Raw genomic sequence first — 66,709 nt, forward strand, 5'->3', positions numbered from 1 at the left:
TTCACCGCATCGTGTGAGAGTTTTAGGTGCGAGAAAAGTGAAGCTATACCAGAAAAATCGAATTTTACCCCTGAATGTCAATAGTCAAGATCTTGTTGTTGCAGCTGCGTCTTCGATTCCTGGCTCCCATCTCACCGGCGGAGAAAGTGGGTTTGGAGTGGGTTTGAAGTCGGTGTAGAAGAAGAGTAGAAAAGTGCAGATTAGGAAAGTGACTTTTCATTTCATTGGATGTACTTTACGTTTTCTGTTTTTTCTTTTTGCTTTGTAAGTACTTATTATTTAGTTCAATAAAATAACACCCACTAAGTTCTACTTAGTGGCATTAAAAAAAAAAAAAAAAAACCGGTATCATAATTTATATCAAATAATTATTAACTTCAAACAACGTTCAATGATAAATGATTTATAAACTAAAATGGATAAGTTTACTTACTGTCTACATCAAATTACAATGTATATTTTACCCAACTTCTTTCTTTTCTTTTCTGATTATTATTAGGATTTAGGAGGGAAACGTCATGAATGTACAGTAGTTTCCTTCTAAATTACTAAACAAATAAAAATGTGCCTAAATTTGAAAAGAACACTTAATTAACAACACAAAAACAAAAACAGAAATATTTCCCTCCCTCCATTATTTCCATCTAAATTTTTATGCCTGAATCACAACTTTCTTTTCCTATTAAAGAGATTAGATAGCCAAACCCTAAAAGACTTTTTTTTTTTTTCATCATCCAAACCCTAAAAGACTAAGCACTCAAAAGAAAGCAAAAAAGGTACTGCCTTCTTCTCCCATCTCAATTTCTAGTTTCAACATTTGTTCTCAAAGACATAACTAAGGTATATTTTAATCCTTTTCTTTGTTTCTTGCTTTTCCCTTTATGTTTAAATAAAATTTCTCTTTGGTCTGGTAAGGTGCGTATAATAGCCATGTTCTTATTTTTTTTTTCTTGTGTACTTCTCGTCTCATTCACAGTTTTATATAAAGTTCTTTTTAATCAATGAACAAAACGCCATTTACAAAACAGAAAGTATTTACTTTTTGGTTCTTGAACTGTATTTTTTTTTTTTTAATTCTTATGTATCTCAGAATTATTTTCCTTTATAAATAATTATGGCTTGATAAAACTTACATCTTAACTTATAGCAAAATTCATCTATATTTGTACTTATGGAGAAGTATTAGTGTCTTACAAATGCGTGTTTGCAACCAGTTAGGGGTAGGAATGGTCTTCAGATAAAATCTAATTGTGTGATGATATTCATGATATGAAACCTCTTAAGAGTTCAAAGAGAGCACCAGTTAAATGAAATTGTCCACACAACATGTGGGAGAACTAGTTTATCCGGGTAATATAACTTTCGTGCAATATTAAATTCATTATTAATTATTTTTTTTCAATTATAATTTGTGTAGTTATTTAATCATAACTTAGCTAACTCATGTTCAATAATTTCCTAGGAAGCGTGGACCTGTTAAGAGAGATCAAAATTAGCTACCATTATGGTGGATATTTTATATTCACTTCTAGAAAACATGTAAGTGGCATTTGATGAAAAGAAAAACACTGACGCTGAGTTTATTAGTTACTTTGATTTGTTGGATGATTTAAAAAAGTATTGTAACTTCGATCTTTTTTAGGGAGATAAGTTCTTTTATTTGAGAGGTGAATAGTGATAGAGCTATTAGTGATTATTATGGATTAGTGGAATGTCGTGATGATTCAGATGTTAAGAACATGCTTGTTAGTTATAAGTTCATAAGGAGAAGCCTATTGAGATTTATAGCTACCGAAAGATTGTGATATTTTTATGAGTACTTTTCTCAGAAAATAGTTCTACAGATAATGCGTCAGAAAAGGTGTACAAAGTAGTCATGGAAGTACACGAATCAACAAACTCAATAGGTATTCTTTATTTTTATTGATCTTTTCCGCTTCTATCGACATTTTTACTTGATGTTATCTATTTAATATTTAATTTTAGGTTCCAACTTTGTGAAAAGAAAAACCAAAGAGCCTACTCGGTGCGCAATAATAATCAACTTACAAGAGCGAAAAAATTACCGGTAGAATATGATGAGAATTATCAAGCGCTATTGGTGAGAATGCAACCCAGTTTATTTGGTTTTTGGCCTAAACAGTTAGAAGTTGAATTTGTTGCCCTTTAAAAGTAAATGATTGGAAAGAGATTGACCAAGACAAGATCGACCATACGTGGGATATCGTCTTGGCAAGAAAAACTAATAAACTAGTAATGTTTGTAATCTTCTTTAATTTTTTATGGATTGACAGTTACCAGAACACATGATCGTAAAATATAATGGTATATTTTATCTTTTATAAGAAAAAATAATTTTAATGTATTTGAGGGAAGAAAAGGCGCAATTTTTTATCATATGAGTGACCTCTACAAAGACTGTAGGCACAAGTTGAAAAAGAAGTATTTTGACTCAAAAGAAACTTATCAACTTCGCTTACGAGACAAGCCTAAACTTGTTACAACAAATAGAATGAAAATATATGTTCCGTAAGCGAAGTTGATAAGTTGCTTTTAAATCGAAATACTTCTTTTTTAATATGTGCCTGTAATCTCTGTGGAGGTCACTCATATGATCAAGAATTGCGCCTGTTCTTTCCTCAGACACATCAAAGTTAAAAAATTCTATAAAAGAAAATATATACCATTATAGTTTATGATCATATGTTCTAATAATCCTTCAATCCATAAAAAATTAAAGAAGATTATAAAATTTATTAGATTTTCTTACCAAGATGATGTCCCACATATGGTTGATCTTGTTTTGCTTAATCTCTTTCCAGCTTTTAAAGGGCAACAAGTTCGATTTCTAATTGTTGGCCCAAAAATCAAATAAATTGGGTTGCATTCTCACCAATAGTCTGATAATCTTCATCAAATTTTACCGATACTTTTGGTACCTCTTGTAAGTTGATTATTTTACGCACTGTGTAGGTCCTCTGGTTTTTCTTTTCACAACATTGGAACCTAAAATTAAAGATTAAATAGATAACCTCACAAGCAAAATTTCATAGAAGTGAAAAAGATCAATAAAGAATACCTATTGAATTTGTTGATATGTGTCCTTCCATAACTGCTTCGTGCACTTCTTCCGAGGGATTATCTCTAGAACTATTTTTTCTGAGAAAAGTACTCATAATAATATCATAATCTTTCGGTAGCGTTAAATCTCAATAGGCTTCTCCTTATGAATCTTATAAATAACAAGCAAGTTTCTTAATATTTGAATTGTCACGACATTCCGCTAACCCATCATAATCACTAATAACTCTATCACCTCTCAAAAAAAAAGAACTTATCTCCCTAAAAAGTATCGAAATTACAATGCTTTTTTAAATCATCAAACAAATCAAAGTATCCAATAAAATCAACACCAATGCTTTTTCTCATCAAATGCCCACTTACATATTTTCTAGAAGGAGAGAATATATTATGGCCACCATAATGGTAGCTAAACCGGAAAGGTTCTTGGTGGATGGTGAAGAGTTTGATATAATAGGAAGCTGAGAGATCAAGATGATGCCATTTGGTGTAGGGAGGAGAATGTGTCCGGGCTAAGATACTGCTCTGCTCCTTTTAGAGTATTTCGTGGCTACTTCGATTTGGCATTTCGAGTGGAAGCCTGTGGAGGGAGCTGGCAATGATCTAACTGGACAGTTATATTTCACCATTACGATGAAGAATCCACTGAGAGCTCGCATCAGTACCAGGTGTTGTACATATAGCTTATGAATATATATATATATATATATATATATATATATATATATATATATATATATATGATAATTCAATTAACCAAACGGGCGCTTAATGGCAAATGATTTTTCATATTTTTTTCATCTTTGTGTAGTTAGATTAAATAATGAAACGACTGCACTGTGACTTGTAGTTGAACAACCATATAGCTACCGTTGTTCTTTTGGTTCATTTTTCTGTAACGATATGAAATTTACTAGACACCTAAAATCCTCCTCTTTTATCAACTTATTGTTATTTTCTCCCTTTGATTCTCGTGCTCTCGCAATTTTGCATAGTATTTCTTTATACAGTTTTTCCTGTATGGCAAGGTACTTAACCAAGTAGGCCATTATCCACTGCAACGTAGTCGTTGTATCGCTGTCTGCCCCGAGGCACTCACCACATAATCTGTCAATCTCTTCATTAGCTAGTTTCCTCAGGCAATTCCAAATTTAGCAACGTATCGACATAAGAAACTGTTTCCTCTTCTTTTGGATGAACTCCAGAGTTAGCTTTTTCGTCTTTGTACTTTATTCGAGCTTGGATCAGAGGCATGAATACGCTCTCCATCTCTTTTCGTAATTTAATTAGCTCTTTCCAATGCATGGTTTTTGAAGATTAATTTTCCAAGTCTGGGAAAATGTCAAGTATTTTGAATCGGAGCAAGGCTAGAAAGAAGTGCTTGGTGTTGTCAATCTTCAATTTGGTTGATTTGAGCCTCATCAAGCTTGTACCCGAAGCACATGAAGGCAAGAAGACAGAAGATGGCATGCTTAATATGATCAATTACCATCACTCCCATTTTGAATCAGATCTATCAAGTAGCCTTTCAATGAGAATACGTAGTGCCCAATTAGCTCGGGACTTGATGAGAGAGGGACGTAACATTTCCAATCTGAGGTTCCGGCAGAGAAACCTCCATGTGGGGCCACACGGGTCGGTGTTTATAGTTCGGTGATTGCTACTTCAAATCGATCGGTAATGCAAGTAAAGAGCACTGGTAGGCTAAAGAGTGGCTGCTTATAATGAACATAGTAGTACTGGTAGTCCCTATTTGGAGGGTGATATTAGGACCATACTTGTACTTGAATTTTTGTAGTATAAGTTCGATATCAGCTATGGATTTATTTCTCAGCTGTGGTATTGGAGAAGAAGAAATGATTAAAGAGAAATATGAGAGTGATGGGAATGATGAACAATGTATCCAATCTATTAGCCTAAGTTGTGTTTGTGTTCCTCATTTGTCATTTTCATTTTACTCTACATTGTGATATGTGATCCTCTATATATGACATGAAGATTGTAGAGGGAGACTTGATGTGCGCTGAGGTGAATCCAGAATTTAAAAGGCGGAGAGATTTTTCCTCTAATTCCCTAAAGAGTGATGGGAATGATGAACAAAGTATCCATGATTTATAGGGACAACAAAGTATTCTCTCTATTCAAAAGAGCTAGTAATAAATCAAAGCTACCAACAACTTATTTCTCTTATTAAAAACGGATAACTAAATAGTAATATAAAGTCAGGAATAAAGGCGATTAAAGATATACTTCTTTTTTTCATTTTTCGATGAGATTGGGCAACTCGATTGTGTATGCTGGTTATTCATCCACTTCAAACGCTCAAAACAAATCTTTGCTCATGTGAAATAAAAGGTATTGATTTGGTTACATAGGAAATCCCAAGCAAAATAATTTAAGCGGTGGTTAGGTTTAGTAGTAGGAAAGAAAGAATTACACGAGATATCAGTGCAACAGAAACCACAACAAAAAATAACTTTAATCATTAGGCTCACTACCCTGAGGAATTGAAAAAATTAAAAAGGCGAAAACATCTTTTCTCTATTCAAAAGAGCCAATAATAAAGGGAAAAAAATATAACTAGACAATAGTTAAAAAAATAATTCCTAAATCGTAGCAGCATTAGTTAGTTTTCATTTCATAGCAAGTAAAAAATTAAGACCTTCCAAAAACAATCCCTAGAATTAAGCTGAACTAGGATCAATTCCAAACGAAAGTCTTCCTATTTTTTTGGAAATATATTTATCTTTCATAACTAAAACAATCATTCAAATTTTTATTCATCCTTTCCTTTTCTAAGATATATTTTTCAGAAATAATAAAAGTTTCCAGCATATGTGTATTTATCTAATTATACACATAAAAATTATGTATTTATATGTAACATATACTACAGAAATATACTTATATCACAAAAATATATATACACCATAAATATACACGGTAATTTTACAAAAGAATATTTATACCATAAATATACATGGTATTTTCACAAAAATAAATTATACCATAAATATTCATGGTATTTTTTCAACTAAAAAATATTTTTCGTGTAACATGTTTTATCCCATAAATATGTATGGTATGTTCACAAAAATATATTTATACCATTAATATACATGGTATTTTGACAAAAATATATTTGTACCATATATATATATACAGTATAATAAAAATATACATGGTATAACATATATAACAAATCTATATATAATATAAAGCTAGGCATAGACAATCCTATGTGGCACCTCTCTATGACCTCCATTGGCATTTATCTTTTTTCTCCTTTTTTTGAATTTTTCCTTATTTAAAAATTAATATTCTATATTAAAAAAATCAAAACATTACTCACTTAATTCTCTTAATTATACCTCTTAATTATCTTACTCTCTTGCTCTTCTATTCGTTATTATTGTTTTAATAGAGAGGAAAATGAAAAGTTATGAAGGCAATTAAGAATTGCAGGAAATGGATGACAATGAAGAGTCAGCCAATCCTTCCGTTGAAAAGAAGAACATTCTTCCCAAATGATTTTTATGAAAATTAGTGCACTTAATACTAATTTTGTTACAATGATCGGTTAATGCATTCAATAGTAGTGCACGTAATACTACTTTTAGTACAATCAATTGATGTATTCATTTATCAATACTAATTTTATTATTACTATAAATACAAAAACATATCTAATTCATTGCATAATTTTTTTCTCTTCTTTCTCATTTATCATTTTCACTCTCCTCATCCCAAAATCTCTGCACAGAAAGTTTCCTCCTTTTCTTTTCCTTTTTCCCCAACGTGAGTGCTTTTTTGCTCATCATTTTCTTTTTCGTACTCTTATCTGACTCTTCTATACAATTGGTGAGCTTTTTCACGTATTTCGTTTTGGAAATACAAAAAGTATGTACTCTTCTGAGGCGAACGAAAATGGTTGTAGGTTCAGTAGGAGGGTAAATCACACGAGAAAATGAATTTTGCAAAGCAAGATAGAAGTGATGCACATTGTTGTAGAATTTCTTTTTATGTAGGTTGATTTGGAGGGTAAATTCACAAGACAGTGAGAATTACAAAACAAAGGTAATAATCTTTCGAGGTATTTTTTCGTGATGCACATTGTTGTAGATTATGTTTTATTTTATTTATTGTGTTTGCTTTTAAAATGATTTTGAGTTTCTAATAGGTGACGATAATATCAGAGAGAAAGATATTCACTCCTCAAGAGCTCGAAAAAAAAGGGTATATAAATTATATACGTGTTGTTACTCTTTTACTATTCCAAACTTAATAGTTATAGTGCTAATTCATATTTAGTAACTTTGAATTTTAGGGGTGATGTTTTTCTAAATTCAAATTGATTTTCGTTATCTCTTCATTGCTCACAATAGGGGGAGAGAGAGAGAGAGTGTGTGTATAATTATCTTTACATGCCCCCCAAACAAATGATAACATGAAAAGTATGTCATTGTTTTCCTACGCATATGCAAACAATAGAAAAAAGTCGGAACCACAAAAAGGACTTAACTTCCTCCAAAATCTGCTATATAGAATTTTTTTATGGTGTTTTAAAGATGTTGTTTCGCCAATAGTTTCATAAAAATGAAAAATGTATATTATGGTGTACAACATATAATATGTTTTCTTAAATATTTGAATATCTATATTTTATTCTTAAAATTAGATTTATATAAATAAAGATTAGATTGTAAATCCATAACAGATGTTTCAAAATTATATTTGTTGGACAAAGAGGTTGATAAAAAATTTGATGTGTTTGAGCTTTCTAAATTTATAAGGCTATTTTGTGGTTGAATGTAAAAAATAAAGTATATAAAAGGAGAACAAATCTAAAAAAGACGTACAAAATTATAAGAACAAAGATCATTAAGAAAAGACTCCTTCAAGAAATATTAAAGTGTTTTGCTATGTAATTTATTGGCATGTAATTTTTATTAGCTAAATGAAAATAAATAATGTTGAAAGAAGAGGACGAGACAGCGAGAGAGTACCAACTTAAAAGCTGATTTTTAAATTAAGCATGAAAAATATAAATGTAAAAAGTCACTAAATCAAAAGTTTTATTTTTTATCTCCGAGCATTAGAAAAAGGACTAGAGACTATGTCGATAGTACCACCGCGCGAAGCGCGGATAAGTTTACTAGTTTGAAAATAAGGATCATTAATAGTAAACGAATTCCGTAATTAGTGAAGAAAATAATGATGGAAGAGAAAGGAAATGTGTTAATTAGGATTATTAGCCGTAAACTGTTTTTTTAATTAGTGAAAAAGATGATGATGAAAGAGAAAATGATATGAATTAATTAGGATACAAAGTAATTTCTTAATTAGTGGTCCTTGCTTTAACCGTAAGTAACAAATGCTGGTGTATCAACTAAAGAAGAGATAGAAATGAAAATAATAATAATAATAATAATAATAATAATAATAATAATAATAATAATAATAATAATAAAGAGTACGAGGATAAAATTGAATCCCTAAATTAGTGGGATTATTAACTTCACACGTTTTTTTTAATATGGCAAAAGAGTAATAAAGTCTGTTATTTTTTATGTACTTTAAGAATTGTGCTAATTACGTGCTTAAATCTAGAAGCGTGACTTATGGTGTAATTTTCCCAATAATAAATTAAGACTACCAACGACTTTCTCTATATTAAAAAAAAAGCTAACTAAATAAGAAAAGTCGGCAATAGAGACAGTTATTGATATACTTGCTTTTTTCCTTTTTCCGAGATCAGGAAACTCAATACATACTCTAATTTTTCGTCCACTTTAAACGCTCAAAACTAACCAATTTTCGTGAGAACAGACAACAACATCATACCCAGTATAATCTCACAAGATGGAGTCTGGAGAGGGTAAAGTGTACGCAGACCGTATCCCTACCTTGGAATGGACATGTATTAATTTGATTACTTAGGAAATTTCACGAAAAATTATCTACGCAATTTCCAGGTTAAGTAGTAGGACATATGGTATTTATTCGTCATATCAGCGCAACAAAAACCACAGCAAAAAGTAATTTTTAATCTTTATTTTTTACAAAATTGAAATTGTATAATTTATGCATACTTGTTATATATTAAGTATATAGAGACGGCGATTATAAATTATTACTGTTTGGTGGATGAAACTTCTTTTAGTAGGCTGAATTGGACTAGTAAAAAAAATGTTTAATTGTTTCCATTCAGCATTTAATGTTTATTCATGAAACAGAACAGCAAATACTACTTGGCAATGTCTACAATGTCAATAATCTACATATCCCTCTAGCCGGACTCTCTCCTATTGCTCTATGGAACCTTTGGATCAACCGTAATAACAACACTTTTAATAAAACTATGGATCAACCGTAATAACAACACTTTCAATAAAACTATCATACCCTATCAACTCTACTTTTCATCTGATTAATACTTTTCTCGATGTGGTTGGAATTCTTTGGGGACACTTGGAAGACACTATGTACAAAACTTGAGGAAAATTAGAGGCGGCTTGAACTGATTTGGAGGCAAAATTCAGGTAACAACTCAACTTGAAAAATGTCACTACGATAATATATCACATGTGTATATCATATGTATCACACATTTTCATGGATATACACATATATACGTGATATACATGAGATATGCGGATATATATATAAAGATACACAGATATTCAGGGGGATATAGATACATCACTCAAATATCCATTTTCGCATCAGAGAATCTTCGATATACCACCACCACAAAATTATTATTGACCAATTTATGTGAAGGTGTTCGACTGGGTACGAAGTTAAGGGAAAAGGAAGATTTTTAAACTGATGATCTAAAATAAGTCATAAAAGTTTTTGTGGCTATAAATTATTTCATTACGGGTTAAATGGAAAGTTTAAAGTTAAATAGTTACTCCCTCCATCCCAATTTATGCGACATTCTTTTCTTTTTAGTCATTTCCCCAAAAAAAAAAAAAAAAATCACACCTTTCTTTTATTCAGTAACATTTCAGCTTTAAATTTACTTTTTTACCCTTAATGAAATGATTTCTAACCACACAAATCTCTATGATTTGAACACCACAAGTTTTAATAGTTTTCATTTATTTCTTAAACTTCATGCGCAGTAAAACACCCACATATAAAATGGGACTGATGGAGTACTAAGTATGAAAAAATGTCATTCTTCTTTTGATTGACTTAAAAAAAAAAGGTGTCAAATAAATTGAGACTGCTGGAGTAATAAATTCTCAAAGGGTTATTCGGACAAATGCCCCTATTTTAGGGCGGTCTTTAATTTTTCCCCCTAAAATTTTTGGTCTTTAATTTTTTCCCTTGATCACTTTTGGCGCGACATAAGTTAAATTCGACCGGCATCGTTAGTATTTAGCTTCGGCATATGCATCAGAACATTTCACAAGTTATGTCAGACAAGGCAAAACTTTCATTATTTAACATAATCTGAAAAGGACATACGTTTAGATTTCGCTCAGCATAGTTAGCGTTTAGCTTAGCTATATGTATCATCACATCCACAAAAGTTAGATCCGAAAAGATAAAACTTTTAACACTCAACATAATCTGAAAAATATTACACAATTTATGCCGCATAGCTTAATTCCTACAGAACTTATATAGAGCGCCGCAAAAGTTCAGTTACCGAAGATAAAAATGTTATAGAAGTTATGCCGAGCGAAGCAGATATTTTCATTAAATGAGTAGGAGGAAAAAAATTAAATGCCACAAATATGAGGTGCAAAAATTTGATTTTTGAAAAAGGAAAAAATATGGACTGGCCCACTAGAAAAAACCCGGTTAAGGAGGCACACACATGAATCTTGAATTGCTAATTATTTGTCAACCTTCCCAATGCGTTTTCTGCAACTATTCGTCACATGCTTTGTTGTCTTTGCATTTCAGTTCTCGGGGTGCCAAAAAACCCATTCTTATCCATCTACTATATATCCTTCTCTCTATAAATACCAAAATATGAAATGACCCATTATTAGAAATTAAGCTAAACATATAGAGAAATACAAGAAAATGTTGGTGATGGGAATAAGCTTGCAATTCTTGATGGACTTGGTGGTTGCTGGTTTTTCCCTCATGATTGGGTTGGGAATTTTCGCTTTCATTGCATCAATCTTATGCTCTGCTGCTTTCTACCAGAACGCCAAGCAACTTTCTTGAACCAAAACCAAGCCAGTTTATGGATTTAGGTATGAAGATTTGTTATTTTTTCTTGATTATTGTTTATGGGTGTTCCAAATTTCACTTTTCTTGGAAAATAAATCTCTTTTCCTTAGATTATTAGACTCTATTGCTCGTTCAGTCCCAATAATTGGCATTTTTCGTTCCCAAGAGAATTAATTTTGTTTAATTCAGTTCCGAAATTTAGTCAAAGGTAGGGACCAGTGATGTTATTTGCACAATTTGTGAAAAAATAAAAAATAAAGGTAGGGGTAAGGTCTGCGTACATCTACCTCTCCAGACCTCACTTGTGGATCACAGTGGCTTTGTTGTTGTTGTTGTTAATGGTCAAAAGCACACCTAAACTTTTACTTTTTTGCGAGTTTCAAACCTCAACTATCCATTGTCCCCTTTACCTACCTAAACTATCACTCCCTTTGTATAAACACAGCTGGGCCCAAAAATTTGTTCCCAATCGACAATAGGCGCGTGGAGGCCAACTTAGCATAGAGGTGTGTTTTACTACAAAGAGAACGATAATTTAGGGAGGTAAATGGATCAATGGATAGTTGAGGTATGAAACTCGAGAAAAGGGATAGTTTAGGTGTGTTTTTGACCATTAACTCTTTTATGAACCAAAGAATAAATGCGAGGACAAACAAATTTGATCTAAAATCCCGCTTTTTAAATGGATAAGATCATGTATATTGCTTATGGACCAAAATTTGGATCAGGGTGATGCAAAGTTACCTTCAAGGTATTGATTGAGTTATGTATTTGTTGTAAAAGAAGGATGTGAAATTCCATAATTTTTCTTCTTTGCAAATATCATTTTTTGCCATATTCATCTTGTAGTTGAACTTATACTGCCTTAGTACCCAATAAAGAACTTGTCATGTTTTAACAAAATGACTGAAGATTATTTAGTAGTAGTTAATGGACAACAAAACAACAATTTGCTGAAGAAGAATCTCTGGTATTGTTATTTACCTCACCTTGGCTGCATGTTTAAGCCATACAATGCCTTTACGAGATTGCTCAAATACTCTGGATGGATTTTGTTTTCTAGCGCTCCATAGGGTCAGACATTTTAAACGATGGTATCCTCCTTGATGTGATCTTTCTATATAAGATGCTAGAGTCTTGTGTGCACAAAAGTATGCCGTGGAAGCACGGATACAAGATTTATGAGAGAGTATGTAATATCTGGTGTCCTAATACAGTCAGACCTCTCTATGATAACTATCCTCTATAACAACACTTCACTATAACGGTCAAGTTTTCTTTGGAACCGATTTTTCATGTTATGCTATATTATACATTCTCTATAAAAGCATTTCACTATAGCAGCTCAAAAATGTTCGAACAAACGGTGGCGTAATAGAGAGGTTTGACTGTACCTAAAGTGCCTAGAATTCCATTTCCCACTGTCAGTAGCATTAGGCAGCCTTTAGTATGGTGTATTCCTGGGGCAAACTAAAGTACTAAACTTGGTCTAATGACATCAACAGTGATCATGTAAGGTTGTATATCAGGTGGATAAACTCCTCCACCGGAATTGCAGGTTTTATAATTTCATTGGGCCTGAAAATAGAGACAGAATTGTAATTATGTTATTGCTGAGTGGTTCCACAAATATACTTGAAGTTAATGTTTGATAAATTGAGTCATAGAAGTGGGTTTTGTAGTACCTTCATTTCCTATGTAATTGGAAGGTGGTGTTTAGAATGAGGAAATCTTTATTTTCAGAAGTGAACGGTATTTTGAACTGGAAAAATGGAATAGTAGGACAATCAGTGTGGGTTTACATACCTAATGCAATATCTTTCCTTATAGGAGAATTTGTAGTTGGGTTTTGGTTTCTGTGCTGTAAACCCAAGTACTTGGCCTTCCTGGAGTAAGCGTCCCTCCACTTTCCTCACCCACCCTAAGAACAGATCAAGCAGTAGAACTCTTTAAAGGAGTCCAACTCTTCTGGAAGTGTGCTACCAAAGCAAGAAAAGGCAAAATTTTAGTGCTTCCGTTTTAAGCATACTTCTCGGTATCGTGTTTCCTCCGGTGAATTGTATTCCAAGTCCATTAGTAATGGATAGGGAGGAGAGGATCCTCTAGTTAGACCAACTAGACAAGAAGGTTAGCGGAGTTCCTGTTGTGGTGAAGTGAAAGATCTTGTTATCAATCAAACCTTTGTTTGTCGGGAAAAGGAAAACATATAACCTGACTCTTTGTAGCATAGGAGGACCTGGCTTTTTGTAAACAGGAGATAAAAGTAAAGTTCTATTCTAATCCCACATTTGTGAGTAAACCATTTACCACTGAACCCATAATTTCACCAATTTAGTGATGCTATCTGTATCTATGTGAGTGCTTTGCATTTGAGTTCACTTAGAAATTGTGGTGTTATACTTGTTAATACTCTTCCTTCTGTAGTTATTGGCAGTTCCTTGTGCATTATATAACTGATTCATGATTTCATTTATGCAGCTAGACATCAGCAGCTCAAGTAAAACCAACAATAACCACCCCTCCCACAGTTCAAAAAAAAAAAAAAAGAGCAAAAATGATTACAGTAAGATAAAAAAAAATCACGAATAAAAGGTGTTTCTCCACTATATTTATAGTTCATTAGGCACTTTTGCTGCTTGTAAGCCAAGACGAGCTGCATGGAGAGGTGAACTAACTGATTAGCAGCTACAGTTTTGTTGTTTGTAATAGACTAGAGATGTATGTCCTCTTAGGAAGAGGCATCTGTTTGTAATATTTAGAGGAATGAATATGCAGCTTTGAGACCGGTATTTTTGCCTTCTGCTAAATATCTTGTGTGTTTAATGCTTCTTCAAAATTGTTATTAGACCATGCTGGTTTCAGTGACATTACTCTTGGTAGAGAGTACCCCAAAAGTGGGACCAAAACGAATATCTAACACCAGTTGACATCAGAATATGCTATCGGTGCAGTTGCCAATTGCGATTATGGTAAATGATATTCACAAGCAGATGATAATTCTCTGTTTCACTTTAGGATGTCAATGTCCACACTGGAAAAAATTACTCCTACTTTCTTAGAATAGTGCTTCCCCATCTCAAATACTAGTTGTTTCTTCAAATTGAATTTATTTCTAAGTATTTGATGTTTAGAAAAACAAAATGTTATTACTTTTTTGAAAATCTACCTTTACTATTTCAAGTTGAAGAGTATTATGATACAACCTTAAAAGAGCCGCACCCCAAACCTAGCTATTGAGGTGGGAGAGCCCGGCGGCGTCACCATTCAAGGCACGATGGGCACGGAGGGTGATGGGTGAATCTGATACCAGTACCACTGATACAATCTTATTCTTAGGAGAAACACACCCCAAGAGCTAGCTAATGAGGTGGAAGAGCCCAATGCTATATAAGCTCCATATCGGCTTCCTATTTAAAGGTCATTTGTATAATTTCCCTTCAAAGGCACTAGTCTTTAATTTTTGTTTCTGATTGGAACTCCGCTCAGTAAAAAGTTTTAAAAAAAATTATAAGGTAAAGTTTCAAACTTTACCTTAAGACAGAATTTTGCCTTCAAACATAAGGCAGACAAAGTTTTGCCTTCAGGTAATTTTTTTTTTTAATACTTTTTTTACTTAGTTGGAATTTTATAAATCTTTGTTTTAAGGCCTAACTTTTACCCCTAATTTTGGGTAAAAGTTTTCCTTAAGGTTTAACTTTTGTTCGAATAGGCCTAACTTTGCTACAAATTTCTGCCTGGCGATTTTTTTTTTTTTACTGAGCTGGAGTTCGAACCCAGAACCTCGGGGTATTAGGCGAAAGGCAAAAATTAAAGACCATCAATTTGAGGGACAAAAATTAAAGACCAGTGCCTTTGAAGGACAATCCGCACAAAAAAATGTCTATTTAATCGATGTGGGATTCAAGTTTTATTCCTTGCAATAATGTCATAACATATTAATTAGGGTAAAACTTTTTAGAAGAAAAAACAAGGATATATAATTCACATAAAAAAGGTCTCATTATATTTTAGTACTATGATTTCCCAACTGTTAATAATTTTTTGCCGTGACATGATTCTAAGAATATGGATTTGGTTAAAAACTGAGCCTTGTATCTATTTATACAGTAGCTGTCCATATACATGTTCAATGAGCTAAAAATTGGGATAGGTATAAGGTTCTTGCTCCCTTTCAGTTCTTGATTTCTTCTTTTTCCAGTTCTGCCTTTCCTATACATCAAACATAACTTTCCTTCTATTAAGGAATAAAAAGCAAAATTTAAACTATGCTTGTTATATCCACGGGTGTAAGATGGGAGTGGTGTGCTGAATTTGGACGCGTTAAAATTGACTGAGTTAATAAATGAATGGGTCATTAATCTATCCAAAAATTACTTGGGTTGAAATAGGTTGGACTAAAATGGATTAAAAAGTGGGTCATAACTTAACCCACTCAATCCTTATTATGATTTAATTTCTTTGTTTGTTTTTTGATAATATATATTTTAAGCACCTATTAATTTTTAGACATTATCATTTTTTATTCGGTATTATCTTTACTTTCGAGCTGCGTCTCGTACACTGTACCCAATGATTAGTTGCATGACTTACTCTATAGCTTTTGGATATTACGGTTTGTACGGTACATATCAGATATTATCTTCATTACAACATTTATGCTATATCATATTACTGTAGTATCTCTTTTGTCTTACCGTTCTGAGCATGTTAGCATAGTGGGGTCGCCTGGTGAGGTGGTGGCTTGTTGGGCGCCATGTCATAGCCTAGGTGCTAGATTTGGGTCGTGACACTCGTACATGCTAGTTTAACATCATACTATCATAGACTATATATATATGTGTGTGTAGGATCGCATGCTAGCTTGTCATCACTGTACATATGCATTAAACCCTGCGTGTTCATGATTTCTGACACTAGTTTGTGGGTGATTGTATTTGTTTTTGGGGTATTCGGCTCCTTTTATTTATGTTATTTTCTTTTATTTTGAGCCTATGCATGTTGTGTGGTTCTCCATCAAAACTTAGGTGAATTGGGTCGTGACTCTGAGACTCTGAACAACCATTAGTCATGCATTTTACAAGATAAACTACATTAAAAACTAATCTGTTTCTGGATTGTCGTGTCACTTGTATCATATCAACATAATAAACAACATAATGTATCCGCTCTCGGAGCTGTAGAAGAAGACAAGCAAAAGGTAAAAGCAATTTATAATGGATAAGTACACGAAGTAAGAATTATTCACGAAATAATATTTATGAACTAAAGTCAGCACAATTATTTTATTTTGCAATAGGCAAGCCGACTTCTTTAGGTTACATGTCCCTTATTTGTCTTGACGTACTCGTGGCGAATCGCATGAAATGTGTTGGACCATATATGTTTTGATGATTGACAAAGTAAATGAATCAGGTCAATGGACGTATTCCAGCTCAGGGTCCAGATGCAAGTAAAACTCTTGGATTAAAAAATCTCGAGATATGGACTTAGCGGACAAGCTATAGGAGTCCTTGGAAGAGTTATTTGAGATAAACTCCAGACTCCTACAGTGCACATATCAAGCCGTATGACAAGCAACAGGTTGCCTCCATGTCAAACATTATCTCTCCTCATGGGCCTTATCAAATATGTGTTTGTGTTTAGCCGAATTGCTACTCACCAATAACTATATAAATGCAAGTCTTTATTGGAAGAAACGACGCACTCACATAGAGAGAAAAGCATAATTCGAGCAAATAAGCAAAAATAATAATTCAGAGTTCTGATTGACTACTGAAGTGCAGCCTGATACGTATGACCTAGTTGGAGAACCTGTTTAATTGTGTAATGCTTTACAGTCTTCAAGTTATTTTATGTTAGGGTTGTTTATCGAGTTGTACATTTTCAGCTTTCTTAGAAGTTATAACACCTCGTACCTTTAAACTAAGCTATGTTCATGATTCAGGGATTTAGAAACCAACGGAAAGTGTAAGGATTGAAAATTCGTTACTATTCAGTGATTCACGTTTTGCGTCAAATTATACGGATCGTACTTATAAGTATGGATCGTACTTATTGGGAATACATCGCTCCCAGAAAATCCAAGTCACCGGAATTTGTCAATCGAGATACGGTCAAGATATACGGACCGTACATTTTCAAAACCATACGATCAAGATATGTACGGGCCGTACTTCTTGACCATACATTTTATACTGACCGTAAAAATAAGTACGGGCCGTATTTTTAAAATCGTATGTCCTTTCACGAAAATCGTAAGTTTCTAGAAAACCACCATTCAGATACGACCACCAAGTTTGGGTCGCACATTATTGCACGGGCCGTACATGGTGCTCGTACATTTTCTCGACTCAGCTATAGTATAAATACGGGACTTCAATTTCTTTTCTTATTTTTCATATTCTTAAGCCCTAGAACGAAGTGTTTCTCCTCCCATCACTCGCATACGCAAAGGTAAGTCTATTCCAAGCCTTTCAAGTGAATTCTAACCTATATCTATGATTTCTAAATAAGAATTCATTATTCCTAACCTAGGGTTTTCAAGAAAACCCATCACAAGCATTCAAGACTAAGGCTTTGGGACTTCTTCTCAATGTTCAGACTTTTATACAAATTTTGGAGCGTTACAGGTATGTAGGGTTTCTATCTACGTGTAGGAACATCATTGTTCTTCCCCACACCATATTCTTCTATGTTTATACAAAAGTTCACCAAAACTAGGGTTCTAGACATGTTCATGAAAAACTAGGGTTCTAGACATGTTCATGATAATCTTAAGTACATGTACCATGATATACCATGTTTGTATTAATAGTTCGTTATTGTTTTCTTAATATTCCCTTCTGGTTATTGAGAATCTATCTGTAATCCATGAAAACCCATACGTTACATTCCATGGGTTCTTAAATGCAGGTTATTAACTATTATGATCAATCCCATGAAAATCCTACATGTTTCCATGTTTCAGACAAATTATATATATATAACTCTCATAACCCCTCACCCTTACAATAATGCTTATGCAACCCTCACAATAATGCTTATGCAACCTCACATGTGACTACCCCTTGTTATACCCCATTTAAACGGGCTAAACTAGGTACAACATATTGGAGATTCCTATTTTTGCTTATTTTAAGGAATCACCACCTAATTAATTTTAAGGTGAATTAGGGCACCTATTTTATTAACTAAGGTAAAGCTAATTAAATCCATTAATGGTCTGCTTAAGTTTCGATTCTAGGTAAGGGTTCTAATTATCCTACAGGGAAGGGGTTAGGCATCCTCTAGGATCCGTTAACTACGGTTTACCGGTCAAACTTAGGTTAATTAATTAAGGTTAAAAGTAGTGATTAAATTTAAGAAAATGACTTACAATATTACTAAAGTTTAAAAGAAAATATAGTAACGCTATTTAAAATAAGGTTCAAAAATGTACTACGGCTTTAAATAAAAATGCTATTTTTTTTTTTAATCAAGGCTTGTAGGATGATTTGCATAAAAGAGACTTCAAATGCTATTTAAAATAAACTATAAATATTGCTAAACTTTAAACAATAGTATTATTAAAAATGAGACTTGCAAAATATAATAATTTGCATGGAAGAAGGCTTTAAATGCTATTTTAAAACAAGATTCATAAATATGTTAAGGTTTTGAAAGAAAACATGTAATGCCATTAAACATAATACTTGTAGAAAATATAATGACTTGCACAAGAGAAGATTTTAAAGGCTAAATGAATCCTAAAAAATGTGGTTAAAGCCTTTAATGAAAATATAATAATGCTATTGAAATGGAAACTCGCAGAAAATATAATAATATGTCTATAAATAATAGCTTTCTAATAAATGCGAACTTTAGATAAAATTTATATTATGTCAATATGGCGATGTAAAGATACCTAGGCTTATTTTCTTAAATGTAATAGAAGGTCGTGATGTTTCTTTCTCTTTTACTAACTTTGTTTAGCTATATTCGGCTTTTAAAAAGAATATATATGATTAGATGAATTTTGGAAACAAAGTTTATAAAATACTTAAGTTACTATTTACATATTAGTGACATTTTTGAAATTTTAAGATAGTGAGAATAAAATGATTCTTTTAACTCAAAATATATAGTCATGCTGTTTCGAAAATCAATTATTCTAAGAAAGATAAGTATTATAAATATTATAAATAATAAAAACAAGAATGAAACCTATGGGATTAATTATTAATTTCCCCTTTAAATTAACTACCCATTATTTCTAAAACTATCCATACTATTTCTCCTATAATTCATCCAAGCTAGGTAAAAAAATAAAAATAAAACGAATTGTTAGTCACACAATCAAATATACAAAGATAATAAAGTGGTGGAAGCATAAAGAAGTTCAAATGGGCTTGGCCCATTTGAGACGCTGCTGTCGTTGCTGCTGCTATTTTTTGGTTATTTGGGCCTTTGGCCCAAAACTTGATTTTTTTCTTTTTCATTCCCTTGGCTGTGAACTGAGCTGGACAGAGGAGGAGTAATATTTTCGTTGGGCCTCGGCCCAACCCGAATGCGGAAGACGAGTCCCTCGGACTCGTATGCGAAGGTCATGCATAAAAATGAAAGGAAACGGATTAGTACCTAATCAACGAAGGATCAAACATATATAAAATATAAACTTAAGACAATTCAATAGATTATGTATATATGTGGTATATTCAAGTATATCCTTTATATACATAAACAGAAATCAGTACCTAGATTCAGAGAAAGGTGTAGATACTCGACATTTTAAGACTATATTCGAAGGTATAGAAGCGGCACCAAAAGAAAGAGAAGAGAAAATGCAACATGATATACATGCACAGACAAACAACAGACAAGGTCACAGATGCAAGATCACATGAGTTTAGTTATGATAAGAAACCTCAGACAAAGCTGAAGCAAAATATGAACAGGACAGAGATGCAAAACAAGACAAATAGGCACACCAAGTGGTTCATTTTCAGCGAAAGTCTCATATAAAGACTAGAGTAAACATATTCCGTGTAAAAGATCAATAAACTATATGCATTCTAAGTGCATATTGCATTGCTGAGAAGAAAACAACTTTACAAATTCATATGATGCTTCAAGTATAACCAATGTACATAAATGAGGGATACAGGTTCAGATACATTTAAGAGTGAGCATTTTTTATATGCAACTAACATGCCAACACTAATCAGTCAATATTGAACCTAAAGACACTTGTACCAGACTTAACATATTAATTTAGAACTCTTATACACATAATACCTCTTACAATTGACTAATAGCAAGACATATATGGAACACACTAGCTAAGCATGTAGAGATTTACATTATGCATCATAGAAGTCATGCATTTGATTCTACTAAGCCACATTCAGGTATGAGCTCATGTCCAGAGGATTCAAACAATACAAACAAAAGTGGACATTTCCAAAACAAGCTCATGCTTTAGTCCAACATGATGAACTTATTTCTTCATTTCCAGTTGGCCTTAACAGCATGTTTTAATCAAATAATGAAGTATATATCATGTTTCAAACCAAGTTCCATGACTTAAAAGGGAGATAAAGCTTAACTCGAACCGATACCAACGACCAAAACAGCATACAAAAGCAGTCATGCTTATGCTAAGCTATTATACAAGACTTCACATGAAACAGCATTCATAGTCATACTAAGCTATCATATCAAACAACAGCTTAGCTAGAAAGCATCTAAATGAGCATACATAATTGTATTGGACTTTCACAACAACAAGATCTCAACTAAACTGGCATATATAGCATATGGACCCTTTACCGATTTAAACATTCAACTGGACATATTGTTTTGTTATTGTGGCCTCGTTGATACTGTCTTTAAATAAACAGAAACAGGGACTAAAAGAACTACCAACCAAATATCCTAAACGTAATCAAACCATAGCTAAAATAGAAACTGAAAAGAGAGGACGGAGAATTATAATTTGCAAACACGTTACTACTGTTTTGAATCTCAGACTGCACCATCAAATTAACACATCACAGCACATGCTAACACAAGTTCATTAACCAGATTAATACTAAAAGGCATTAACTAGACAGTGAGCAAAGACACTCTAATCATGTTGAGTTGCTATTAACATGAAGTAAGCTAAAGCAGCATGTGAAAAGCATATTAGACTGGACGATGCCAATATGAACAAGTAATTAACCTAAAATGCCTAATCATGCTGAGCTACTAATATTCACAAGCTTGTTAATAATGGTAGCTACTGTCCATTAATCGTGCTTAAATCATTATTAATAAAGGCACTAAAAATAATCACTAATGCACATTGATTATGCTTAAGCTGCTATTAACTGAAAATTAAACCAAACAGCAACCAAGCATACAACAACTAAGGCACAGAACTGGACTGTCCTAACACATTCACAGATACTGCATACACGAATCAAATAGGGGCAGAAAATGAATCAACACAGAACAAACGAGCCTAAAATAAAACAAAAAGAAGCGGAATGGGAGGGAGAATCACCTGCTTCGGGTGCAGCGAAGTGAGGCTTCGGGTCTCCAATCTGCCTCGAAACACCACAAATTCCTTAGTTGGTACCACTCGAGTTCGAGACAGCGAAAAAGGAGAATGTTTAGTATTTTTTGGAATCGATATTAGGCGATATGGTGACTGCTAAAAAAAAACAACTAATATTTTAGAGGGATTGTTAGACAACTTAAAAGAACTCTTTATTTTTCAGAGGAATTTTGGTGCGGCTAAAAACTAATATGTTGAGGATTCAAGGCGACTCCAAAACCTCCCCCTTTCCAGGCCTGGAAAATGATTATTTATAGCCCCATTTCTAGGGTTTGCTGGGCTTCAAAATTGAAAATTAGGCGGGATTTTAAGTTGACAACGTTCAAATCAAAATGTTAAGGTACTTCGCTGTCGTCGATCAGAAACTCAGAAAAAGAAGACAAAATCCATTAAACATTTGTACTCGAAAATGAAAAGGAACCAATAGGAAAAGGTTTCAACTTCACAAACGAACGAAATCCATAAGAAATGTTTCAGATCGACAACAGAAACGGGAAGAAAAGGACAACTTACACATGGTTGAACACTGACGGGGAAAGGACGAGCATTAATTCCCTTTCCCCAAAATGTCCATGCAAGGCCTGAGACCATGAAAGGGGACTGCGATTTTGCTATTCCCGGTCGATGAGAATGGACGAAGGCGTGGGAGAGGGGTAGAAGAGGAAAGGAAGAGAGAGGAAGAGAAAGAGAGGGAAAGTGGGGTGCGGCGCTGAGGAAAGAGATGAAAACCTAAAGGTTTTCATCCACTTTGATAGAACCGGGTCGGGTCGGGTGTATTGGGTTGGGTTGGTATTAAAATGGCTGATTTTTGTTGGGCTGGTATTAAAATGGCTGATTTTTGTTGGGCTGGTCCGAAGCATGTGGCTAATTGGGCTCGGATTTGGGTCTAAATTAAATAAAAGCCCTTTTCAATTAATTGACATATATTAGTGTATGCTAAATGCTATTTAGTACGTATTTATTAATGCCCGGATAAATAAAATCATACGACGTCATAATAGCCGTACAATAATATTTTGAAAGTCAACAGTAAATAAATGTTATTTTTTTAATTATGCGAAGATAATTGCGATGCGTGTGCATAAGATGGTAAAAATGCTGAAATGACAAAATGCGAATAATAATAATAATACTAGTAATAATAATAATAATAATAATAATAATAATAATAATAATAATAATAATAATAATAATAATAATAGTAGTAGTAGTGATAATAGTGGTACTAGTAACGGTAATAAAATAGCAGATAATAACAGTAATGACTACAACAAGACAATAAAATGCCAGTATTAGTAACAGTCAATAATTATAATAAAAGTATAAATAATCATTTCTTAAATTGCCAAAATTACTATAAATGTAAATACATGTTTAGGGAAGGCGGGACAAAATTGGGTGTCAACACCCCTAGCCAAGCACACTAATACACCTAGACTCACCCCAACCTAGTGTACCACTCAAAGGCACCCTTTGAGAATTCACCATAGTGACTAACTCTAGCCACACACTAATACAACTAATAGAGGCAAATCTGAAAAAATAATGTTAACTCTTTCTTGATTTGATAAATGGACACTCCTTTTTACTCAAGAAAAAAAAGGCTAAGTGAATACTTTTTTTGATCCGAATGGAGGATTACTTTTTGAAAATCTACCTTACTTTTTCAATTAGAGGAGTATTAATTAGGTAAAACTTTTAGGAGAAAAAAAATATAATTCATAAAAAAGGTCTTATTATCAAACCTATTAAATAGAAACTAGGAAACCCATGAACACACTCACACGCACATGCGTGTATAGTGTTGATCTATAATTCTCTGTGTACCCAAATAAGGCATGAAACCTGCATTAATCAAGCACAATAATGCGTGTATTTGGGAATCTGCTCTACCGTTAAAATATTAAAATCTTGCCGATTTTTGGTGCTGAAGCTTTAAAAGATACTCCTTTCATTTCAAAATAAGTGGTGTTTTTAATTTGGACTCACCCATTAAGAAAATTACTCATTTCTAGAAAGCAAGAAATATTTTTACTAACTTACCCTTAATCAAATGCCTTGAAATAGTGGCTCTTTAATGGTTTATTGGTTACGTAATACTCCACTTATTTAAATAAGGGTATAATTGAAAGAAAACAATAACCTTCTTGACCTTCTTGGTTTTTAGAAATACCACTTATTTTGAATCAAAATGAAAAGATAAAAACGCCACTTATTTTGAAATAAAGGGAGTATAAGGAAATTGAAATAGAACCTGTCATAGTCCAGAGACGACATAATAAAATTGTGACAATCAAATGGCACAGCCAAATAAATCTTTTTGATTCTCTGTCATATAATATATTGCTATATGCATGTACACTCTCAGTCACCCGGTCAAACTTATAATCGAAATGAGTAATGCTTTCCAGCACTTACCCAGCATTTGCCCATATTATAAATAATTTGAAAGTTAAGTCACTTCTCCTATTGATTTTCTTCAAACCGATTTGCCCGGATCAAATTTGCATTGTACATATGTTTTTTTTATGTACATACCACTCTTTATCATCCTTTTTTTTTTTTTTTTTTACGTGGTGGAAGATCTACCTGATCTGTCTCTAAACTAATCACATCTCTTGATTGTTAGTTGAAAAAACTCAATTTGTTGTTGTGTTTAGATCTCAAATCGTAGCTAAAGTTGATTTTATAAGATTTGAGTGGTGAAATCAAATTAGAAAGGTAATACACTATTGTTGAACAAGTTTGAAGAAGTGGACTTGAATTCCTAATATGATTTTTGTGAGAAATTTTGAGTGGATGTTGTTTAGACTTGTTGGGCATAGTTTAAGGAGGTTGTCTACAGAATTGAAGTCATTTGGAGGAGATTTGAATTGATTTTTAACAGGAATTGTAACTGAAAATGGCAGAAGAAATTCGCCTCTATAACTAACGACGTGTTACGCACGTTTTTGCATTGTTATATGTTTTTATACAAGGTATACACTTGTTTATATAGGTGTATTAATATTGTATCGAAATACTATTGCAAATAAATATTTGCTATGCAAGTGTAAACATAAAAATGTAACTATATACATGAGTGCAAATTATTGTATTGGGATGTACATTTCAAAAACTTCCCGAGCATTAGACATTACCGAGAAATAGCCGCCTTGTCAACAATTTAACAAGTTGTTGATATTTGACATTCTACAAAATATAGTTGACAGAAGACTCTTAGAAATGTAAGAATAAAAAGAAATGTCAGCAGGTCTTGAATTTGGTCGAAGAATAAAATATTAGCCTCACCTAACATTTGGAGGTCATAGTTGACTGTCTTTTCCACCTAACAAACCACCCACCCACCCACTTACTAACAATTGGCCATTTTGTGAAAGTTGCAATCACATTAGGGCTCTTTTCTGGTATGTTCCATAATAATATTCGATGCACTGTTAATAGGAAGTACTCCCTTCAATATTTTGATAGTATTTGAAATTAGATCCCTGAGGAAGTGCAAATTTCAGAAGATGATGCATTTCATATATATGTCATACTACCTATGGATATGATGTTAAGGAATTTGATTTGGTTAGGATGAAGTAATTATTCACCTACACACATTTTTAGCATCTAATCTAATTTGATTATTTGAGATTTTAGTTACAATTTAATAGTTACCAATTCACCAACTCCAGTCTCCAAGAATGTAAAGAAAAAAGGTGGCGTTTGGTTAAAATAATTGAAAAAACGTGTTCCATCAAATTCCACCAAAAAAAGGTTTTGAGTTTTAAGTTTTAGGTGGTACAAGGCTGTTGCAACGACTATTGTTATGCCTCGATTCAAACCAGTTGAGGTCGTTCTATAAATTTCTCCAATTCTATTAGTGGGAAAATGTTAAATTAGCTCATGAACTTTGTAAAATATTCAAATTTGCCTTTTATTAATTATCTGTTGTCGCTACAAAAAATGAAAAAGATTTGCCCTCATTAATTAACGATAAAAGTTTTCACAAATGAGATTTTTTTACAAAAGTATACTTTAAAAAGTTAAATTTTGAGATAATTACACTGTGTATCAATTAGCGTAACAATGCTACCAAAATTGACCCAGCCTCCTCTCTCTCTGTGTGTGTGTGTGTCTCTCTCTCTCTCTCGCGCGCCGCTTCCTGTCTCTCGAGCCGCTCCCCCTCCTCCGCCGGCGAAGAACAGTCGGTGTTGCGATGAATTTCTCGCTCTCTCAGATTTGGTGGTGGTGAGCGACCCACTTGTCTCTCTCAAATCTAATGTGGCTAGTGGTTTTCGACTCCTCCTCCTCCTCTCTCTCTCTCTCTCTCTCTCAGATCTAGTGTGGCTGGTGGTCACCGGAGCTCCTCCGCAACTGCTGCTCCACCGGTTCCTCCTCCTCTCTCTCGCTCTTGCTCTCTCAAATCTGGTGTGGCTGGTGGTCGTCGGAGTTCCTCCGTTGTTGTTGCCGTCGTTAGTGGTGTTGGAGTTCGCTAGAAAACGAAACTCCGACGATGACCGGTGGCTGTTGCTGCTCCGTCATTGGTGGTGTTAGTGTTTGTATAATAGTGTATAATATCGTATATGGGTATATGAGTTATAATATTGTATATGGGTGTATATGGGTTATAATGTTGTATAATATTGTATGTGGGTGTTTATGTATATAGGCGTATAAATGTGTATACACCTTCAAACACCTATATACATAATGTACTTGTCTTTTGTATATAAGTGTATAGTACTGTACAAAAGTGTTTTTTGGGTTAAAGCTTTGCAATGTAAGTTTTGAGCTATTTTTTGCAATGTAAGTAAGCAAATTGTATACTTATGAAATTTCCCTTAAATTTTCCCTTGACCTGTGTGAAATAGTTCGAATTTTTCCTTCAACTTTGCGAAATAGTCTAGAATCTAGATTTGACCACCATTTTTCTCATTCATCATTCCTCATCCCTCCAAAACGACCATTACCAAAACAATTGATTTTCTCCACTCTAAAACATACCATTTGAAGATCGTTGTTACTCAACCACCTCTTTTCACTCGTAAGAAACTATAAGAAAAATCATCTTATTCAGACGATCTCTCTCCCACCTTCATATTTACCAATTCTACAATCACCATTTTACCTCCACTAAAAGACACCGTCCCTCAACCACTATAACCCCACCTTGACCGTCATAATATTGCTATAAATGATTTACGAGCTGAATTATATGTATATGGGTTTGTGTTAGCATTATGAGGTGGATGTGAAGTTTTACATTGCTATTGGTGATTTGTGAAGGATTGGTAATTTGTGCGAAAATTCAACTTAGTGGTGCAAATTTATCATTTTTGAGTTATGTTCTAGGCTTAATTAAGGCTTGAGGGCGGTCATTTGATCTTTTGGGGATAGAGACCTGACTATTGAAGGTTATAAGTGAACCATCGCCGGAATAGTGACCCTATTATTCAAAGTTTAGGGGAAAATCTGAATTATTTTCGCATAGTTTAGGGGAAAATTTATCGTTGTTTGAGTTACATTCTAGGCTTATTTAAGGATTGAGGGCGGTCATTTGGTCTTCAGGGGATAGAAACCTGACTATTGAAACTTTATAAGTGAACCATCGCCGGAACAGGAGTTAAAAACTTATATGATCACTCAATTGTGGGTAATTGGCCAACATAGTCACTCAACTTTGTTTTATCTTCCAAAAGTCACTCAACTTTGGGTAATTGGCCTCCATAGTCACTCAACTTTGGGTAAATGACCTCCGTAGTTATTTTAGCCGGAAATATAATTTTCGGTACATATTTAATGATGTGCCAGTTATAATTTTTTTTTAAACATCTTAAACATTAAAATCAATAATTAAATTTATTTATTAAGGATCTAAATCATCATAATTAGTGCATATTTTTAAAGTTTAGGATATTATTCATCACTAATGCATAAAAATAATAAACTTAGACAATATATCCCAAGTAATATTGCAAGGCATAAATTAAAAAAAAATTATCCTAAGAATATAAAATTCTATTAAATTAAACAAGTGACCCACTAAAACCAATTAGCAGGATTGTCAGCTATAATAATTGAAGTCAACAAAAAGTTACTGAAACAACACTGATAACAACCGTATAAGATTCTAGAGAATTGGAGAATTTTTTGTAGACTTCAGTTGTTATTGTTGACAATCTGGCTAATTGGATTTATTGGATCACTTGGTTAATTTGAAAGAATTCATATTCTTAGAATAATTTTTTAATTACTCCATCCGGATCAAAAAGAGTGTTCACTTAGCCTTTTTTTTCTTGGGTAAAAAAGAGTGTCCACTTATCAAATCAAGAAGAATTAATCTTATTTTTTCATATTTGTCCCTATTAAGTGTTATGTGATCAAATCCCAATATATATTTAATTAGGGGGAGTTTAGTCAAATTATCTATTTTTGTCTATGAGTTAGTATTTTCTTAAGGGGTGTTAGTATTTTCCTAAGGGGTGTGCCAATGGCTAAGTGAATACTCTTATTGATCCGGAGGGAGTGTTTTCCAGCACATGATTATGAAGGCCAATTACCAATGTTGAGTAACTATGGAGGCCAATTACAAAAAGTTGAGTGAATTTTGGAGGACAAAATAAAGCTGAGTGACTATAGAGACCAGACTCAAAGTTAAGTGACTTTTGAAAGATAAAACAAAGTTGAGTGATCGTATTAGCTTTTAACTCCCGAAACAGTGAACCTATTATTCAAAGTTTTGGGGGGAAACCTGAACTATTTCGCATAATTTAGGGACAAATTTGATCGCTTTTCTTGGAAATTCACATGATTAAAGCTTTTGCCATTAGTCAATAAAAGTAAATCTAGCTTATTTCAGTTACAACAAGAGTATATTTGTCCACAACGATTAACAAAGGGCAAATCTGGACTATTTCATAAAGTTCGATAAATTTGACTCCTTTCTCTTCTATTAGCGTCAATTAGTTTTATAGTCATTACAAATTTATTTTTATAAGAAATTTTATTTTTACACATAAAAATTATAGAAATAACACGCAAGAAATATTTCAGAGGATTAATTTTTTTTTGTTTCCAAAATAAATGAATATGTTCACCAATTTCCTTCTTCCATTCGGGTCAATTGCTATTTGAACCATTTTCATTCCAATATATTAAGGCGGCATGAAAAATCGTCAATTCTAAAAGAAAAATACTCCCTCTGTTCCAAGTTATATGATGTAGTTTGACTAGACATGTAGTTTAAGAAAGACTTTTGAATATCTTGTGGTATAAAAAAAGTCAAAAATATTTGTATGATTATAAATCACATCATTAAACATAAATAATAAAATTTAAATTAAATTACTGTCAAATAAAAAATATGTCATTCTTTTTTAAATTGACTAAAAAGAAAAGTGTGTCCGCTAAAACTGACTCATGCCGTTATTAAAAGGACCAATAAGGGAGTTTGAGAAAATGTTGAAAATCATCATTGTATATTCTTGAGAATACCATAAACAGCAGCCACCGCGTTTGGAAAAGAAGAGTTAGTCATTCTTGAATTTGAGGGTGAGTCCACACCATTCATTTGTATCTTTATTATTTATACTCATTTTTCTACAATTCTGATCTCATAGTTGTATTGCTTAACAACCCCATTTCAATTATTTGAAGTAAATCTCATAACTTTGTTGCTTTAAGCAAATCTTGGTGCTTGGTTGAGATTGTAAAAAGCGAGCGATTCTTGAATCAGTTTAATCTGTTAAAAAGGTTTGATCTTGAATGCCCACTTCATCATTTTTTTGCTGTTTCATTTACCTGAATTACATTTTTTCATATAAATTATATTGTCAAACTTGGTACTTGGTTGAGGTAGTGGTAGTTTTTTGTTGAATCAACTTAATCTGTCAAATGTATGATTCTCAATTTGTAATTGCTTAATCTGTTAAAGGTTTGATCTTGATAATCCAGTTCATAATATTTTTTGTTGTTTCATTACTTGAAGTAAAATTTCTTCATCTAAATTGTATGGTGAATCTTGGTACTTGGTTGAGGTAGTAGTAATAGCTTTTGTTGATTCTCATTTTGTGATTGTTTAGTGTTTGAATCATTTTAAATTTGTTAAAGATTTGATCTTGATAACTCAGTTCATAATTTTCTTTGATGTTTGATTTACTTGAAGCAAAATTTCTTCATCTAAACTATATAGAGAATCTTGGTTCTTGGTTGAGGTGGTAGTAGTAGTAGCTTTTTTGTTTAATCAGCTTAATTTGACAAATATATGGTCTTTATTTGTGATTGTTTGATGTTTGAATCAGTATAATCTGTTAAAGGTTTCATCTTTATTTGTGATTTTTAGTGTACGAGTCAGTTTAATCTGTTAAAGATTTGATCTTGATTACACAGTTCATAATTTTTTCGGTGTTTCATTTACTTGAAGTAAATTTCTTTCATCTAAATTATATGGTGAATCTTGGTACTTGGTTGAGGTAGTAGTAATAGCTTTTGTTGAATCAGCTTTATCTGGTAAAGGTATTATTTTTATTTGTGATTGTTTAGTGTTTAGGGTAGGCTGTCTACGTCACACCCAAGACCCTTGGGGTGCGACCCTTCCCTAGACCCTGCTGCTAACACGGGATGATTTGTGCACCGGGCTGCCCTATTTAGTGTTTGAATCAGTTTAATCTGTTAAAGAATTGATTTTCAGTTTTTGTGATTATTTAGTGTTTGATTGTGATCTGGCCTAAGTTCTTCGATTGTGCTATGAGTTGCTCATTGTGTTCCATTTGGGTATATTATGATTGAATTGTTTCAATTGCTGGTGGATTTATGGTACCTGTGATTTTTAATTCTTGGATCGCCTAGTTATAGTCCTTACTTTTCCCTTTTTTCCCCGTGTGTGACTTTTTGGGTACATGTTTTTGTTACTTCTTGTGCTTTTAGGTAAGAGTGTTTGGACCTTTACTTTTTATTTCATCAGATGAGGAACTTAGCGATTTACTTGGTTCTTTTGTTTGCAAGAATCACCCTTTCGTCTGCACGTTTTAGTATTTCATAATAATCTAATCTATTTCGTCCTATCTGCTGCTCGGTAAAGCAATTCAGACGCAATTTTCTACTTTTACTTCCCTAATCTTGTTAATAATGTGTTTGTTCAGTTTTTAAAAGTTGTGGCTCAAATACCTTCTTCTGGCCTGGTTTCATGTCTCAGCCTGATAATTTTTATGGTGTTAGCCAAAACATGATCCATTTTCTCAGATTTTGTGGTGATATTGACCTTCCTGAGTTCATTTAATATTTTCATAAATTGAGTCGGTTAATTAGTTTTGCCACTAAGTTCGTAAGTTTGGTCTACTTATAATTCAAGAAATTGTCTATACATTGGTTCTATAGCATTGAAGGTAAACCCTGTATGTGAGTTTGACATGGATAGTATCATTGAACTCTCTATTCTACTGCATTTGTTTTCAGTGTTTTTGTCTTCCTCCCATAGGTTGTCCTCTTGCAGTAAGAGAGTTGTATGTAAATCACTTGTATCGTTATTTTCTCATTTTCTCTGGTATCATTGCTGTTGCCTGCAAACGTGTCTTTTATAAAGTCATATTAAAGGAGTCTGAATTTCCATTTCCTTGAATTTTGTTTTTGTATTGATAAGCCAATAATGAAGGGACACCTCAATCTATTTCTAATAATAGACTTTTCAGTCATCAGATACCTTTACCTGACTTTGAATTGTGAGGACTGCTCGGAAAAATAATAGTCAGCAAATGTATAGGTTTTGTATATTAAGTATAAGTACACATACAATACACACATTGGATACATATAATATACATCAAAAGTGTATATGTTTTGTATGTTTTGGCTAGCAGCCATAATTAAATTCGGCCATGGGACAAAAATGAAAGAAGCTCTATCCTAAAACCAAATAACCGGTACAAATATTACAATTACATGGAATTCTTGCAGAATCTGCTTTTGAAAACTGCTAAGATGTGTTCTCTTTATTGCTACTCCGTTTCTCTTTGAACCTTTTTTGTTTTCATTTTATTGTAAGGGAAAAACGAATTCTCACATCTTCTTATAACAGGTAACCAACATGGCTAAACCGACAAGAATTGGTCTTGCTGGGCTTGCTGTTATGGGACAAAATCTTGCTCTCAACATTGCTGAGAAAGGATTTCCTATATCTGTTTACAACCGATCCACTTCAAAAGTTGACGAGACCGTTGAACGAGCTAAAAAGGAAGGAAACCTTCCTCTTTACGGCTTTCATGATCCAGAGTCGTTTGTTCTCTCTATCCAAAAGCCCCGTGTCATAATCATTCTTGTCAAGGCTGGAGCACCAGTTGATCAGACCATCAAAACCCTTTCGGCTTTCATGGAGAAAGGTGACTGTATCATCGATGGCGGCAATGAGTGGTACGAAAACACCGAGAGGAGAGAGAAAGAAATGGCAGGGTTAGGTCTTCTTTATCTCGGAATGGGAGTATCGGGTGGCGAAGAGGGGGCCCGCAACGGACCCTCAATGATGCCTGGAGGCTCTTTTGAAGCCTACAAGTACATAGAGGACATCTTACTAAAAGTTGCGGCTCAAGTTCCTGACAGTGGCCCTTGTGTTACGTATATTGGTAAAGGAGGCTCCGGGAATTTTGTTAAGATGATTCATAATGGAATTGAATATGGTGACATGCAGTTAATTGCAGAGGCTTATGATGTACTAAGATCTGTGGGAAAGCTCTCTAATGATGAACTACACCAAGTCTTCTCGGAGTGGAACAAAGGAGAGCTTTTGAGCTTCTTGATTGAAATAACTGCTGATATATTTGGAATCAAGGATGATAAAGCAGACGGGTATTTGGTAGACAAAGTTTTGGATAAAACCGGGATGAAAGGTACCGGTAAATGGACTGTTCAGCAAGCCGCTGAATTGTCAGTTGCTGCACCTACAATAGCTGCATCATTGGATTCAAGATTCCTTAGTGGGTTAAAAGACGAAAGGGTTCAAGCAGCCAAAGTATTTAAAGCTAGCGGGGTTAGTGAGGTGCTCGTTGAGCAATCCGTGGATAAGAAACAATTGATTGACGATGTGAGAAAGGCACTTTATGCATCCAAAATATGTAGCTATGCTCAGGGAATGAATTTGATAAGGGCAAAGAGCGTTGAAAAGGGATGGGACTTGAAGCTAGGGGAGCTTGCTAGGATTTGGAAGGGTGGTTGTATTATCCGTGCTATATTTTTGGATCGGATTAAGGGGGCTTATGACAGAAACCCGGATCTCGCTAACTTACTCGTGGATGAAGAGTTTGCAAAAGAGATGGTTGAACGGCAGTCTGCTTGGCGAAGAGTAGTCTGTCTAGCTATAAACTCGGGGATTAGCACACCGGGTATGTCTTCAAGTCTTGCTTACTTTGACTCGTACAGGAGGGAAAGTCTTCCTGCCAATTTAGTTCAAGCTCAGAGGGATTATTTCGGTGCTCATACTTATGAGAGGATTGATGTGCCGGGGTCTTTCCATACCGAGTGGTTCAAGATTGCCAAACAGTCGAAGAACTGAGGTCTTTTATTTGACCTAATTGAATAATGTTCTTGTTGTCATTGAATCGGAGGAGATTTACCTATGTTGTTAAGCCTATTTGTATTTGTAGGCCTTAGCGCCTTTTCCCGCATTTTATGTCATTTGAGTTACATACAATCATATACATTCAAAGCAAGTAGTTTTCCAAGTCCTTTCTTTTGAACTACTATGATGTGCATCTCTCATTTTCTTTTACTATTTAAGTCAAATTATCTTACTCCCTCATCTTACATTTTTCAAATGTTGTGCATGCTAGTATCAGATTCAGTTGAAATGTTCTGAGTATTACCTGAGAATCGTCATAGACCTGTTTGTGTCATCATAAATTCGAAACCGGAAAGATCTGTGTGTTGTAAATTTTCCCTGCGTTTCTATTAATAGGTAATTGACCTTTATATAATTTTCATAATACATAGTGAATGTCATTCTTCTGCAGCTAAGGATCCTTCAATTTTTTCGGATTTATAATGCGTCCTGTCTCATTTTCGTGAGTTCATCTGTTGTGAGCTGGTGTCAAATGTTTCAACTAACTCTCTTTTTTTCCCTTATCTCTATTCTTCACCCCCTTCCCCAACACGGCAAAAATTCATTTGAATCTATTAAAAAGCGCATTCTGTTCTCTCTTTACTTCCTTTACACATTTACAATACAGTGTTTTTTTTATCAGATGTCCCTGAAGGACCAATGCATTGGATTCAACCCTGAAGGGTTTTTTTTTTTTTTTCTTTCTTAAACTACATGACCAGATTCCAAGCAGTTGTCCATACTGAGATTTGTAATTCGTGATCCTAATTTTGGTTCTACTATTTTTGTGGAGCTTTCACATCTCTGTTTAACCTTTTTATGAGTTTTTACTTGGAATCTAAATTTAGAAAATTATCTATCTTTGGTTTCTTTGGACTCGTACTTTCTTCAGGTGAGTTCCGAGTATCACTTCAACAAGAATGGTTCTTAAGCATGAACTAATTTGCAAGTTGTTATTGATAACTTAATATCCAGATCTTGTCGTTATCTATTATGAATAGCTCTATTGATTTGACATATCTGGATCTTGTCCTTCAAGCATGCCTCTTGAGCATGAATTAATTTTCTATGTGTAATAGATATCTTAATATCCAGGTCTTGTAATAACTACTGTAGCATGTGATGGCTCTCTTGACGTCACCCTGAGAAACTCCAACCAATAGATGGTGCATGGAGCCTGAATGCAAATTTTTAAAGGCCTACATAAAACATGTTTGGATTGTCAATTTTTCATGTCTTTCAACGTAGGACGTTGTTCCTTTAAGAAATTCATCCATGATCAGGTCAGTTCTCATTCATATCTGTACTAAGCAAGATAAACTGCCAATGTTTGGTATCTATCTTACTTTCAATTTTAGGGAAAGAAAAAGACATATTTTTCTTTATTTCATTGATGTAGTAGTTCTATAACAGATGAGGTTCCTTCCGCTGTCAGTTATAGGGGTTTAACTGCCAGCTTCAAAATATTTATAAAAACAAGAAAACTAACAAACTGGTTTCTGCTTCCCTCACAGCAATTTCCATAGACTTTTGCTCCTTTTCTTGTACTTACAATGATCATTGAAGGTCCCTTCTTGAGGAGATTAGTAGCTGAGACAAAAGGAAAATTATTAGTGTCTTAAACCTTGACATTATTTTTTATGAAGAATCAAAGTAGAAGGATTTTCAGTGAAATAGGGTCTCAGCGTCGCCCTCAATTCACATATTTTCTCCTAGATGTTGATCTGCTCGATGCATAATCTATTCTGATCTTTGATTTATGTCCTGAATCTTCTTTTGCTGCTTTTATATTCATATCAAACAGTTTCTTCTTCACTTCTCTGTTGTATTCCTTTCTTGGGAACTTCTTTGTTTCTTTCTCGGCATGCTTTAATCGAAGCTTTCCATGACTTTTATCAATGGTTGTGCATACTTCTTGATGACCTGGACCAGACGAGGCATCCGAAACTAAGGAGTCATCACTTCCGACATCTTCACCATCATCATCATCATCGTAAAGATTCTTGTCTCTCTTCATCGAAGTTCTGTCATCATCATCATCATCGTCCTCGTCTTCACAGTGATAATGATGAGTAGGTGAAGCAATATACATTGTCCATCCGGACTCACTGCTGCTACATTCTTTTGTGCCTCCAGGGAGTTTAGATAACTCCATTACCCCAAACTAGAAAGTACTGGATATTCAAGAAGAAATGTGAGTAATATTTATAAAGCTTCCCATTCTATTCAAAGTTAACTTGTTATCCTCTATGCATGGTCAGATATTTTGGATTGTCCCACAAGGAAACAAAATAGAGTTTGCATTGTTCTTTTTCTAAATAATTTTAACCTTGAAGAACTGGGATGCTATCTTTTTACATCACAGTTGATTGAGTGTCTTCTTCTTTACATTCTATCTATCTCATAGAGTAAAAAGCAGCATTTGAAATGGGAATACAGGAAGGGAGTCCCACACCTGAAATGGGAAATAATGTACTATAAAGCTATGTTGCTCGGATCCTCGAAAAATGTCGGAACACCCGTAGCTAATCCTCCAAAAATGCATTACTTTTGGAGGATTCGACACACACCTGGTGACATTCTTGGAGGATCCGAGCAACATAACTTATAAGACAAATGTTCCTGAATATCTAGAAGAGAGCCTGTTATAGTAGTTCATCATACCCTTGGTTTCTGTGTGTGTTTCTATCCACTAAGATTGACTTTTCATGTGAAATATGTCGTAAATTCAGCTAGTCCCTTCATTTCATTTTATGTCTCTTAGGTTAATTGGCTATGAAGTTTAAAAATGTAAAATATACTTTAGAATCTTATGGCCTTAAACTAATAATGTGTATAACAGTCCAAAAATATCCTTTGATTGTTGTCCAAGATCTTGGCAGTATACTATGGGTCTTCCCCACTTAAATTAATGTTCTTGGCTTATTATCTGTTGAGACTAGACTCGAAGGTACTTTACATGAATTTCAAATTCGGTCTATTTATAAAGAGGCTATTTCTTGAAATCTTTCTTGCTTTCTGGGCTCCATTTGGGACAATATTTTGGAGGTTTCTGAATAAAATGACAAGATTTCCTTTGCTGGGAAATTGATTCAACATCTTGTTTGCTTTCTCATTCATTTATATTAAGGCAATCGGTTTCATGTGTACGGACAATGATGCTTTACTTGCAATTATATGCATATATCTTTCATCAAGTTCTTGTGTACTTCATTGTTACACATAAACAAGAAGCCATGCTTCCACATGTAGAGCTTTCACCCCTAAATGTGATAGGTGAGATTCATGCATTGAGGGTGGGAGGCCTTTTGGAGAAGCCGTGCGGCCTAAGCTCAAAGTGGACAATATCACACCATGTTAAGAGTATCTTTCGACCGTTTAACCCAACATAAAGTGAAGTGGGTAAAAGCCTAGTTAGTCAATCGAGGTTGTAGAGGTTCTAAAGCTTGACTTCTTTTCCCAAATTGATGTTTACTTATCTTAGTTACAAGCGGTCCGGAGTTGTATTATACACATACATATATTATTTTCTCACTAATTTAAGGCATCACATAAGCACATTCTTTTCCTAATAAAAATATTATTTTTAATGAACTATTTCTTGTTTTTTTTTCTTTTTTCTTTTTTAAATGCATTTAACTAATAAAAAGTGGGAAGTAATATTATTTCTTCTTAATCTCGTTTTATGAATTCAAATAAAATAATCTCATTTATTTATTTTTAACTGATAATATAGGTCATATATATAAGATCATAGTAATCTCATCAGTACTTTTCATTCAGATAACGATAAAAAAATTCTAATAAAATAGAAAATAATTTTTATCTCTTCATCTTTTCTGAATTGAGATACGGTAAGCATTTACTAGTGTAACTTTTGGTTTTAAAGTTAAAATGGAAAAAGGGTTAGCAACAACTCCATCGATGATATCTGAAAGATATTTTGTGATTTGTAAGGAATTTTCTTGTTTTATGACATTATGGTAGTTGTATTTTTACATAGAACTTCTAATTTAAATTTTACACATTGGCTCAATTATATGCTCTATGTGATACTTTAATTGGTGAGAAAATTTACTACAATTTAATCAAGTTGCTTCATATAAATTCTACTTCATAAGTTATTTTTATAAAAGTTAGAAATTAAATTTGACCAACTATGCCCTTAAATGCCCTAGAATATGGGTTCACCGCTAAAAAAAAGAGAGTAGAAAATGTATTTAAGTGGAGATTGATCTGTAGTCCTCTAGGTAAATAACTCAACCTTTAACTAAAGTTACACCATTTATTTCTTTTTGTACCGTATTCCAAAGATAATATTACACCAATATTAAAAAGTATATACATAAAATACCTAATTTTACGAAGAGACCATGAATTCACATGCCCCAAAAATTAGCACACAAATTCGTCCCTGTTCAGAGAGGTGAAGGCTGAGAGAAGTGGGAGTTTTGGAAGAATAGGAGATCGGGGAAACTGGATTCTGCCATGAGAAAATGGAGAGAGAAAGATAACCCTTTTAAGGGTATTTTTTTTTTTTTTTAAGAGAGAAGAAGGAAAATATGAAAATTAGCTACAGGGATCTGGTGCGCTACAATTTTAAAAGGGTCTTTGACATATATATACATCTTAAGGAGAAATATTTACGAAACTTGACGATAGTTTTATATTTACAAAACATAACATTACAAATCCTATACAAAATGTGCTTTATATTTTTAAATTTTTTTTTTTTTAAATATATTTTTAAAAATTATTTTTTATTTTTTTAAAAAATCATTTTTTTAAAATTTTTTTTTTTTTTTTTATTTTTTTAAATTAATATTTTTTTTTGCTCAAAAACTTAGGTATGAAAGTCATATGAAATGTGTATATCTCGCTCAAGACTTAAAAAGTTTGCTCAAAATTTAGTGTATGGAAACGGTATGAAAAATGTATGAAATATGTATATCTCGATCAAGGATTAAAAAATTCGCTCAAAATTGTGTGTATGAAAACAATATGAAATTTGTATCTTGCTCATGTCTTAAAATTTCGCTCACATTTCGCGTATAAAGTTCATGTTATGTAAAATTAATACAACTACAATAACATTGATATAACTTTGATACAATATTCAAGACTTAAAATAATCGCTCAAATTTTTGTGTATGAAATGTGTATATCTTGCTCAAGGCTTAAAAAGTTCGCTCAAATTTTATGTATGAAGAACGTATGAAATGCGTATACCTTGATCAAGCGCTTAAACATTACGCTCAAAATTTTATGCATGAGAATAGTATGAAATGCGTATATCTCCCTCAAGACTTAGAATTTCATTCACATTTTTTGTATATAAAGTTCATATTAGGCTTTCGGAAAATTAATACAACTACAATAACATTGTAACAATTTTCATACAATATTCAAGGCTTAAAGTTTTCGCTCAAAATTTTGTATATGAAAATTATATTAAAAATTTCGCTCACACATACATATTTCATACATTTTTCATACAACTTTCATACACGTAAATTTGAGGTAATTTTTTAAGCCTTTGAGCCAAAAAAAAAAAAAAATTAAAAAATATATATAAAAATTATTTTTTAAAAAATAAAAATATTTTTTTTAAAAAAAATATTTTTTTATAAAAAATATATATATATTCGAAAAAAAAAATAAAAAAACGAAAAATATATGAAAATCCGTCATGTTTCGTAATATATCGTTATGTTTTGTAAATAAGGAAAATTGTCGTTACGTTTCGTAAATATTTCTCCTTAACATGTATATATACGTAGTTTTCGCCCAAAGGTATATTTCGGGTCCATTAGTCCAAAGTTAGTTCATTTCTTTTGCTCGTAGCCACATCATGTTCTTTTTCCATTAGTAACGATAGAAGCATTTTTGGGCCAAACTATTGACGACAGGGGAATTTTTAAGCCAAACTATTAACAGAGAGAAAATTGGCTAAATTTCGCATATTTTAAGGGCATTTATAACCGTTACTTTATTTGTAAATATTTAAAAAAATGGAATCTTGTCCATTAGTTGTTAGGCTAAATCATTAGTTGTCATGGATTTGAGTTGGAAATCACGTTATAACTCTTAATTTGAAGTATTCAGTTTGATGGTATTTAATTCGAACTTGCTCAAGTTATCTATATCTTGTTGAAACTAGCTAATTAGCTTGGCCAACTAGAAGCATCCACCATTACAAAAAGTGTTTTGATTCCTGACCCACTTTTCAGTTACCCATCAAACTTCAAACTATCAAAGTCAACCTGAGCATATCAGCCAACTGAAAAATATTTTAGTTATCTATCATTATAGAGAATCTCATCCATATATTCCGTTCTATGGAATTCAAGTGTAAAACATATTTTGTCTATCAAGTTGCATGTTTTCGGAATTGGCCTATAATTGAAATCTAATTGTGATGGCTAAAAAACACACAACTAAATGAAAGTGAACTTCTCACAACTGAAGCTATAACAAACTATATGCATGTTATTTGCTAGCTTATGTTAATTACAACGTATCTGATATTCCATCAGTTGGTATTAGAGCTTAAAAAAGAAGTGTCCCTACATTTATTGGTCCTGTAGCTTTATTATATTGGAAAAGGATCAAAATGCTTTTAAAGTGTGAGAAATTCATCAAATTTCCCCTTCGTTAATAGTTTGACTAAAAACTGTCCATGCTGTTAATGGTATGGCCCGAAAATGCCCTTATCATTACTTAATTGGGACAAAATGCCCTTATTTCACATTGAACTTAACCGAATAGAATTAGAAGATTAATAACGGCATATTGTACCTACCCGCATAAATTAAGGGCATATTTGGTCCGCTTTAGTTCCTAATTGCAACTATTCAACAACTTGTGAAGTATAATTGATAAAGCAACTTGTTTAAATTGAGGAAATTTTCTCATCCATTTAAGGTATCACATAAGCACATTCTTTTCCTAATAAAAATATTATTTTTAAAGAACCCTTTTCTTTTTAAATCCCTTTAACTAATAAAAGGTGAGAAGTAATATTTTTTCTTCTTAGTCCCGTTTTATCAATTAAGATAGAATAACTCCATATACTTTTTTAACAGATAATACAGGTCATATATTTAAGATTATATAGTAACCCCATAATTAGTTTTCAATTAGATAACGATAAAATTATTTTTCCTCATAAAATAGGAAATGTTTTATTTCTTAATCTTTTTAGAATTGAAGTAGGATATGCATTTACTAATATAACCCTTGGTTCAAGTTAAAACAAAAAAAAGGGTCAACAGTAACTTAATCGATGATATTTTAGAGATATTTTGTGATTTGAATCAATTTAATAATTTCTTGTTTTATGACATTATGATTGTTATATTTTTACCTAGAGCTTCTAATTTGAATTGTACAAAATGACTCAGTTATGTGCACTATGTGATGCCTTAAATTGGTAAGAAAATTCACTACAACTTAATCAAGTTGCTTCATATAAATGTAACTTCACAAGTTATTGTATAGAAGTTAGAAATTAAATTGGACCAACTATGCCCTTATTAATCTTCTAATTATGTTCGGTTAAGTTCTATGTGAAATAAGAGCATTTTTGGCCCAGTTAAGTAACGATAGGGAAATTTGAGCAAAACTATTAACGGCATGGACATTTTTGGGTCAAACTATTAATGGAGGGAAGGGGCATTTTTTACCGTTATTATATTTTTAAAATTAAAAAAAGAAAAAAGAGTTAAAAACGAAATCTTGTCCATTGTTTTTCACCGTCCGCCCATAAAAAGAGAAATCAAAACATGGAGTCGAAATTTTCTTGGGCTACATCATTAGTTGTTATGGATTTGAGTTGGAAATCAAGTTATAATTACTGATTTGAAATATTGAGTTCGATGGTGTTTAATTCGAACTTAGTGGTCTTTGATGAGCTCAATTTATCTAAGGCCTCATTTGTTTACATTTAATGGAGGTCTGAATCTGAATGGTTCAGACCTTAGGCCATTAAGTGCATTTATTTATATTAAGATCTTAGCACTTATTTGGTCTGAATAGGTCTTAATCATTAAGATCTTGAACAAAGTCATAATATCATTAAGAGGTATTTTGTATAGATTATTTTTACCACCTGCTCCACCCCACCTCTACTCCACGACCCACGACCCACCACCCCAACCCCAACCTCCCACCACTACCCACCTACACCCACCTCACAACCCACCCACCATCACCCCATCCCCCACCCCACCTACCCACCACCCATCCCCCCACCCCACAACCCACCTACCACCCAACACCCACCCTATTCACTACCTCCACCCTACCCCCACCACCTTACCCCCAACCACCCCCTCACCACCACCCATCCCACCACGACCACTACTCCCACAACCCTCCCACCGCCACCTACACCCCCAAAACCCCTACCCATTACCACTACAAAGCATCTCCATCATTACTATCAAACATAAAATTTTCATTTTTTTATCAAATAATGTTTTTATTTTATTAAATTTGTATTTATTTTCTACTATGTAGTTGCTTTTTTAATTTTAATTTTGTATTTATTATGTTTAAATAAATACATTATGCACATTCAGATGTTGAAAAATAAACGTATTAATCATTCAAATTTCGATCTACAGAGATAACATCTTAATCATTCGTATACGGTTTATTGCGCCTTAATTTTAATAAAAACAAATGAGGTCTAAATTTTGTTGGAACAAAATTTCGAAGTGTTGAATTATTCTGCTGAAATTGACTGAATATTCAATTGGGAGCTGGAAATCGCAACTAAAAACAATGCTTGGGCGAACAAAAAAAAATATTCGAGAAGTTGTGTTAGCTGTTTTTTTTTTTTTTTTTTCAACCGGATGTCCCCGAAGGGACAAGTTGTGTTGGCTTTAGGTGTATACTTATTTTGCACAAAGGGAACGAATACTTTCTTCAACATGGTTTTCAAGTTCTAGCTATAGTTATAAATTGGCCCAACCACCTAGGAAATGTCTAAATCTGCCGTATGTATGATATATGTATAATTCATGTACAGTATGTCTATAACCGTGTATAATCAGCGTATAATCTATGTATATCGGCTAAAAAAAGGTAAACAATAAATCTGAACGGTTATTTGCGTAAAATGTCTTCATCTTTTACTGTTTTTTGCTTCATAACTTGATGTTATAAGATTACACTTTTAATGGTCATGGACTTTGTACAGCTTACAAGTTAATTTCATGAGATCTTGGACCTAATTGACTAATTCGATAATTTCTTTTTCGATTAGTCGGGTGTGGTATGACACTTGGATTAGTTGTTAGTCCTAGTTGTTTGAACTAAACCATTGAAAAGCTGACAAGACAAATTGTTGAAACTTTCTATGAACACATGGGCCAACAAAGGGTAAGCCTAAGAAGTGCCAAATATAGATAGTCAAATAAAAGCGATAACGATGTTAATCAGACCAATTTACAATGTCTTCATCACTAATATTCCTCAATGAATTAAGCCACTTGGATTAGTTAGTATCATCTTCGACTATTGATATCTCCATTTCCTAATATTCACTCATCTTTTACTTAAGCCTACATTATGGTCTCTGATGTTTGAATTGTATTGGTTCATTGATATTAATTCTTATACGGATTAATTGATTTATTTTTACCATACTCCTGTCCTAGATCATATGCAATTGTGTGCTTTTATAAACAAATATTATCAACATTTGTGACCAAGCCATACCATCCAGCCCCAGCATGGGAGCAACAATTTCTAAGAAGCGAATTCAAACAATGAAAAATTGTCACAGATTTAAATCAATATCAAAGAGATTCAAACTAACAACAAAGAAATTATTTTTACTCCTTTTGCACCGTCTAATTTTCTGATCCCCACCAAAAAAAATTTCACTAGCATCGCGTAGATCCTTGCTGGCGAAATTAGAGGTGTACGTAATTTGATATATATACCTAATTGAAACCGAAAGTTTTGATATTCTGTATGATATATGTGGCAAGTTCTTTTAAAAAAATTGACATTCGATATAATATTCGGTATTTAAGAAAATAAAATAGTGAAATATTGATACAGTATCAAAATACGTACTGACACAATTCACATGTTTTAGGTTTTATATATACATATATATGCCTAGAAATTTTACTTCCTTTATCCTTGGGATTTTTTAAAACCTTTTCCACCTTTTTTTTTTTTCTTTTTTTACATATCTTTCCTACCTTTTTTTTGTTACCTATTTTTCTTTCTGGCTTTCCCACTTCTAGGCTTTATGGAAACACAAAATCCACAATTTTAGTTTTCCATCAATATTTATCTAAGCAATGATATTCCATTTCAAAAGTTCAAACATAGGGGTGTGTGCGGTATGGAGGAAATATTATCCGGAAACGTTTTTCAAATTTTTCTAGGAAAATAAGTTCCTTGAAAGATAAGGAAAATGACTTCTAGAAGTAGAGATTTCACAAGTGAAATTCTACATTGATTTTCTCATCCCCATCTTCCAATGCACATCATCTTCAACCCCACCCATTCCTTAGTATTTGACTAGATAATATACGAATGCTTTTACTATTTGCTTACTACCCAACGTAAGGAAATAAGTAAGACACCCATTTAATTTCATGAAAAACATTTTCCTTCGTACCGAACACACCCATGATGACACAAGTTTTTCCTCTAACTCACTCTCTAAGAAATTCAAAGTTCCAGAAGACGCAATTTCTTTGATTTATGTTCAATTTTTTTTTTTTTTTTTACCTCTTAAACATTTAAAAAAAATAAATACAATTCTCTATTCAGAACAAACAAACTGAAATTATGGAACTGAATTATATAGAGAATCGAAAGGACAAAAACAACATACCAAATTTAGTCAGCCAGTCAAGTATGGTATTGATAGAGCATTTAAGACATGGAATACCAAAAGTACTTAATGGAAATGTCTAAAAACTGATAAAGCAAACGTGAGCATATTATATATACAATAGCTCTGTTGAAACACATATATATTCTCTTCTTACAGATGCAAATACCCACATTCATATGATTATTATTTTTTTGAAAATTCAGGTAAATGGGTGTGCTTGAACTAGGGACTTTTATTGACTGGGAACAAGAATCATACCCGCAATATGAAGATTTCATCGTGCTTCTTTTGTTTGCACTTTTCTTTCCCACTGTCAGGTTTTTGCTTGATAAATTTGTATTTGAGGTACTTCTTTTTAATGTTCTCATTAATTTTTCTCTTTGATCATTTCTTTTGAACGTTCATTACTGAGTTAGTTGTGCACAAAAATGAAGTTCGGAGCTAATAGTACTCTCTCTGTCTCACTTTATGTAATCCTATTACTATTTGAAAAGTCAATTTTAAAAAAAAAAAATAATTTTATATGCCTTTTTTATATTTTAACCTGTAAGGTAATGTGACTTATACTATTCTTTATGCAGTTTCTAAATATGTAAATTTTATTTGAAAAATCTTTGTAGATTTTATGTTCGAATTCCCACTGAAAATTAGACTGTGGGAAAGAAAAGGGCAAACAATTTGAGTTCATCCTGCTGCAGAAGAATCTGCACCTTACACTCTTATTTCTTTTGAACTTGTGCTCGTATCCTGAATTCAAATGTTACTCTACATCTGTATTATATTCCTACGTACTCTTACATGATAACTTGTTTAATATAGAGTGGATGTACATGTTTTGCAGAAAGTGGCTAGAAGGTTAATACTTGGAAAAGGAAAGTCAGTGCTGGAAAGTGAGACAGATGAACATAGAAAAAGGATACGGAAATTCAAAGAATCGGCATGGAAATGTCTGTACTTTATCTCTGCAGCAGTTTTCGCACTTTCAGCGACCTACAACGAGCCTTGGTTGAAAAAAACCAGATACTATTGGGTAGGGCCAGGAAATCAGGTCTGGCCTGAACATAGATACAAGTAAGATGTTTCTTTTATATTAAACATTTAATTGATGTTAATGTAACATTTTCAAAGAGTCAAATATTTGGAATTTCTTTTTGTACATTATATGTATGATCCGAGGCACTGATTGGGAAAGTCATAAAGGAACATTAAACATAATTCGAGAAGGGTTCCTTCGCCCGCGCGAGAGACTTCTATGCCGGCCGGGAATAGCGGATCATCCCCTACCTTCCGCCCCCCACCCCTCAATTGATACCAACGAGTAAAATTCCCTTCTCCTTGTACTTCAGGACCCCATAGTAACAACAAGAAATGTGCTAAACTATTAGCAGGAGTAGAAATCGTGACAGTTAAGAAATTGTAGCCTCTATCTTTATTTTATTCCAGAGGGAAGCTTTATACTACAATCTAACAACTAATAGATAGTATGGTAATTGATTTATTGGTATATTATTTGTCAAAAGTTACTGATTATGACAGGTAAGAAATTCCTACTAAGATTTTGAGGGAAACAATTGTGATCATTTGCTTTAGAAAAGCCATTAGTTGTTGGCATTTACTCTCAAAAATCATGTACAACATTTTTTTATGATGTGGGGCTAATTCAACTTCCATGCTTTGATTGATATTCTTATTCATGCTTACTGACTATTCAATTGACTGTGTTGTGTAAATATAGGTCAAAACTAAAGGCATTTTATATGTATTCTGGTGGATTCTATGCATATTCGATATTTGCGTTAATATTCTGGGAAACAAGGCGATCTGACTTTGGGGTTTCGATGAGTCATCATGTTACTGCTGCGATTCTTATCGTCTTGTCCTATATCTTAAGGTGTGTTTCTGTGGGTGCGGTTATCACTTTAAATACAGGATTATTGCATTTGTTGACATTCAATAAGAAAATGCAACCTAAGTAATTCTATTGGTTTTTTTCACCTTTGTATAGGTTTGCAAGAGTTGGTTCGGTTGTTTTAGCACTCCATGACGCCAGTGATATATTCCTTGAATTAGGGAAAATGTCCAAATACTGTGGCGCTGAAGCTCTTGCCAGTTATTCATTTATCCTTTTTGTTTTATCTTGGATTGTTCTTCGTCTCACATACTTCCCTTTTTGGGTTCTTTGGAGTACAAGGTAAGTGATAGTTGCTTTATGTTTTTGCCTGTTTCAGTCTAACACCTTCCTCTGCACCGCCAAACAATAACTATAGATCAATCAATCAATGTGAAAAGAAGTCCAACCCTTTCTTTGCACTTATTTCAGAGTTGGTGATAGACAATGGTTCAAATTACAGAACATTTACGGATTTTTGTGTTATCGAATATTTGAAGAACCATATCATTAGATAAATATTATTGAAGTTATCAAGAATTATATACTGAGATCCTCCTTCTCTAGTGATTGCTTATCTCGTTGGACCTTCTTTAACTTGAATAGCCACTTGAAAGTTTGTCTTATGGCATAATTTGATGATAACATTTAAGATAATTGTTTTTGCTTCTTTATTAGAACAATTTTTTTTGGCTTTATGTCAATTATTTTCATGTAATGATTATGCTTAGAATTAACAGTCAGTTGTCTTTCTAATGGAAACCTTTCTCTTTAGAATTGCATTGTACCCTTCTTATCTTTTGGAGACTTCATTTACGAGTTTGTCAAATTATGAACCTACTGCTTAAGGTTTCACCTATTATGGGAAACAGTTGTTTATGAGCTTACTTGGGACATCCTGTTTTCTTCTTTTTGGTTTTCTCTTACAGTTACGAAGTTACCTATACCTTGGATAGGCAGAAACACGGGGTGGAAGGACCAATCTATTACTATGTATTCAATTCTCTTCTATACTGCTTGCTGGTTTTTCATATATATTGGTCGGTGCTGATATATCGGATGCTTGTTAAACAAATCCAGTCGAGGGGCCGATTAAGTGAGGATGTTAGATCTGGTAAGCTAAAAAGTACATGCTTATGAGTGAGTAGTGGTCCATGGGTGCATATATATATTACTGAAACTGTCATGCTTGATTGATCATTACGTGACTAATTATCACGGTCATGCCATTGGCAACATGAAAATAAGAATGCACTTATATTATAGGCAATTCATAGGTCTTCATCATTCGTTTATGTTCCGTGCGTTTTATAACTAGATTATTCCTTTCTTCTGTAAGATTCACTTTCTTTATGTTTGTTTTATGACTAGATTATTCCTTGCCTTTACTTGTTGAGACAAACATGGTGGAATCCAAGACACTCTGTCACACGTCTTATAGATTCTACTCTATAGCTAAATTTGCTTCCATATGTTATACTTCCTGTTTTAAATTGAATATCTCATTGGTCGGTCTCATGTTCTATCTTATGCAGATTCTGAAGAGGACGATGACCATGAAGATTGACCATGCAAGAAGAGTTTTAGTGCTCCTGTATACATGTGAAGGTACTTAATAAATCTTCAGAGATTTGGGTGCTAATGGAGAGAAGATAATGTAAAGCAATTTCATGAATTCTGCATCCATATGTTTTTATGCTAGCTTCTTTACCTACCAATAGCACAAATAAATTATCCATGTTCCTCCCTGCTGCCAAAAAATGTAAAGAATTTCCTGCTGTATCTAAAACAGAATCATCATTCAGGCACTCATTTACTGAATCTGCTCTTATTTCTGTGTAGTCCACATAGGCAAATACCCTATCTTTGTCATTTAAATGAAAATTTTCGTGGTCTTTTTGCTATTGCCCTCAGTTGACATGAATCTGATAAGCATTTTTTTATGTTTCTAAAAGCATTTAATTATCTTCCCGATACGTCTTGAATCTTTGACTTATATATCGAGACCTGTGTCTTGGTGAGAGGTAGTAGGTACGTAGTGCACACAAGTTGGCCCTATATAGCAGCATATATATAAATAAAAAACTGTCATTAGTTGAGTTAGGTTGAAGGCATTGCTCATGTACAGGAGACCAATTGATCATTGCAAGTTGATTTATTTACAACTTTGACCTTTCCGGATCATGGATGCTTGCATTAGGTTATCTCTTTTTCCTTTTCTCCACAAAGAATGTGTGTATAATGATGTCGGATTTGTAATATAGAAGATCTGAAACTGCGGCCAGCAGTTTAGGTTTTGGCCCAGAGAAGTTGCTGTAAACTGATTCATATGACTTCGGGCAGTAGTTTCCTGTGTTAGTATTAGTTAATGATTGATGGGGAAGTATTGAGAAGAGGTTTTGGTGAATATGTTTTTTTGCGATTAAAAGGTCCCTACCTATTCCTAAAAGGTTTAAACTAAAAGGTGCCTATTCCTAACGCATGTATCCGTTGGTTTGAACAGACACTTAGGTATTATAAATACCTGATAACTCCTAAATATGAATTAAGATTTTTTCTTTCTCTTTCACTTTTACTTCAAATCACAACATTTTGTTCTTGTGGGAAATTCGAATTAATTGCTGGTATTCGAATTTCGGAGGCTTTGTAAAATCCTGGAGGAATTCTGCCACCATCCCTGCAGCAACGAAGTGGGAGGCTTAAATTCTTTAAGGGCAGAGATTACTCTATCAAAGCCAGTTACTTCTTCCCCACTTCTTAAACCTATTTTTCTAACAATCTTAAGGAATTTAAGGAAATCTGATAGAGTAAATTGTGTTCTCACAAGGAATTTTAAGGCTTTATCGGAAACATGGTGATGGAGAGAGATAGAACACGGAAGTAATAAATATTGAATTTATGCCTTAGTTTTCTCGTCCGTGTGTACTGGCGATTACTTCCTTATTTATTTGAAAATTACATCATCAACAAACTGAGACTAATTTCCAGTGTTCCCAATGATCTTACTTATGTGGAAATAAGGAAATAAGCGGACTAAGCAGTTAATGCTACATCAATTAATTGATTTTGGATCGGTGTTTCTTTTCTCCAACATATACCTGAATCGACAAGTAAGAATCTTGTTTAAATTTGGAGTTTTAAAATCGGAGAAAGAAAAAAAAAAAAAAGTTCTGCATAACTTCATAGTTCATGGTGATGAAGAAGACAAGCATGGATACTTTTAAAGGACTGGAATCTCAATCTTTGGATATTTACAATGGTCTTGAAAATTGAATGTCAAAGCAATTATCTCCAAGATATGAAACGGAGAAGTAGAAATTCGCTTTTGTGCGGGCGTCCAAATAGTATGCTTGATCTTAGTGGCGGAATCAGGATTCATATTAAGGGGTGTCAAAATATAAATATGTTGTTATCCAGGATCGAACACAAAACGTTAGGGAACATTTGCAACTCCTTAACCATTGCACTAAACCTTTAGCTTATGTCAAGGGGTGTCAACAATAGTATACATACCTATAAAATTAAAATTTCACTTATTTATACAATGTAATTTTCCGGCTACAGGGTGTCACTTGACACCCCTCGGGCAAGGGTAGCTCCGCCCCTGCTTGATCTTATGTGGCCTATTAATAAAAGAGTACAGAAGTCTTTCAACCTAGAAGGAAGATAAGTGGTGTGAGAAGAATAAAGAAGAAAATGACATCCACGCCTCTAGTTTTCTTCATGAAAGACAGCGAACTTGGCCATTGTCGAGAGACTAGTTTTCATCTTGGAGTGCAATGAACGTGATCATTATCAAGAGACATGATCAAAATAATGAATAAAGAAGAAAGTGACAAAATCGGGTTCTATTTTTTCACTCTACTCGTCTTTTAATTTTCTACATACCCTTCATGATTTATGAGATTCAGTTTTTATGAATGTTAGGGTAGATGTTAGTTTTGATGATATCAAAGTATGTTCTATTTGCGTGCATAAAATATGTGGAAGATTATAAATTAGCCTTATATTAATATTTGAAATATTTATTCTTGAGATCATGAAATAGTTTCTATATTATTTTGGATGAGTGAAGAAATACATGTGTTCGTTTGAACAAAAGGCCAAATTGTTGAAATGTTTAAAGGTTACAAAGGATTAGTTGAAAGCCACTGGAAAGGGAAAATTGAAATCCTACGAAGTGATCGAGGAAGTGAAATATTTTCCAATTAAGGATAATAATTTATTTATAAATATAGAAATTTCTAATTGGAAACTAACTCAAGATAATATTACGACAACGATTGAGAATGTAGTAAAGTAAAAATGATACTACGGTAATTGTGAATAAGAGTTTCTTAACTCTGGACAATATGTAGTATGAAACTTGTTTTCCTTGGGATACAGGAAATAGATCGAATCTCCTATTGAACCTAGAAGGAGCGAAAGACTTACAGAGAATAAGAATTTAAATTCTGATTTTATTTCTTCTCAAGCAAATATTTATTTCTTCTCAAGAAAATTAAGTATGTTTTAATTGAAGGAAGTACAAATAAAGTATTAAATAAAATACTATGGTTTTGAATCTGGATGAGGATCAAAAGAACGTAAGCAATGGTTTCAGATTGTGCTTCCTGAAAATGAGAAGAAAATTATTTTAAGGTCGTTGTTTGGATTAAACAAGATCCAAGAAGAATGAAAATTTGATAAGGTAGTTTTATCAAATGGTTTTGAACATTACGGAGCGGATAAATGAATTTTCGATTCACAAAGGATTACAAAGTGATACTATATCTATATGTTGTTGACATGCTATAAGAACTGATGTGCAAGGCATGAATGAAATTAAGAAGTTTTGAACTCTCAAGTTAAGATGAAAGATTTGAGAGAAGTTGATACTATCTCTTAGGTATCAAAAGTTAAAATGTTGGGGTTACATTTTATGTGAATTACTACATTGAAAAGGTTCTTTCCAAGGTGTTTAGTCATTTGGGTATTAGGAAATTTATACTCAATTTGATGTGTTTATAAATTGATTGAGAAATGGGAAAGATTTATTAGTCAATAAGACTATGCTAGTGCAGTGGCAATTTAATGGGATCCCGAGTTTAATTGCACCAGGTTTTGCCTTTGATATTTGTAGATATCGAAATATGCTCATAATCCTATAAGTGAACAATGGAGAAGTATCGTAAGGATACTTGATTATCTGAAAAGGACAAAACTTTTGCCTTATTTTAAAACATATCTTTTCAATATTGAAGGATATTGTGGTACTAGTTGGATAACTAATGTAAATGATAATGGATTAGCATCTGGCTGGATCCTATTTTGGATGGAAGGCAGTTTCATGAGCTTCTATGAAAAGACGTGCGTTACTCATTTCTTCATGAAATTTGGGTTTATAGATGCGGAAAGAGAGACAAAATGGCTGGAAAAGTTATTAAAAATTATGGCCACAATAGAAGCCAATTGTTTTCTTTGCACTATGATAGTGAAGCAATTATGTGTAAGGCAATTATAAAAAAATGGAAAATCTAGACATATTGCTTGAATAAGACAACTGAATGTTGGTGGACTTATCACCAGTTGTTTATGTCATGTCTAAACAACTATGCCGACCAATTGATGTCTAAAATGCTCTCAAGAGGTATGATTATAGCACTATGAGAGCTGTGGGTCTAAGACAAATTAAATTGTCACGGTAATGGGAATCTTACCTCTACTATTGCTCTACAACAATACTAAAGGTTCAAAAGGTAACAACAAGTTATTCTGTGACGGTTAGCAAGTATAAACACTTGAAGTGGTTCCGCTTCAGCCAAAGTTGGGAGACAAACTTGGTAAAGTGTTTGTGAATTGTGAGGTAGCACAAGACCATAATTGGGTGCTAAAACTCACGGTGAACAAGTTGTGAAGTTGGAACGATTATGTGTATAGAGCTTTTCCGTTTTTATCATGCATTAAGGAATTGTAGTTCAATAGAAATTAATCTAACTATCAATTTCGACAAGGATTTGAATCGTTTATACAAGTAGAAGGTTCAACTCGAAAGAGACCTACTATATGCATAAATCTCATAAACAGCATCAATCACTAACTAAGTGGGGAATTGTTAGTATTAGTTAATGATTGATGGGGAAGTATTGAGAAGAGGTTTTGGTGAATATGTTTTCAGTCATTAAAATGACTGGTTGCCATTGAAAATGTACCTATTTCTAAAAGGTTTAAACTAAAAGGTGCATTACTAAAAAAACTGCTCAAAACCGACCAAAAATAATTGATATTTCCAACCTCGCGAGGTCGGTTTCTGAAAAAATGGGACCTAAAAAGCGACCTCAAAAGTAGGTCTGGTATGGGCAGGTCGCAAATAATTAGCGACCTCACGAGGTCGAAAAAAACCGACCACACATGGTCGGTACATGATTCGTCCAACAAAAAGGAAAATTAACATACCGACCTCATGTGGTCGGTATATTAAATTATTTCTTTTTCAGTAAAAGCACTAACGACCACATGGGTTCTGTAAATTATATTTGTTTTTGTTTATTTTATCAAGTTACCGACCTCATGTGGTCGGAAATATTAAATTTTTTATTTATTTATTTTTCTGTTACCGACCACATGAGGTCGCTAACTATAAATTTATGAATAATGACCATCATGAACCGAACTCACGTAGTCGGGTTCTTTAAAATCTGTATATTGATATGAACACAACCGACCTTATGTGGTCGGTTTCTTTAAAATGTGCAAAATGATATGAACACAACCGACCACATGAGGTCGGTTTCTTTAAAATCTAGAAAATGAAATTAAAATAACCGACCTCATGAGGTCAGTTTTGTGCAGAAAAATTGGCGACGATTCGCTACTTTTTGCACCGCCACACCGCCAACAATGAAAACCAGTTCTATATTTAGGTAAAACCAGCTCAAATAGCTGCCAACAATCCAACAAGAACATATAATAACATGCTACCGCACTACATCAAATTCAACTCGAAACTACTTCAAAGTTGGATCAAAATGTAATTCAACATTCACAAAAAACATTAAACTACTTCAACCTTTGCAAACATCCACAAAAACAGTATACTAGTCTACATTAAGTTAGTCTACAACGTCAAACTATAGTCTACAACGTCAAACTACTTCAACATTCACAAACATCCACCAAACACTTTCACATTTTTACAAATCCACAAAAAAAATCATAAGTTAGTAAGATACTTAAAATTCAACCATGCCGTTCTGTGTTTGACACGTGCTCCCCATCATCATCACCACTACTTGGCTCATCTACAAGTGCGTGTTCTTGACCAACCTCTCGACGTCGTGACCTAGATTGAGAATGGGGAGGTCGACGCTTGGAGCTACGAGCGTCATCAGGACAAGGGGGAATCACCCTCGAAGAAAGTAATGAGTCTAATTACCCGTCCCTCCGTCTCTCCCTATCCTCTGCAGCCTTTAGGTGCTCATCCCTCCGCCTATCCCTAGCCTCCGAGGCCTGTAACTGGATAGATAGCTCAACAATCTTCTGCTCCATGGCTATAACACTCGCTCTATCTGACGACCCGACATCATTGGAAGAACCTATGCCTAGCAGGGGCGACTGGAATTTACGAAATGCTCTATTTGCCATTCCATAAGTTGTGCCAAACCTAGTGGAGCCACTAACAGTCGCAATCCACAATTCATTCAATTGTTCATCCGTAGGTTCTGTGCCAGGTGGCAGACTGCTGCATAACTTGTTGAAATTGAATCTGAAATTGAACAAGGAAAATCAACTGTTTAAATGGTTGTCATACCCTATTTTAACCGGGGTCAAAATAGTTTACAACATCCGGGTAATTCCGGGGTTATTTTAAAGTAAAGGAGTTGCCACCTAATTATTTATGGTGAATTAGGGCACCTAAGTTTATTAAAGTAACTATCTAAAGTTGACTCTATTTTAAAGTCTGCGAAACCGAAATTCTAGGTAAGGGTTCAACTATCTTAGAGGGAAGGTATTAGGCATCCTCTAAATTCCATTAATAATGGTTAACCGACCGGACTAAAATTTAATTAGGCTAAGACTGTAGATGTAATATTTTAAATATTTTTTTAAAAAAATATCTTGTAAGTGTAGCTAAGGTTATAGACATATAGTAATTCCATTTAAAATAGGACTCGTAGAATAGACGTGATGATGTGTAAAATAATTGATTAGTTATAGATGAGGAGAGGGGATTTAGTATTTAAAAGTGAAAAGCAATGACTGACTCTATGTATAAATCCAATTGGCGTTATAAAATGTGGTGCTGAACTTGCCCTTTAAAGTATATGTAATATAATAATATGAAATTAAAAATAGATAGTTATAGGAAATTAGCGTGAAGTCGATAACTAGGGAAAAGAATACTTGATTCCAAAAGATGAAAATATTCAAACGGACGTAAAAAAGCTTCCCGGAACGCTTTTGCATTAAAGAGACATCATTCTGTTTAAAATCATTTTTTAGACTTGAAAATATCTTGCACAAGTTCAAATTAATTTAGCAATTTGATTCAAAGTCGTTAGAAGGCATACGGCCATATTAATTTCAAATAAGAAATCATTCTAAGGAAAATGGTTACAATTAATAAATGACCAAGCTAGAATGAAGTTAATAGATGGAAAATAGGATATAGTCGAACTTGAGGTTGCTAAGTTAGCATATCTAAATGTCAAATCCTATCTTTGTTCGAGAAATGCTAATATACCCGAGTGAGAAATTATGGATCAACTATAGATTTTTCTAAACACCTGAACAAAATAGCATTCCAACACAAAGCAAATACTTATAATGAAACGTAACAGAATGTTCATCACTTCCCTCGCCCTTTTTTTTTTCGAATTTCAGTTCGGATGTAGTTGGGAGAGGGCGAGAGAAGTAGATGGAAAGAGAACGAGGAGGAAATGCGGGTCTTCGCCTAAGGCTGATATCATCGAGTCTCCTTTTGAGACTCTTCGGCTCCATAGTACATGCAGGCAAAAAAATGGAATAAAATGAATTAGCAAGGGGTAATCTGCCATTATCAATACAAGGAATGACACGAAAATAATTTCAAATAATCAACACATAACCGAGATTTTAAGAACGCTATATAACTCCATAACACGTATTACATAAGTCAATACAAGATGACGATCAGATTGAGAGGAACCTCGCATTAATCAAGCATGGAAACTAACGGAGGCTAAAGCACAAAACTACAGACATAACGTTTATGCCAAAATAAGTAACTCATCTCACTAACCACTTCAAGCAAAAAAGGGAGTTGGCACCCATTCGTTCAAAATCTTAGTCATTGCAAGAAAACAGAACAGGTAACAAACAGACATAGGCAGTCACATATCTCAGGTCTCAATCAGTACAAATAGTCTCAATGTATCGAAATAGCTGCCAGTTTTTATAGCCTATGATAATACTTAGATCGATACTTCAGTTTAATCACTCGCAGAGGCAAAACAAAAGGAACGCGAAGCATTTCGTGTCATGAATATGGAGACAACAGTCACCTGCTTCCCGCGCATGAACCAAATCAGGACAATTTTTACAAACATGGTCCTTTCAGACAAAAACAAACACATCAAACTTTTACTAGCACTATTGTTCCATTATTAATCCTGCCAACTGCACATTTAACTAAGTCATTTCATTCATATTCTTAGATGGTTGAACAGAGAGAGAGAGCAACTTTGAAAGAAATCTCATTCTACAAACTCATGTTTAATGTACACACTGTCCAGAACTACCGGAGATTTAACTCCTATACAAGGTCTATAAAGTTCTTGTTACCAATTTCTAGTTTATTTTATTCGGTTGATCATTAAAGAAACTGCACAAATCTTCATTTGTTGACTCTCAGTTCAATCTTAGGACCTCATGCTTTAACTGATAGGCTAACACATCTTTTAAGATTGGACATAGTTAAATTATCACGTATATACTGGTGTTCAAACAAAGTTAAGTAATATCATTCGAGAGTAGTCAAGCCGTTATTATTAAGTTTGTATAACCAAGTGTCATTTTACTAAGAGGGTAAGCAGCTAAACAACGATTTGGATATCAACTAGGAGGTGTTCAAATATTGCCACATTCATGCCAACAAATTATCCCTTTAAATCTGATATTCAAATAGACACATATCAACACACATTAAGGCTAAGCTAACCAACTAATTTATATGCTAAACATATATGAACCTATACAAGCCGAATCTAAGCAGAAACTGGCACAGTCATCTATTAACATTAACAAACATCAAACCAACCTAACAGCTAACTATCGAACAAATGAAACACATCAACATATGAAACAAATAGGAAAGTACATAAGCTACTAATAAACAGATAACGAAGGGAGATTTACCGACCTTTTGTGGGTACAAAGTGAAGTGGGGCGTCGACGTCACGGATTTACGCTCGAACTCGAACGAACCCTTTGTCGTGGCTAAAGTTCACCGGAAAAAGAAAACAAGTTTTGAAAATAGTTGGGTCTCTCTAAAAACGCTCAGTAAAAAAAAATGGCCTCCTCAAACTGGTCTTGCTCGTTTGTATTTATAGCATCAAGATAGGGTTTTCCACCCTTTTTTTTTTTGGGCGGAATTCAAATTTGATTCTTTCTTTTGGAAGCGAAAATGAACCGTTGAGAATCTGAGCAACGTTCACGTGACTCAGATTCGGTCTTTCCGAAAATGGTTTGACCATTCTGTTTTTTGAAGATCTGTTGCATCTTGAAGCGAAAATGGGAAATCTTTTTCCATTTCAACGACAGGACAAAGGCGTGAGGATAAATTTTGCGTTGAAGTGGAACGACAGAACTGTGCTTGGTTAAAGGAGATTGTTTTGTACCCAAAAATGGTGAGGGAGAGTGACGAAGGGCAAGGGGGAGAGGGAATATTTGCACGAAATGGGGTGGCACAGATCTGCCATTGTGAAAGTTGGTCAAGGTTTTGCCTAAAAATGGGATGAGAGAAGGTGGAGAGAGGGATGAAGAGGAGAAAGGGGAAGGGGCGGCGTGAAGAGAGAGAGGAGGGAGATGAAAGAAGTGCGGCTGAAGGGTTTTAGGGGTAAAGATGTTGGGCTGATCGGGTCGGGTCGTACTGTGGGCTGATCCGGATCGGGTAAAGTGTTGTTGGGCTGGTTAAATTATTTGGGTTAGTAGGTGTTTCGTTTGGGCCATTTTTTTTGGCTGAAATTTTGTGGCCTTTTCTCCTTCAATCTTAATTCCTTTTGGGTTTCTAATTTAACAACTAGTACAATGAAGACAATTAATAATTAGTATGTAGAAAGTAAAGATTTAATAAAGTATAATTAATTTAACGAGTACAAAATCCGAAAATGAAACGATGATGAGCTATTAAAGTTATGATAAAGTAATGCTCGTAATGTTGATAGTGAAAATAGCGAAAATGAAAGTAATGATATTAATAATAGCAAAATAAAAATAGTGGTGAAATAAAATATTTAGATTGTTAATAAATTTAAACAGCTCCCGGAAATAAATTGAAATAAAGGAGGGACAAAATTGGGTGTCAACAATGGTAAAACCAATATAAGACACTATTTTATCGAAGCATATCTAAGTACAATTTCGAACTTGCACCCCATTCTCAAAATCTGAAAATGGAAGGGAAACCAATATAGAAATTACTACAATGATACTACATTAATGCTAAAAAATCAAACAGAGCACACAAAGGCCAATCATTGTATTCATATCATGGCCAATCATTGCATTCACATCATTAAAAAGTGAAGAGTCACAGATATCAATTGACGTATTCAACAAATTCTTGTTAATAAACGTTCTAGACATCAACTGGCTAGATTGAAAATGGCATATTAATTAGCATGGAAATGGAAATGAGTTTGAGACTTGAAGAAAATAATGGAAAAGAAAAGTGTCACACCCCTATCAGGAGTATGACGGGCTCCGACCCGTAGGCCGGGAACCACTTGACTTATTCGTTACTTTGAACATTATAAACCATAACTCAAAGAACACGCACGCACGTTAAAAGGCCCAACATAGAAATATCCGACCATTCAACACATATATTCATATGCGGACCGACAAGGTTGCCACAACATAACGTATATCATAAAGCCGGCACGGCTAACAGTAAAGTATCAAGAGCTCAAAATAAGGCCGACAAGGCCACCAAAATATTATACAACAATATGAACTGGTGGGGCTATAAAACATCTAACTGCACACACACATCTACGAGCCTCTACATACAATACGATGATCATAAGGACAATACCAAATAGTCTACAGCTCCAAAGTAAGTGGAGTGCTCGTGAGAATCACGGCCGATAGAACACCTACGGTTCGATCCATCTCCCCGCCTACAGGGGGGGGCATGAGTGCGGCGTCCACAAGAAGGGACGTCAGTACGAAAAATGTACTGAGTATGTAAGGCATGAATAACAAGATAATATGGATATGGAAGGTAACATGGAATAAGAGAGATAACTTATATATCTGGATGCCTTATAAGGCGGATGTCATGCATGCTCAGCTTTTAAAAAAAACTTTTTCTTACATACATATGTATAATATCATCATCATAACGTACCCGGCCTTTTCAGGACTCGGTGTGTAACGTATCCGGCCCTTTGGGGACTCGATGTGTAACGTACCCGGCTCTTTCGGGACTCGATGTGTAACGTACCCGTCCTTTCGGGACTCGGTGTGTAACGTACCCGGCCCTTTCAGGACTCGGTGTGTAACGTACCCGGCCCTTTCGGGACTCAGTGTGTAACAATCCCGGCCCTTTCGGGTCTCGGTGTGTAATACCAACTGATCAGTGGTTGCACAATAGGTGTCGTACCCGGCCGACTAAAGCGCGGCTCGGTGTAGTAAAATACATACATATATATATATATATATATATATATATATATAAAGCATGCATGAGAGCCAAATAAAAGCTATAGCTACTTCGGAGTGACGTAAGGTCGGTAACCTCTCGATTTTCATTATGGAATTATCATCATCGCTATATCTCACCTTGAAGGAACAATTATTATAAGGTGAGATCAACAACAATGAATAAAATCGAGAAAATCATGAAATAATCTCATAATAGTATTAACATCATAAGCTTTGGAATTTCTATAATTAAAATCATCACCATCATAATCATCATAGAAACATTCTCATCTTTAACATCGTCATTCATATTGTAAAAACATGTCCGTTGTTGTTGTCATAAAAGCTTATAGAATCATAAATCTTTGACTCGGAAAATAGGGACATTTTGGAAAATATTTATGGATTATCAAGAACGAAGTCATGCCTTTGAATCATAAACTCTATGAATTATGAATTTCTAGCTTTGGGGAATAAGAATATTCTTGGAAAACATTTATGGATTCACATAAAGGGATCATGGGACATTTGAAAAACACCTATTGGATTCATAAGAAAGGAATCATGCCTTTAGAAGAAAGGGACTAGCCTTAACATACATGTTCAACCTCCAGTTATCCACACTTATTCGTCCGAATTCGTGAGTCTACATTTAAGAAGATTTACACTATCATTAGACTCATCATAGTATACTTTTACTAAACTTTCAAGTCAAACTACTCTATACTCTGCCGAAAATTGGGCAGCATCTCCCCTGTTTATATGCCTAGCCCGAAACCCCAATTCAGCAACCAACAACAAAAACATCAATACCAACATTAACAACATCACTTTCAACACCAACATATGCCATAAAACAGCCCACACGCTGTTTTTCAACTTCTACAACTAACCAACTTACTATACAATTATTTAATGACTTTATCTCCGTAAATAAGCCTTAAATAATACCAAAAGAGAAAGATTCATATATTTTTTTCTTGTTAAGACAGCAATATCCTCAATATCAATGCTAAAATCCACCGCAAAACAATACTAGAATCACAACCATACGTTATCCGGACCTAAATCACTACTCCGCTACTTGAAAATTGCTCACTTTTTAATGCCCTCACTCTCTCTTCTAAAATCTGAAAATTTCTGGGCTAAAATCTGGTGAAAAAAGGGGTTATTACCCTTTATATAGGGGTCAAATTCGGGTCGGGTTCACTGTAGCAGTAATGTAGTGTTACACCTCGCATTTTGTACATTCGAATATTCCGAGTTAATGGCGGGAAGTTAAGGACAAGACTATGTTCAAAAATTATTTTAATATATTAGTAGGTTATGAGCATTATTTATGGACGTTGGTAGTATGGAAATAATGAGATAGGTTAAGGGTAAAAAGGAAAAAAAAATTTGCAAAGTGGCATCATGGGAATAATGTGGAAGGTCTGGGGTAAAATGGTAATTTCACAAGGGTTCAAGAAAATTCTTGAAGGGCCAAAGTATACAAAAGAAGACATTTGGTCATCTTTGACCAAGTAAGAAAATTCAAGAAAAATGGAAGAATTTTCTAGAGAAAGAATGAAAGGGTCAAGTGGCCATACTTTTGTTTTGGGGGACTTATTTATAATTATGGAAGATTTGTGGAAGACTTGTATAAAGTCATCTTAATATTCATGATTTCTCTAGAGATTTCAAGAGAAAGAACAACAAGGAAGAGAGGAGAGAAGCAAAAGGGACCATTCGGCTCCCTTGGTGAATTACCGAAAAAAAAAAAAAGAGAGTTCCCAACTTGTTCTTCATAGCCAAACCATTCCTTGGAGAGTTTGTAACATAGTGGAAGGTCCTTTGGAGCAAGGAAAACAACAACCTTGGCAAGTTTTCAATTGTAGCCAAGTGAAGAATTCAAGTAAAGAGGTAAGAATTCATCCTTTTTTTTATATATTATGGATGGTTGTGTGTGTTGTGCTATGTTGAAACGGATGAAATTCATGAAGTTGTGGAATGGAGGTTGTGGCCGTGTATATATAGTGTGTTGAGCAAGAATGGTGAATCAAGTTACTTGGTATTTTTAGTTGTTGTTTGTTGTGGATTCTATGATATAAAATGAAGACTTAATGATCAAGTCTGAAGTTAAGAACCGTGTGGGCTGAATTGAAGCTAATGTTATCTTAATATGCCTTCTTGAATTTATAGAGATAGTGTTGTGAACGTATGGAATTATTGGAATAGTTTATGAATTTGAAAATGGAAAATGTGTTATGAATGTTTCTAGTTGAATTGGATGGCGTTGGCCGTGAGTTGTACATGTAATATATGGTCGTATATATTGATGAATTATGGAGGAATACAATGTTGTTAATGTGATGTTGTTAAGGTGTAAATTATTAAGTTGCTATTGTTCTTATGGGAGTTGAAAGATCTTGAAGGAAGTAGTATGTTGATTGAATTGTTAGAATGTACTTTGGGTTGATTCTTGAAATGGTTGATGTGAATATTGGCATTATTGTTGATAGTTTGGCGGGTTGAATTCCCGGGTTGTTGTTGATTGAAATCGGCCAAGTTAAACTTGGTGGCATGGTATACTTGTGGGAAATCTTTGTCGAAATTTCGTGGGCAAGTGTCAATTCAAGATTTAATCTCCAAAGGTTCTAATTACTATTTGGCATATGTGACCAATTTGTAGATTTTGGTGAAATTGAAGTCAATTTGGGCGTACAAGGCGGAAAAGGTATGTAAGACTTTACCTTCCTTCTTTGGCATGTCGTAGACGTAGTAGGCTTGAACACGGGCCTCGGGGATAATTCCTTTCCTAGAAAAACCAAGATTGAAATTAGTTACTATTCATTCAGTAGAATTGAACTAAGAATTGTGTGAAATGCTGAAAAATCTTCCTAAACATCTAGAACTTGCATGAACAACACCCGACTGTCCCAAACTCTCATAAGTAATGTTATGAAATGCATTATACGTAAATTGTGTACGCCGCCTCATTTGATCCGAGGTAGGCCCACTATTCCCGAATTCCCTCCTATTGTCCCACTAGGCTTATTTCCGTACTATAATCAATGAAAGTTCTTGGTTATTATCCCGACTGTCAAACAATAAATGTTTTAACTAAACCCTTGACCCCAATGTATGATTTTCCTTCTTAAAAGTTTACAAATGTTTTTCAAAATATTCATTTTTCTCCAAAAGCCCAGTTTTACCATATTGAATGTCTTAATGACTAAAACAACGACAAGGTGCTACAATGTATGATGATAATAATGATGCCAGATATGAGAAGAAGTCTATAATGAGAATGCCAAGGTTATGTTCTTACTACGAACGTGACGATATGAACTGTTAAGCTATTCTTGAATAGTGACTATTTTCACAGGTTTTAAAGTAAACGAAATGCTGCCTTATGGTTCTATCCTATGATTTCTCATGAAGTTACTCTCCATTGATAGTCTCGCCTTAAAATACTCGTTCCTTCAAGGCGAGGCAAAGCGATCCCGGTCAATCCATAATATAATCGGAGGTCACCGACCTTACGTCACTCCGATAGACATATGACCTTCCTTGGGCTCCCATGCATGCTATTCACATAATAATGTATATAATACTTGATATTGATGAATGTATATGTGTGCATTGTATATGTGGGGAATGGGGAGGGCAACTGTGTCCACCGATTCACCGTTTATCATCCGGACGCGGGATGGGGACGCGGGATTTACGGGAGAGCCGTACGCGGCGTCGTCCGTGGATATATATATATATATAATCGATATACTTGGGACACCGTTCGGGGAGGGGGTGGGAGAGCCGATGAATTCGGCGTAACTCCGTAGGAGTAAAAAGTACCGTTTTCCGAAAAGTATCTGTTTCCTATGTACAAGAAAAATAAAAACACCGTGTTCAGAAAAAGGAAAAAGGCTAGGCATGCATGACCTCCGCCCTGAGTGGCACTCACATGTACAGGTTACTCCTTTATCCTATGATACTGTCTATGTTCCCATATAGTTATTGCTCGCATGTGTTACCGTTTTACACGTGATATGCTCTACAACTCTTACTATGTTGTTACTGTTCATGTCTTGCATACTCAGTACATTACTCGTACTGACCCTCTTCTTCGGGGGCTGCGTTCATGCCGCGGTACACCCAGATGGATCGAAGTTAATATAGAAGATGTTCCGCCGAAGTTGGCGAGCTCCATTTGGCCCGAGTGTAGCCGAGTCGGCACACGTGCCGTGATTTCGATTACGGTTAGAGACTTTGCGTGACGAGTCGTGGGTACCGGGTCGGTCGTCGGTGGCTCCACAGGCCAATGTGTCAGTTTGTGTTATGATATAAGTGTTATGCAGTTATAAATTATATTGGCTCGGAAAACAACAGAAAGAATATTTTAGTAAGCTTTGTCATGTATATTAGACTTAGAGAAAAAAAAATTTACGCATGGAATAAGAGTCAGAGGGTTCGCTCGGCCCTAGGTAAGGGTCGGTGCCCATCACACACCGATCAAGATCGGGGTGTGACAAAGTGTGGTATCGCAGCGAGGTCGGTCCAAGGGTTGTACGCAAAGTCGTGTCCGGTGTAGTCTGTTTATGGGTGTGAAGCCGGCCACATCTATAGACAGGAGGCTGCGGGGCATTTAGGAATGGTTGACCTTCTTTCTGTCATTAGATCGTGCGATAGAGCCACGACATAGGAAATAAGATTCCTCATATTAATCGCTGATTCCCGTAGGCGCCCAGTATCAGCGGAAAAAGGCGAATGATGATATGGAAAGTCAAAAAAAGGTAAGATTGGACTGATATACTTGTTCTGTTACGTGGAGCTGGGCGCCAGACAGGAAATAGCTATACATACAGGCGGAAGATGGACATCGGGAAAAGAAAAAGGGCAGAACGGTCATTGTAGAAGAAAGGACGTATTACGAGAATATCTCGGAAATTGTAAAGCTTTGACTGGCTTCAGACCGAGTAGTAAAGGCCATGTGGGAAAGCGGACGCGAAAATACCAGTGTTAAGGCACCGAACCCCACCAAAGTTTTGAGGTTAAGCGTGCTCAGGTGGGAGCAATTCTATGATGGGTGACCCCTTCCTCGGGAAGTTGGTAAGAAATGTCATAACCGAGACATAAGAGACAAATGAAAAGCTAGGGTAGTTTAAGGAAAACAAGAGTATATGGAATAGTTGGAGACCGTAAGAAGACGCGTAGGACGAAGGCGGACTTGCTCGATAAAGAGACAAAGAAGTACATCACGCCTCTAGAAATAGGATAGGTTTGAACAATGTTTGGACGTATTTTGTGGGCTAGTTAACGCAATCATATATATGTACATATGAAGGTGTAGGATATCTCAAACATGATTGTATCGGCGGATGGGAATATCGAAGAACCAAAGTTTCGATACAAAAGGCATTAATCGAGTAAGGGTACCAAAGTTTGAATGACAGCAAGAGTAAATGGTACAAGTGTGGCAAGGTAAGCTATTATTATTCTACTATAGATTGAGATTGGGAATGAGGATAAGAGACGAAGTATAAACGGATAACGGTATAAGTGCGCCCCAAAAGGGGGGGAAGCAAAGTGAGAGAAATATAAGGATAAGATAAAGACAGTTGGTACGGTAATATGTTTGATATGGATGCTTAAATTACAGATGAAACCCCTTCATGGAAATAAGTCAGTGAGATCGGGAAACCGATAATGAGTGGATAGAAGTCTGGATAATGTTTAAGATAATATGAGAAGTTCGCACAACCTTTGAGTAATGCGACGCCAGAAAACGGACGTATAGGAAGAGAAAGAGTATGACAAAGGGAACGGTATTGGATAGCGTAAGAGCTAATATGAAGGATAGAAATAGCTCTAAAAAGGGAGCTCCCCGAGGTACTTGAGACTCGACGACTAATTGAACATTCGAGGACGAATGTTCTAAAGGGGGAAGGATGTTACACCTCGCATTTTGTACATTCGAATATTCCGAGTTAATGGCGGGAAGTTAAGGACAAGACTATGTTCAAAAATTATTTTAATATATTAGTAGGTTATGAGCATTATTTATGGACGTTGGTAGTATGGAAATAATGAGATAGGTTAAGGGTAAAAAGGAAAAAAAAAAATTGCAAAGTGGCATCATGGGAATAATGTGGAAGGCTGGAGGTAAAATGGTAATTTCACAAGGGTTCAAGAAAATTCTTGAAGGTCCAAAGTATACAAAAGAAGACATTTGGTCATCTTTGACCAAGTAAGAAAATTCAAGAAAAATGGAAGAATTTTCTAGAGAAAGAATGAAAGGGGTCAAGTGGCCATACTTTTGTTTTGGGGGACTTATTTATAATTATGGAAGATTTGTGGAAGACTTGTATAAATTCATCTTAATATTCATGATTTCTCTAGAGATTTCAAGAGAAAGAACAACAAGGAAGAGAGGAGAGAAGCAAAAGGGACCATTCGGCTCCCTTGGTGAATTACCGGAAAAAAAAAAAAAAGAGTTCCCAACTTGTTCTTCATAGCCAAACCATTCCTTGAGAGTTTGTAACATAGTGGAAGGTCCTTTGGAGCAAGGAAAACAACCTTGGCAAGTTTTCAATTGTAGCCAAGTGAAGAATTCAAGTAAAGAGGTAAGAATTCATCCTTTTTTTTATATATTATGGATGGTTGTGTGTGTTGTGCTATGTTGAAACGGATGAAATTCATGAAGTTGTGGAATGGAGGTTGGCTGTATATATAGTGTGTTGAGCAAGAATGGTGAATCAAGTTACTTGGTATTTTTAGTTGTTGTTTGTGGATTCTATGATATAAAATGAAGACTTAATGATCCAAGTGAAGTTAAGAACCGTGTGGGCTGAATTGAAGCTAATGTTATCTTAATATGCCTTCTTGAATTTATAGAGATAGTGTTGTGAACGTATGGAATTATTGGCATAGTTTATGAATTTGAAAATGGAAAATGTGTTATGAATGTTTCTAGTTGAATTGGATGGCATTGGCCGTGAGTTGTACATACGTAATATACGGTCGTATATATTGATGAATTATGGAGGAATACAATGTTGTTAATGTGATGTTGTTAAGGTGTAAATTATTAAGTTGCTATTGTTCTTATGGGAGTTGAAAGATCTTGAAGGAAGTAGTATGTTGATTGAATTGTTAGAATGTACTTTGGGTTGATTCTTGAAATGGTTGATGTGAATATTGGCATTATTGTTGATAGTTTGGTCGTTGAATTCTCGGGTTGTTGTTGATTGAAATCGCCGTTAAACTTCGGCATGGTATACTTATTGTGGGAAATGTCATTAAATCTGGGGCAAGTTGTCAATTCAAGATTTAATCTCCAAAGGTTCTAATTACTATTTGGCATATGACCAAGTAGATTTTGGTGAAATCGGGAAGTCAATTTGGAGCAAGGCAAGACAAGGCGGAAAAGGTATGTAAGACTTTACCTTCCTTCTTTGGCATGTCGTAGACGTAGTAGGCTCGAACACGGCCTTCGGATAATTCCTTTCCTAGAAAAACCAAGATTGAAATTAGTTACTATTCATTCAAAGAGGAATTGAACCAAGAATTGTGTGAAAATGCCGAAAAAATCTTCCTAAACATCTAGAACTTGAAGAAAAACAACCCCCCCAAACCCCAAAAATGTTTTGAAACCCG

General features: G+C 34.2%; 3 protein-coding genes and 1 pseudogene across 4 annotated transcripts; 2 read left to right on the plus strand and 2 right to left on the minus strand.

The window, feature by feature from the left end:
- Positions 1–3,947: 3,947 nt before the first annotated feature.
- LOC132061417 (cytochrome P450 89A2-like) lies at positions 3,948–31,033 on the minus strand (annotated as a pseudogene).
- Positions 29,387–33,624, plus strand: LOC132059863 (6-phosphogluconate dehydrogenase, decarboxylating 2-like). The gene is made up of 2 exons (XM_059452703.1): positions 29,387–29,502; positions 31,920–33,624. The coding sequence occupies exon 2, from the start codon at positions 31,929–31,931 to the stop codon at positions 33,384–33,386; it is 1,458 nt and encodes a 485-aa protein (XP_059308686.1). The 5' UTR covers positions 29,387–29,502; positions 31,920–31,928; the 3' UTR covers positions 33,387–33,624.
- A 1,099-nt stretch (positions 33,625–34,723) lies between these two features.
- LOC132059864 (protein SOB FIVE-LIKE 2-like) lies at positions 34,724–36,581 on the minus strand. Its single transcript, XM_059452704.1, has one exon. It carries the CDS (start codon positions 35,584–35,586, stop codon positions 35,125–35,127), a length of 462 nt encoding a protein of 153 aa, XP_059308687.1. The 5' UTR covers positions 35,587–36,581; the 3' UTR covers positions 34,724–35,124.
- A 7,676-nt stretch (positions 36,582–44,257) lies between these two features.
- LOC132059865 (ASC1-like protein) lies at positions 44,258–48,007 on the plus strand. Of its 2 annotated transcripts, XM_059452706.1 has the most exons (7): positions 44,258–44,395; positions 44,502–44,643; positions 45,140–45,369; positions 46,034–46,189; positions 46,304–46,489; positions 47,116–47,300; positions 47,722–48,007. In XM_059452706.1, the coding sequence occupies exons 2-7, from the start codon at positions 44,506–44,508 to the stop codon at positions 47,751–47,753; spliced, it is 927 nt and encodes a 308-aa protein (XP_059308689.1). In that variant the 5' UTR covers positions 44,258–44,395; positions 44,502–44,505; the 3' UTR covers positions 47,754–48,007. The 2 variants fall into 2 exon arrangements, 1 of the variants encoding a protein (XP_059308689.1); XR_009415752.1 differs by lacking the exon at positions 44,258–44,395 and having other exon boundaries at positions 44,413–44,643; positions 46,304–46,407.
- Positions 48,008–66,709: the final 18,702 nt, after the last annotated feature.

The sequence above is a fragment of the Lycium ferocissimum genome, chromosome 6 (genome assembly GCF_029784015.1).
Source record: "Lycium ferocissimum isolate CSIRO_LF1 chromosome 6, AGI_CSIRO_Lferr_CH_V1, whole genome shotgun sequence".
Classification (NCBI taxonomy): domain Eukaryota; kingdom Viridiplantae; phylum Streptophyta; class Magnoliopsida; order Solanales; family Solanaceae; genus Lycium; species Lycium ferocissimum.

Bases quoted from the DNA above. Each gene is read 5' to 3' on its own strand.
- LOC132059863 (XM_059452703.1), top strand. From the start codon at position 31,929: ATGGCTAAACCGACAAGAATTGGTCTTGCTGGGCTTGCTGTTATGGGA.
- LOC132059864 (XM_059452704.1), bottom strand. From the start codon at position 35,586: ATGGAGTTATCTAAACTCCCTGGAGGCACAAAAGAATGTAGCAGCAGT.
- LOC132059865 (XM_059452706.1), top strand. From the start codon at position 44,506: ATGGGTGTGCTTGAACTAGGGACTTTTATTGACTGGGAACAAGAATCA. The intron at 44,644-45,139 runs GTACTTCTTTTT...CATGTTTTGCAG, and splicing joins TTGATAAATTTGTATTTGAG to AAAGTGGCTAGAAGGTTAAT. The intron at 47,301-47,721 runs GTAAGCTAAAAA...TATCTTATGCAG, and splicing joins AAGTGAGGATGTTAGATCTG to ATTCTGAAGAGGACGATGAC.